A 72089-nucleotide genomic window follows, 5' to 3' on the forward strand; every position below is an offset into this window, starting at 1 on the left:
AACATATATATATATATATATATATATATATATATATATATATATATATATATATAATATATATATATATATTAAATCAAATATGTATATATATATATTTGATACAGTATATATATAACATATAAATATATATATATATATATATATATATATATATAATATATATATATATATATTAAATCAAATATATATATATATATATATATATCTTTGATACAGTATATATATAACATATATATATATATATTATATATATATATATATATATATATATATATATATATATATATATATATATATATATATAATATATATATATATATATATATTAAATCAAATATATATATATATATATTTGATACAGTATATATATAACATATATATATATATATATATATATATATTATATATATATATATATATATATATATATAATATATATATATATTAAATCAAATATATATATATATATATATATTTGATACAGTATATATATAACATATATATATATATATATATATATATATATATATATATATATACATATATATATATAAATATATATATATATATATATATATATATATATATATATATATATATATATTTACACACATATATATATATAAAATTGTACTCCTCGCATGTTCTACCTATTTGTCAGTCAATCTAGCATGACTCCTTGCTTGTTCTACCTGTTTGTTAGTCGATCCATGTAAACAGTTAAGAAATAAAAACAAAAACATTTAGATTTTTATTTTAATTAAAAATAAAAACTCCAGTATTAGTTGCATTTTTTTAAAAATGATAAAATTTATTCCTTAATTAAACCTAATGGTTTTTATTTCAGTTTATAATGCTACTTTTTTATTGAACTTTATTTTACATTTTTACATCTACAAAATTAATTTGTTTGATTTTTTTTTAAATGTTACATAATTTCAAATTTAACAAACAAGTTTTTATGAAAGGCAGATTTTATTCAGATTATGTTATGCATGTTTCTATTATTTTTGATTTGGTTGAGTCATATTATGTTAAACTTAAACTAACAAAGTTAAATAAGCAATTTTTTTATTGAATATTAAAAAGTAGTTAGAAATTTATATAAATAATATTATTTAATTTAATTATATGATAATAAACAATAATATAAAGTAAATAATTTTTGAAATCTTTATTGACAAAATACTAAAAAAATTAAAAAAAATTTCGGTTTGTTAATAGAAGTTTTCAGTTTAAAAATGCTTTTTCACTTATGTTATGTTATGTCTCCTTTTTTATAATTTTATAATTTCTAATTAACTGTTATGTAATTTCTCTTTGTAATTTTTAATAATCTCCTCATGTTAATTTTTTTAATAAATTTTTCTTAATTATCCAGTAATCTTTATTATTATTAATAGTTACTATAAAAAATTATTAGGTAAAAATAATAAAACAATAAATTACTAGTTCATCTTTGCAGTAGCGTATTAACTCTCGTAAGAACCTTTCTCCCTAAAAACAAATATATAGTGCAAAAACTCTTCCCACCCAACAACAAGTCGTCTTAAAGACAACTTTAAGACGTCTTAAAATTTGTCTTAAAGTTGTCTTAAACTGGTCTAAAATGAAACACTGCAAGTCGTCTTATTTATAACGTCCTAAAGTTGTCTTATCTAAAACGTCTTACAGACGTCTTATTTAAAACGTTTTAAATTTGTCTATTTCAAGAAGTTTTAAAGTTGTCTTAAACTGGTCTAAAATGAAACACTGTAAGTTGTCTTATTTAAAACGTCTTAAAGTTGTCTTATTTAAGACGTCTTAAATAGACGTGTTTATATATATATATACATACATATTTTATATGTTTATATACATATAATATATATATATATATATATATATATATATATATATATATATATATAAATATCTAAATATATATATATATATATATATATATATATATATATATATATATATATATATATATATATATATATATATATATATATATATATATATATATATAGATACATACACACACACACACACACACACACACACACACACACACACACACACACACACACACACACATATATATAATACCTTCCAGTCTCCTTCCAATGCAACATAAATATATATATTTATATTGCATTGGAAGGAGACTGGAAGGTGGTGCAGAATATATGAACTATGCAACTGCAATAAGTGAAAAAAAGAGACATGATTTAGTATAAAATATATTTCACAGCATCCACACAAAAAAGTATATGATTTTTATTTTTAATATGATTTTCGTGATGCTGGCGCGTTTTTTAATACACCCTGAATAAATTGATGTATTGTCTTCTCCGATTCCTTTGGATATGTCTCTCGGACAGCCGCTAAAAAGATAAAATTAATAGAACAATAATAGGTGAAGAAAATCATTGTTTTTTCGGAAAGCAGCGTTAGAAGATCTTACCAATCACACATTTATAAAGGTGGGTTTCTCTAAAACTTCTCTTTCCGCCTCTCTGTCCATCCATGTTGAAATTTATCATTAGCGAACAGTCCAACATACTAAAAAATCAGGAAGTAAATACATAATTCAGAAAACTGATAACTACTAAAATTACTATTAAGACCTCGTTTTCTTTTAAGCATTATATAGCTATAACTTCAACTCTATTGAGAATTGTGATGAGCAAAAATCTATTTATCTGTAATAGTGTAAAAAATTGTTTTTAAAGCTAACTTAATAAACCTTTGGTATTTTACAACTTATATCAATTGGGCTCAAAACTTTTCGTTCGGATATAATTAGCAATACCTCGAGAAATACTTAACGAATTAGTTCCACATTTTTTTTATAATGAAGCTTATTGCATTATTTAAAGTTTTTAATCAGTTTGTACAAATTTCAAAGGACGCTTAGAAAGTAATTAAAATTTTTTGAGAATAGGTTCCATCTTGCTTTCAGTGACCTTTTTCGATGTTGCTATCCATTTTTGCTTGAATTCTTCGTCATCTTTCGCTGATTTATTGCTTTACATCAAGATTCCTTTTACAAGTACCCAGTAACTCTCGATTACGTGCTGCTTAGGGCAGTTCGGAGAATTCGCACCTTTCAGGACGATTTCGATGTCCTTTTGAATGTACCACTCTATTGTCTTCTTGGAGTAGTGAATCTTGCCAAATCCGGCCAAACGATAACTGCATTGCTGTGTTTGTTAATAAACGGCAAAAGACATTCGGTGATGTACAAATCGGAAGTCAAAGTGTTTCGAGTGACGAATGGAGCACTCTTAAGGCCAATCGCTTGCCACACGAGGAACTTCGGAGCAAACTTTTCTGTCTGATTATACTTAAATTTGTTACTGACACAGGCTCCTTTTGACTGATAATAATATTGATGGCCGGGCAACTGCGAGAAATCCTTTTAGCAGTACGTTTCGTCATCCTCAATAATGCACAAATTTTCTCGATTGAAAAGTTTGACGAGCTTCCTTGGGCGGCGAGTTGCTTTTAATTATCCATCAATTAATCGCTTTGGAATTTTTTTTTGTTGTAAGCCATCAAACCCTTGCTCTTGAGTCCTTTTCTGATAAGGAAACGACAGCATTTAAACAATTTAGCGAGATCTCTTTGGGATTGGCATGGATTTCTTGCAATTGACCGGATGATCGAACTCACTTTGTTTTTGTCAACAAAACCTTTCTTCCTTCCACTACCTCTTTTTCTTTCGATAGTTGATAGTTTCGATAGTTATGAGTCTTTTCATATCTCCTCAATATGTCCCCAACTGAAGATTTAGCAACTTTTAACAATTTTGTAATTTTTGAATGTGACTAAGTTGGATTTTGAAGAAAAATTTCCAAAACTTTTTACCAATTATTCAATTTTTTACTCATTTTGGACTGATAAATTGATGGGGTTAGTAAAAACATCAATAAAATTAAATATATGTATAATATAAAAAAATGTGGAATTAATTAGTTAAGTATTTCTTGAGTTATTGCTATTTATATCCTACCAGAAAGTTTTTAGCCCAATCGATATGTAAAAAGCATAAATGCTTTTTTAAATAATTCTGCTCTGATTTTTTTCATTCTTATTTAAAAAAAAAAGTAAGTAAAGGGAAATCAATGAACAAATCTTTCTTACCGCCGCATAATCGTACGTGTACAGTCACCAATGTTAGTGCCTCCAGTAATGTAAATGCTTTATGAAACAGTCCGGTTAGTGAAGTTTTTAGTTTAGTTTTATTTTGGGGCGATAATTAGAAGTGTGTTTATTTAATATTAGATATTTAACAATTTCCTTTTCATAGGCTCCTCAACCTGCTGACTTTCATTTTCATTAAAATCATCCATATTATTAATGTTTTCTTTTAATGAAAACATGCTTTCGTCTGCATCAATTACTCTACCAAGTCTGGTGTCAAGACGGTCGTTTAAAGACTTAACTGCCTCTTATAGCTGCTCAAGTTTGTATAATACTTTCCTTTGGAACTCTAAAGTACAAATTACAATTCAATTAGTATACTCTCAGGTGCTTAATACAAGGAGGGGTGGGAATCGTTTTTTAAAACTAATAAATGGGAAAGGGGGTGTGTGAATTTGAATCCAGATATAATAAGCTGGGGAGCGGGGCTGTATTTAAAAAAAAAACCTCTCCATTCTACTTATCGGAGAGAGGGATGAATTTCCCTGACGTCCAAACAGTATTTTCCCAAAGAAAATGAACAAACTTTTTCAAAACAAGTTTCATTATTAACTTTATGCGTATCAGCATTATATGCATATAAGCAATCACACTTTTTATAACATGTTTTTTATAATAATTTCAATAGGATTTAACATGCTTATATAAGTTTTATACTATGGTGAGGAATATTATGTGTTTGGTAATGAATCAAGATTTTTTTTATAGGTCGAAAATTTTAAAAGACTTTTTTATACTGAAAGTTTGTTTTTTTCAGTTTTGAGATACAGTTTCTTTGTAGATAACCAGTCAAAATTTATAAAAGGGGGTGGGGTGGGAGGTGGTAAAATCTTTTGAAAGTTAATACATATCCCCCACCTTGTATTAAGCACCTGAGAGTACAATATTTATATTGGCAAGTTATTTACTACAATTCAGTCTCTTAATAATAGACAACACTGAAGAAGAGATAAATTGATCACAAAAAACTTCATAAATATTTTTTAACATATTCCTTATTAAAGTGATTAAATGAAGCAAAAATACTTACTTCCTTCATCCATTGGAAAAACAATATTCCTTTGAGGAGCAGTGGCAGTACTTGCAGCAAGTATTCCATTCAAGCAAGCCGAATATGGTATGTCTAGAATAAATTGTTTTAATTTTTTATATAAAACTTCACTATTTCAATAACACTTGTTAACGTTAAAACAAAATCAGACAATGTGAAGATAACATTGTTATTTTCACATTTAAAGATCTATATTGGTCTTAATTTAGTGGGAACTTTGATAGATTAACTAAAAGATAAAAAAAATCAACCATTAAAACATAGGCTGACAATATAAGAAACAATATTTATGTCAATATATATCAAATATAATATATCTCATATATTTTTGTTTTTACTAGAATATTTAATTATCTAGATTTTTTTTACTTTCGCAAAACAATGCAATACAAGAAAATGCTATGATGAAATTATTAGAAGAAATTGATAGAAGTGAATACCTGAAGTATTTTCTTGAAGAGATTTCTCAGACATGTATGGAAACTGAGGTGCTAAACAAAAGAAACATGACTAAGTGATATTGTTTTTTCTTGCTCATTCAATTTTGCAAGACTGTCTGACTTTTGTAAATTCAAATATTTTTTTCCCCAATAAAATCTCTTTTTAAGTATTGGGAGTTATTTGAGTTGCTATATAGTGCTAGAAACAAAAAGCAGGGTAAAATATATATCATATACCTCTTGGGAATGAAGCAGTGATATTTTTAAATGTTGCGGATTGCTTCAATTGTTGAGTAGCACACAACACACCTATAAAACAAAAAAATATGAAAATTTATATATACTTAACACCTTTAAAAAATAGGCACGGTTATAGCAGTTATAGAAGGATTCACAACATTCAATTTGGCCATTCCATTTTCAACAAGACCACATACACTGAGGATTGAGCCCTCTCAAAGAAGAATATGCAATGCTTATTGCTAAACATTCCATCATAATCCAAAATGACAAAATACAGCTTTTGTACGGGTAACAGATAATCATAAACAGAAAATGCAAAGCATAAAAGACAATATTTTAACTTACGTTTTTTAGATGGAGGAGATGCTGCAATATCTTGCGTTTCTAGGTATTCAAAATCTAAATTGAAAAAGTTAAATTTTGTATAAAAACTAGCAACACTAAAAATAAACCCACATAACAGAACCAAGTATCTTGTTTAAATATGACATTATTAATCAATAGTTACGACCGGATGCCTTTCTTGAAATTAACCTGTTTTGCAGATTAGAATTATTTAAAAATAGAATTTTGTCACTTTTTTTCTGTTATGAGTCATAAGAGAAGTAAAGTGACAAAACAAAAAAATTATGTTAAACTTAAGTCATATTAAACTTGTCAAGTTCAATTATGCGGAGTGAGTATTTTAAATCCTTTTCCCTACGTGATTAAAATTTCCTTATGAAGGGAATCTATTTCTTTTTTCCTCTATTTATATTTTTTACATAATATAAGGTATAGGCATAATAGATAGGAATTTTCTTTGCAGACTGACAAGCTGAATCAAAAACAAGTCTGGATGTCTTTTATGTAAAACAATTACACATTACCATTGGGAAAACATAATTCTTCTTTAATTATGTAAAAAAAAAGAATTAAAATACTCACTCCGTATAAATGAATTTAACAAGTTTATTGTTTTAGTTTAACTTAATTTTACCATAAATAAAAATTAACTGTCTCTTACCAACTTTGTCCCTCCCTGTTTTTGTAATTGGCACTATCTCATTATCATCTATTATAAGAGTAAAAAAATATATAGAATAATTATTTATAAAGTTGATAAAAATGTCAACAAAGTTACAAATGTTTACAGACAATGTCATTATAAATCTACCAAAAAATCTTACCCTCTTCTACCGCATTTTCATCAGAATCTGAACTAGCAGCACATGTTGTGTATGCCCAATTTTCACAAGTTTCTAAACTACCTAAAAACAATTCTAAGAAAAATGAGTTGAATATTTGAGTTCGCAGTAAAGCCTTAATAATCTTGCATGATTCTATATAACAATCCCTGCTAAACATAAAACATACTTCATGGTTTCAGAAAAAATATAAATCAATGTACCTGTGACCTTCCTGTGTACTATTTTCCCATACATCCTATCGTGCTGGGGATACTGCTTTTTTCTTAAAGCACGTTCTTTTTTGGCCTTTGGTGGGTATCTGACAATATCTTTACCCTCTAGCCAACAAAGTGGAACAACACCTTCTTCTTCTAATAACACCCCATCCTCATTTTTTCGTTTCCAAATAGCTCGAGTATAACCAAGATCTTTACTCATTTTATACTGTAAAAAAAATGTAGCCGGAACCACATAGAATTAGTGATACAATTCTTTTAGATGTAAGAGAAACATTTATAACACACTATAGGAAACATTTCAAAAACATCAAATGTTAGATAATACTGGCACAACAAAAGCCAGCTGGATACACATGGCAAATAGAACTTACAGCAGTTTTGCCGGGAAAAGAAATTTAAAAAAAAAATTAAAAAAGCACCCCTTTATTTGGAAAAGCACCAATTTACAAATTTAAATATATTTATTTAATTTATACTAGATGAATAACAGGATATATTACAAAGCCACTCTTGAATGGTAAACAAACACATTTTCGTAATTCATATTTATGAAAAGTGAGTTTAGAAAAATCTTGATTTTTTTCTAGAAAGTAAATTCCTAATAATTTAGGGTCAATTGGATGGTCATAAAATGACTTTAAGCAGCTCTTTGCATAAACATCACATTCGTAAGTGTTATTATTATTTAAAAATCTAATAAAAACAAGTTTCCCATCTTCATTAAAAAAGCAATTATCTCTGCTGCTTGAAGCAACTTTCTCTGTATGGGTTTTTAAATTGTTCTCATAATTAAATTCTTCACTGATGACATGCTTTACTATTTGCGCAGTTGGATTGTTGGCATTCTTTACAACCTTTTTTAGCTTGTGCAAATGATTTTCAAATGGGAAGCAAGATATTTTGTTTAATGAGCAATTGAAATTTTCTACGTCATCACATATATGCAATAAACTATGAATGTTATACACAGTAAATGTTTTACCAAAAATTACTTTACAATTGTTCACAAAATGCTTTAGTAATTCTTTACAGTACGGTAAAAGGCTTTTACGCAGGTTACCGTCTGGATGCACCAGAATAAATACTGAAATTGACAGTGAAAGAAAGTGTTCATAGACGAGTTCAGACACAATTCCTTTTAAAGAAACTAGTCCAGTGTATAAAAGAAATTGTCTAAACTCAGTTGCTTTCCACCTATCAACTTCGAGCAACGATCGTGGTCTTCTAGCAAAATCACTAGGAATGTAATTTCTAAATTCAATTAGTTTCTCCGATATCTGTAAAATATGTGCTTGTGACAGCCTAGCCATAGGACCTTTACGAAAATAATTCAAGATTCTTTTAACAACCCCAAGACATATCAAATGCATATAGTCAAGGCAGAATCCGGAAACACATTTAATACCAGCAGCTATAAGGGGAGAATTATATTTCTGATGTTGCTTATACAACTGGCAGCTAAAATCATAATCTGTTCGCTTGCAAAATTCTTGTTTTTCATTAAACACTACCCTTCCTTCCCAAGAACCTTTGATAATGCATCTTTCACAAGAATAATATCCAGTATGACCGACAGTCCCTTTTAAAAATGATCTTGCTGGGGCATCACAGAGAAAAGCTCTAACTTTAACAGAGTGTACAACTGATTTTATTGTGAGACCGGATAACTTTAAACTACACAATTCTTGTAAAAAATCATTTGAAAACGCATCCAAACTTGATGGTTTACTTTCTCCTGTGTATAATGCCACAATAAAAATCTTTCCACCACTTATTTCACAAAGAATTGGCCATATTTTGGGTATTGGATGATTTAAATAAGGGTAGCCCATCAATACTGAAACTAAGTAATATTTCTCTTTCAGACCCTGTAAAATGTTTTTTTAATACCTGATTCTAATCCAAAATAGTAATATGTACCACCACATTTTCGAACACACCGAACTTCTTGTGGTACTTTTAAGAGTGTTCTTGCATCTTTGGGTAGCGTGTTACCATGTCTTCGAAGTATATCGAGTAAACTATTCATGGCTGCTTGGGAACAGTTAAACTTTAGACACCAGGATGCAAGCTCTCCTGAGAGGTTTTTTTTACTGATGGATGGATTAAAAGACTCGCTGTCGCTTGAACTATCGGACCAATACTCAGGTGAATTGTTCGACTCAACTTCCATATTTTCTTCCACAGCTAAACGACTACAACTCTGACTGCTAGTATGAAAAGAATCTCTAACTGCTTCTTCTTGAGGTTGTGCACAGTTTTGTTGACGTTCATCCGCACTTTCGTCTCGAGCTTCTTTCAAAACTGATTTATTTAATTTTCTCCAATTCCTTAAATAATCTTTTCTTGATGCAGACATATTTTTACTCATTACGTTTCAACGAAAATTATAACACTATCAAAAAATAAAAATGTCTTTAAAGAAAAGAAACTCGTAACTTTTCAACTTCCGTAATTAGAATTAAAGACGTAAGACGTCTTTACGTAATTACGTAATTATAATTACGTTTAAGACGTTTTTGATTCGTTCCTTATAAAGAAGGAATTAAAAACGTCTTAAACTGGTTGTTCCAAAAGACGTCTTGCTAAGATGTCTTAAAGACGTCTGAAAAACTGTTGTTCCGAAAGATGTCTTTAAAAAGTGTGCTAAAGTTGTCTTAAACACGTCTTTAACTAGTTGCAGACGTCTTGACGAGTTAAAGTTGAGTTAAAGACGTTTTAAAGACGTTTTATGTTGGGCGGGATAGTAATCTAAACTTAAGTACTAAAAAACCAAATAGATAAAAAAAAAAAAAAAAATACATATCACAAACCACAAAGTCATCCAAGCCTTAGAGGAAATTGAGCAATTTGACATAATTAAGAAACAATGTAGAGATAAATTCAATCAAAGTGTGACTTGTATGTGCTAAGTATAACAATCAACAACATATGCTAAGAACAGTGTTTAATGTGTTATTTAGGAATAAATATATGTTTAATACACTAACAATAACGATCCACAAAAAAAAATAAATCATAGAATATATTCCAATTTTATGAAATAAAATTATAATTAAATTTATTTTAAATCGTTAAATCGATAAAAATAATTTGAGATCGTTTTAAAAAGATCGATAAAAAAATAAAATCGTTTCTAAAATTAGCACAAAATTCATTAGTATGCATTTTAAAAGTTGGAATTTTTTTTAAATGAAGTAAGCAAACCCACAAAGAAACCACTATTATTATCGTCGCTCAAAATATTATTTTAAATATTTTATTTACATACTAAACTACAATTACACAGCGCGTCCACAAAAATTAAACTATAACCGCATTGCGCGTTTTTTTGTTTGGAAATTAGGAGTTTGCGGTTCGGTTAGTTGCTTAGAGCTATGTTCAATAATCACTGGCTTATAGGTTCTAACAGGGTTCGCTTTTACAACAGCCTCTTCCCGCATTACTTTGATTTCACGTTCTAATTTAATTGCTTTTTCCTTTTCTATTCGTTTTTTTTTCTTCCTCTGCTTTTTAATTCTTGCTCATGTTTCCATTCCTTAAACTTATGACGCTCTTTAGCACGAATGTCGGAGCTTAATGCAAAATCCACTATTTCTGTAGGGGGAATTAAACCGGTTAATGTATATTGTGTTAGTGTATTATACAAAGAGTGCTCAATGTTCTTAAAGAACAGAGCAGTAGTAAATTAGTAAAGAACACTTATCTAGCTTTATCTTCAACTTTCAGTTTCACCATTTCTGGATCTTCAGGAAGCATCGCTTCCTGAAGATATGAAAATGGTGAAATTGAATGTTGATGAAGATATGAAAATGGTGAACCTCAAGTTTGTACTTAGAATTTTTTACAAATCTTTTTTTGAGCAACGGAATAAATATTACAAACAAACAAACGGAACTTTAATAAATATTTAAGTTGTAGGTTTTCCAGAGGTATTATTAAAATATCTGACATTTTTATTATTTTCATACAATTTTTTATTAAAAAAATGGAAACTTTGCTGAACAAAATTTTCTTTGAATAAGGAAGAAATTAGTTTTAAATTGTAAAGAAATCATATTTAACTTAACTTTCTTTTAACTCATATGGCTTATACTAAAAGCCATATGAGTTAAAAGAACTCATATGGCTTTTACTAAAAGCCATATGAGTAAAAGAAAGTTAAATTAAGTTTTTAAATTTAAATCCAAATTGATATACAATCTTATCTTGAATAGTTGTATTTCATGGTTTATTTTTATATTAACATAAAATATGTCTAATTTATAAAATGCCTCCAAATAGAAAATTAAAAGAATTGATGATTGTTTTCTGGTGGGAAAAACAACTTCTACTATTTCCAACAACAAATTTGCTACTACACAAGAAATTCTTCAATACTACAACTTTCTGAGAAAATCTAAATCTGAAGTTAAACTGTGTTATATTGTAGGTTGTCCAAATAAAAGGAGATCATTCACACTAAACTGTCAGTCAGTTACACTGCTGCATAATATCTAAACTTGTAGTACCATGGAGACGTGGTGGATTTGAAGTAACTACAGCCCAGAAATTAAGGAAATGGTAGATAAAATCAAAATAATAAAATATATTTTTAAGTTTTTAATAGGACTTAAAAATAATTCCACTTTATAAGAATAAGTTCGAAAATATGGTAAAGGACTGGATGAAGCTGAATATCTTATGCAAAAGAGTCAAACCAGCTGAAGTAAAAAGACAAAGCATTTTATAAAAAATGTGAAAAAGGTGTTCTGGATTGGAGAAAACCCACAAATTAAAATTGAAAAAATTAGGAAAGATAAGTCAAGAAACCAAAATGACAAACAAGAAGATATAGCTTTAAAGACCAGTTAGGAGAAAGAAAAGGAAAATTAGGGGGCTTGGATAAAAGATTTCAGCAAAAAGAAAGTATAAATGTAAGTATAATTATGATAAATTAGTCAAGACACCTGAAAATGATTTTGATACTTCATTAAGTTCTTTAAATACCAATAAATGCAATTCAACTGATAGTAAATTGAAAATGGAAACTCAATTTCTGTCTACCTACTCAAGAATATTTTACGCTGTACTGCTCACATAGCAGTTGGAGAGGGTTTAACTCCACATCAACATACAGCAATTTTAAGCAGTCAATTCTGGTGATGGCATATCTGAGTTTGTATGCTCAAACTGCTCTTCATACAGAGCAGCTGAGAATACTGTGTTCATGGGTGCGAATGAAATCAGAGAGCATATAAAAAACATTGCTAAGTCTTCAAATTCTCTTATAACAATTCATTTTGATGAAAAATTTATCAAAGAACTGACAGAAAGAAAACAACTTTTAAAGGATAGGTTAGCTGCTCTTGCAAGGATTCAAGGTCAAACTGAGTTACTTAGAATTCCAGCCATTCAATAAGGCTCTGAAGAACACCAAATAGACGCTATAGAAGAACTCATACCTAGCTTTAGATTAGAGGATAAAGTTCCGTGTCTTTGCTTTGATACCATTAGTGCAGATTTGTTCTCCAAACGCAGCGCCCTATTTTGTTAACTGCATGTCGACGCCATATTTTTTAACGTCATGTTATCCATTTTTGGGAGCTTTATCCAAGCAGTCATACTTCAGGGCCAGAGAAGAAAATTATTTTAAAATAAATTTAAAGTTCTTAAAAACCATCGAAATGATCTATCAGGATTTGAAGATTGTCGACTCCTACTAATTCCTGGAATAATGAACAAAGGATGAGTGCTATTTTGCAGATACATAATTAGCACTAAAGTCTTTAAGAAAGTGTGTAGTAAAAGTTTTAAAAGTTAAATCAATCATACTAATTATTCCTTCCTATTTCCAGAAAAATCTATAGTGTAATTTTTCCTTAACAATAATTTTCCAGGTTTATCTCTATTATGAATATGTTTACGGTTGTCCTATTTGTTAAGTTTGAGAAAGATTATCAGGAACTGGCTGAACTTACTTTGATGGTACGATCACCCACAGACAGGTTCAAATTTCACAATCCTGGAGCTGTTTATTGTGCCAGATTCATGGGTTAAGGGTTATTTTAATTAAAATAATTTCTATTCATGGACAAAATGCCTGAAATCAATGAAGAAAGCAAAGAAAATCACTGAAATGACCAAGTTTCTTTCCATTTATTACACTGAATCGTTTTTTTGAGCTGAGCTAAGTTCAGCTGCTCCCACACAAGTACACAGTCACACTAATTGTTTTAAAATAACTATAAAAACTTGAGTAAGTACATAAAAATTGGAATAACATTTCATTTTAAATTATTCAATAATAAATCCAACACACACCTATTAGGATATGAAGGAATTATGGCCGATGATATAATTTCAAGAATGCATAAATGGTGGGACCTAAGCTGTTTCTAAATCCATTCTATGATATACATGGTATCTTGATTCATATTTAATCATTATAGCAATTGCAGATCAGAAATCTAAAGAACGTGGCTACATGGCCAACAGACTATTTGGTTTGAAACGAGCTGCTATAGAGGAGTACTCATTGGAAAGACAGACGTTGGATGAAGACACTCTGATGAGCCTTAACTTCGCGCCAAAGCTGCATTTAATTGTATAAGTTGATATCTATTTTTTAATCCAATTAATTTTTTTAAAACTTAACAATTTTTTAAGTTTTTTTTTGTATTGCTATTGAATATGTTTCAGTTTTTTATTGTATGCAAAAAATAACTATGGTTTTTAGCAAATACTTGATAATATTTTTGGTTTTCAATGTTTTTTCATTGTTTTTAAAAATACTTAAAAAAATCATAATTACAAATAAAATAATATTAATAAATTTATGTATTAAAACTCATTACCATTTTGTTGGTGAATTTACTTTTTTCATTGGTTGAGATTTAAAGGCCCCACAAGCCGGGTAAAGTTTACCTAAAAACAGGGCAAATATCAAGACTTTTGCCCTCTGTTGTCCAACCTTTCTGTTGCTCCAAAATAGATTTGTAAAAAAAGTACAAACTTGGGGTCTGGGCAGATCATAAGCTAAAACTCTTTTCAATATTTTATCATGACTTTTTTTTGAATAACCCTAATATACATATATATACATATATATATATATATATATATATATATATATATATATATATATATATATATATATTATTAAATCTAGTATCAGTAAAATCAGCCAAATATTTCCTGTTCCTTGCATACAAAGATCTTGACTACTTTGCCAAAGTATGTTACCCAGAAATGGGTAACAAATGGTTGTAAAAAACATTGCCACACTCTTTTTTACTAACAAATAGTAAAAAAGAGTGTGGCAATGTTCAACCTTTACAGGAAGTTGCTGCTTGTCTGAAGGAAATTTTTTTATACTAATTTTAACATTTCAAGAAGTGTTACTTCAGTCAGCCATTTACTGTCCTAATCACAACTATTGAGACAAACTAAAAGTTGTTGAAGCTACAAGCAAAAACGAAGTTCATGGTAAATGATTATTAATAAATCATATACTTCATGATGATTTTCCATAAATGTCATTTTGGTACATATATGTAATTGCTTACACATACAAACAAATAAGTATGTGCCCCTTATAGGTGCAAAGTAGAAAAAAGATACTCAATAATGTACTTAAAGTGTCAAAGTGTATTCAGCAGGAGGGTGATTCTATGTGAAAACTTTCACGAAAGTTTGTCTTAGAATGCAATGATTTTTACACCCCACAAAGATTTTATTAAATGATAAACAACTTCAAAATTTCATCATCTAATTCCGACCGGCTCCAAAGATATAAATATTTTAAATTTGCCTTGAACAAACAAAAATTCGTAATTTAAAAAAATAATTTTGGTCCATGTTTTTGTTCTGTGGGCAATAGAAAACTTGCACCTTTTTTATTGTAACGAAATTACTAAATGGAATCTAATGAAACAACTTAAAACATAAAAATAAACATAACATCTAAAATAATAACATATTTGGATTATTATTAAACATAGAAGTCAAGAATAATGTTGATTCAATTTCTGTCAAATTGTAATGTAGTTTCTGACAATGACAATAAAATGGAGTTTGAAATTGATGATGATATAACGTTTGTTGAAGGTAAATCTTATAATAAACAACAATTGGAATGTTCTCTAATATCCATTTGAGATTTACTAATTAAAGTTGGAGTAGCAAATAGGGAATCCAATTACGATTATCGATTACCCGAGTACCCGAGTAATTGATACTTTATAAGCAAGTTCCGAGTAGTCGACTACTCGGAATATTTTTTTCGAGTATCGAGTATAATATTTAAACAAAAAAATGTAAATATTGCACATTCATTTAACTATTAATCAATCGAGTATCGGTATTCTACTGTTTTTTCTTCTTTTACTTCTATAATAAAGTTGCTTAGCAACCGTTGATTTTTAACTAAGTTTCAAAAGTTTTTTTTTAACTAAGTTACATAAAATAAATAACATTTGTAATTTGAAGTTGTACGACGTAAAATTTGCAAGAAAGTGAAATATTTAAAAAAAAATTTGTGAAATAAATAAAATAAATACTTAATTTTCTAATATATATAGCTGCCTTTGGTAAGTGAAGTGTTTTGAGTAAAATGTACTAAATTTCAACTAATAAATGCATATTTAAATACGTATAAATTTCAATTTTCAATTTTTATGTTGTGATTTTTTATTTTGGTGATTTATTTACATATACCCAGAAATGTCTTCGAAAAAATCAGAGGTATGGAAATATTTTACAAAAAAAGAGAAATTGGAGTCAGTTTGTAACATATGCAAATCTATAATTCAACGTCCGGGATCTAATACTACTGGAATGATTAATCATTTAAAATTACATAGTATATCTTTACAAAAAAGAAATTTGGGCGACACAAATGAAACTGATGCGTCTTCTTCGAAAAACACAAAATCAGTTGGAAATGGAATATTAAATTTCATACGTCGAGAATCATTGAATGAAATATTGGCGAAATGTGCGACAAAAGATGGATTTAGCATCAAAGGAATTACTTCATCTGAAGCCATTAGGGGTTTCGTAGCAAGTCGTAATTATAAAATGCCAAAAAGTTTTGTATATACGTTCGATCCACACATGATGGAGCATCAATAATGGTAAAATATGGGGAAAATATTTTACCATTTTCTCAGTTATGCTACAACCATGCTATACATCTTGCTGTACTTGATGTATTTTATAAAAAAAGTGGGAGTTTAATTACGAACGATGATGCGGTAATTGATACAAATTTCGAAGATGATGAGAATTTAGAATATGATGAAAATTTAGCAGATGATGATTGTGTTGAAACTACCGAACAAAATGATGAGGTAGCTGATGCATTTGCTTTTGATGGTAACTTAAATTTCCAAAATGATTTAGTTAGACAATTACCAATCTTTCGTGAAGACATTGGCAACATTCTTGATGAAACACGAAAAATTATTAAATTTTTCAAATATTCTTCAGTTCGAAGCAGTGTTCTTGAAAAGCATATAATAGATCAAGAAGGCAAAAAGTTACGGTTGCTACTCGATTGCAAAACAAGATGGAACTCAATAATACCAATGGTAAATCGTTTCATAAAAGTATACGATTGTATACAAAAGGCTCTAATGGAATTAGGTCAGCAAAAATGTTCACAAAAAAATATCAAAGTTTTAGAAGAAATATCACATGTTTTACAACCGGTTGAGCTTGCTGTTAAAGAGCTCAGTAAAGATAATAATAATCTTTTAAAAGCTGAAGGAGTATGCATTTTTTTGCTAAACAAACTAAAAGAAACAAATACGCAGTTAGCCATGGAAATGTTCACTGCTTTGAAGAAAAGAATTGAAGAAAGACGAAATGAGAATGTTGTATCACTCTTGCGTTTTTTACAATCTGGAAATTATCCTAAACCAGAGATTACCTGCCATTTTACTTATTTAAAAAAAAGTTCTATTCATTTATTGGCTAAAGAAACCTTCAAAACGCTGTTCAATGAAGATCCTGCAAACACACAGATGGATACAGAGTTAACAATTGAAAATGAAGAAATAATTTCAAATAATGGTTTGGTTTCAAATTTTGATGAACTCCAAAAAACAATTGAATTAATTATGACTGTTCCAAAAGAAAATAATGAGAGAAAATCCACATTGGAAAAAGAAATGAAGTTGTGGGAGAAAGATTGTTCAAAACGAGGTGACTCTATTGGAAAACTTTTTACAGCATTATTGACAATACAACCAACGTCAACAGTAAGTGAAAGAGTGTTTTCGGTAACTTCAGCTTTTGTCACAAAAACCCGAAATCAGTTGAAAATGGAAACGGTTGACAAACTTGTATTTTTATAGTATTATTTTTTAAATAAAAAATAGATTTAAAACTAAAATTGTTGCATTTTATTTTAAATTTAATTAACACAACATGGTGTGGGTTAATTTTTTTTCCTTTAACCGGATACCTGGGTATCCGGGTAATTAAAAAAATAAATACTCGATTACCCGGATAACGTAAAAATACGATTATTTGGACTCACTAGTAGCAAAACATAAACAAGTCGTAACAGCAAAAAGAAGGATTATCAAGTGCCTATGGAGTAAACATAAATAACTTTGGTGTAGCACCAACTTTATTCAGTCATCCTACTGATAAAAAAAAAGCAAATGATCTTGATTAATTGAAAATCTTAATGAAAGAAAAACTTAAAAAAAAAAGTTGAACTGTTAAAAAAAAACTCTAAATATGCTGCAGAATACTTTGAAGTTTCTGAAGATTTTATACGACATGCTAGGAAATTTAAGAGTAAAAATGGGACCCTTGCTATATCTTATAAATAAAATGGTAAAAAAATATCTGATTTTCATTCAGCTTTGGTTAGGTGATTTTTTAACAAGATGGATATTCCAGAATTATGTCTGGTAAGAAAGGCTATGCTAAGGTTCAAGGTGGTCAACCACAACAAAAAAGTATATTGTAATGCAATCTTCATGAAGTTTATATTTATTTCAAAACAAAATACGCTAATTTTAAAGTAGGATTTTCAAAGTTTTTTAGTTTGCATCCAAAATGATGTATCAGCATGGGACCTAGTGGCACACACTGTGTATGTGCTTGTCAAAACTCATTATTACTTTTAAATTAGAGCATTAGTAAGGAATAAATTTTATGCAGCATATTTATATTGGGATATTTTATTACTGCCACACCCTTTTCTGTCCTCCCATCAGCCTCACTCAATCCAGATATGTTTGTACTATGGGTAGAACTAATTTATTATCTCTATTTCACTTCTGAGGACTATTTAATAATAAAACACTTTTTAAAAAACAAAACACTTTTAAACATGTTGAGCTATTTGTTTTACAAAACTGAATATGCATAAATTCTACTGTGTAATTAAATCAGAAAATTATCGCATAGAATTTACGTAAAAAGTTATTACAAAATGCTTTCCAATAATGAAATATATATATATATATATATATATATATATATATATATATATATATATATATATATATATATATATATATATATATATATATATATATATATATATATATATATATATATATATATATATATATCAAAAGAACTTTGCACGTATAACATGCACAGTGTAGCTCTTTATTTAAGAACTGTGAACTTCGCTCATACACAACATAGGGCTTTATATAATGACAGCCGATTTCGCACATGGTAAATGTACATCCCAACATTTAATATTGTGCATACTACATGTACAGTGTAACATTTAACAACTGCGAATTTCATACATATAATAAGTACAGCATAACGATTTAAAACTTTAATTTCTGTTATACATTTTTACCATTATTTTATTTTTAATGTCTAACCTTTGAGAATTATAAACCAATTAGGAATTTGCGTTATATACGTGCCATCAGGCTGGCTAACAGCCTGTAAATACTATCCAATAGAAAGTTTCATACAAAGATTTAATAACTAAATTAATAAATTGATTTATATTTATACAGGATAAAAACATTTCAGTATAAATATACTGTTATCAATATGTGTCCTGTTTATCTGCAAATACATAATTAGTAAAGTATAAATTATTAAAGGATTAAAAAAAAAATGTTGAAAAAGCTGTAAAATTTACAAAAACAAATAAAAATATGTAATATATTTAAAAAATATGTAATATATGTAAAAAATATAATTACATTGTAAAAACTGTTAAAATAGTAACAGCTTTTTTTTGAAAAAAGTAAAAGATTTTAAGTTTCTTAACTTAAGAGGAAGCTCATTATAGATTTTAGCTCCCATAAAGCAAGCGATTTTTTATTACTTGAGATTAACTTTTGGCAGTTTAAAAAAATTGTTTCTTGTGTTTTTTTCATGATTAGTGAATTGGAAATTCATAAATGATTTGTACATAAGTTCTCACAAATGTCTTCCACTAAACACTTTTGCACAACAACACATGCTCTTCATAATAACGCTGGATTATTTTAGAACTAATTTTGTATGACCAATTATTTTGTACGCTCGATTCTCCAACAACTTTAACTGAATATATTAGGCCAAGGAAAATTTAAAGTTAATTAGACTGTTATGTTAAACTTTTAGACTCTGCCTGCTGCTTTTTTGTAAATTATAATCAAGTTTTCCAAAAGAGTCAATGAAGCATCAAGAGCGCTTCCTAGATTGTTATTACCATGTTTTTATATTTTAAATCTAAAAAATCTGCTTTGGCTAATCGCTGAGGGCATCGATTCGTCTTTACTTTCTTAAGATTTAAAAAGATTTTGTTTTCGGTAGAATAATGTTCAATAAATTCAAGTTCTTGATTGAGTGTTTCGTATTATAATTATTAAATATTAATATCAGTGCTAGAAAAATAAATGATTGTATCGTCAGCATACATAATAACACTCACTTCTTTTAGATGATCTTGAAAGTCATTGAAGAACATTTTAAGTAAAAAGGGATCTAAGACTGAACCTTGTGGAACTCCACAATGTAATGAAAATATTATTGTTCATACAAACTAACTGTTTTCTGCAAAACATATAATCTAAAACACTATTATGAATTCCATAACTTTTAAACGTAGATATCAAGATGCTATGGCTAACTGTATCAAAAGCTTTATTTGGATCAAGAAAAACTAACTTTTAATTGCAAACTTCATTTCGTATATTGTCTAAAAAAAAGTGTTGTTGCAAACTCAGTTGATCTTTTTCCAGATATCCGAATTGGAAATTCTTCTTTCAAGAAATTTGCATGAGTACTGCTCGTTCTAGAATCTTTGAAAAAATAGGTATATGGAAATCGGTCAATAATTTTCGGGGTTGTCAGTAGAACCTGATTATGTCATACAAAACAATAATGAATTTATAGATGTCTAGGTTTTGACAGCTTAAAGATAAAGATGAAGAATTAAGTATTATTACGTATATTATGTGTCAGGTCAGACTATTCTGCTACCGGTAACATGTAACCCAGTACAACCTGCTCCATGTACAGCTGCTTTGTAGGATCTGCTTTTTTAGGCAAACGCAAGGAGAAGTTAACTCTGACATAAAATCCTGCCTTGGAGCTCTCGGTTGAGTAGAGGCTAGAGATAGTGTTGATAAAAATACAGATCCTGGGCATGAAGTAAACTGCATCCAGCTACAGTCTTGTAGAAGGTCTCCTAGGCAAAGACTTTAGAGGTAAAGAAATTCTATCTGTTTCTACCCCTTCTCCATCTATTAGGCTAGCATAGATGTATTACATCTATGCTAGCCTAATAGTACAGCTTGAATTACATTGTTTCCAGTCTAGGATGTTGAATGCTGGATCTTCTTGATTCAATGCATGGGTTTTACTTGTGTCTCTAATTGTATGGCTAAGCTACTCATTCTATTACCTCTTAATGAGGGTACAGCGGCCTCAGAACCATACAACTCAGTTTTATGGTTCTGAGGCCGGCTAGTAGTCAGGTTTCCCGAACTCTGTGGTAGCTCTCAGAGAGGCTGATTCTATCAACATCTGTAATATATATTATTAACAGTGTCATGTTGCACATGGATGGGGTCCCTGTTGGTACTTTTTGTCTGCATTGTCGAGGCCACATTTGGAGCCCTTTGTTATAATTTGGGTTTATTATTAGTGATGAGGCAATTGCTTGGACTAGCATATAGTGTACTGAGTACTATCCGTATTTGAGTCAAGTTCTTCAAAAATTAAAAACAACTTCAGTACCAAAAACAAACAAACATATAAACCATCATCATCATTAAATGCTCTAAATATATCTTTTATTAATATCGGTGGTCTTCGAAGAAACTTTTTTTCTGTTGCGTCTTACCTTTTGCAAAGTTCACCAGATCTGCCTGCTCTTTGTGAGACTAATCTAGGTTCAGCCTAATGTCTTTTCTTCTGTCTCATCTTTGGATCTTAGTGTTTATGGTTATCTTCCTCTAATTCGTAAAGACTCTAAAAGCACGCTTGGCCTGGGAATATACATACGTAAGAATTCACCAATTAAGTTTGAATCCATTGACTACTCCTTTATGTGCTTTTGTTTAGCATCACTTCTATAATCTATAACCTTTCTTTTCTTCATTAATTGTTCCCCATCTTCCGAAGACTGCACACTTCTTGGTGTTGTGTCAGACAAAATTGACGACGCTCTCTCTCTTTATCCTTCTGCCAATATCGTTGTTATTGGAGACTTTAATGCTAATCTTACTGAATGGCTTGGCTCTAGTGTCAGTGATATTGCTGGTATTATGGCTTATATATTTTGCCTATCTCAATCTTCAACAAAAATATTCTATTTTCCAAATCGCTTTCCAGACAAACCTAATCACTTAACTTCTCTAATTGACATATGTCAAGTCTGTGATCCTAGTCAGTGCTCAGTTTCTCCTCATTTATCCTTAGGAGGTTCTGACAAATGGTTTGGTCTCTCTAAAAGTTTTATCTCATTCTACTCTAGAGATGTGCTGGAACCAGTTTATGCCGGGTCCCCTATTCCGTGTACCCGACTGAAAATACTGCTTCTAAGTCCAAGTACACGGTGCCAGGTCCATTTAAAAAGTTTCTGAATGAAAGAATTTTTTTTTTTTTATAAGAAAACTCTAAGAAGACCTAATGGTCTTCTTAGAGTTTTCTTATAAAAAAAAAAAAATTAGACGGAGTACTGCCACAAGGGGATTGTAAAAGGCTTGTGAAATCTCTAGCGCAGAATAATTTGAACAAAATAACTCTGATTAATTTGCGTTAAATAATCAAAAGTTTGATTAACAATTTTATAAGCATAACATTCTTTAGTAAAAGAGTAAACGTTCTCTACAGCAAATTAGAATTATGAAAAAACTTCATAATACACCATGTATAAATTATAAAGATTTTTCATAATTCTAATTTCAACATCGCGCAGGCGCAAAGCGACTGAGGCGCGCAACGGCGTCAATATTTCCTAGAAATATTGACGTAGAAATACTTGCCAATATTTCCAGAAAAGTTGCATTTTAAAAGTATTTTATTTTATTACCGTTTGTTTCTTTACTATTTTTTTAAATTGAAATAACTTAAAATTTTACAATAATTATTTTATAAAAAGTTCACAAATAATTATTTTATTAAAGAAATATAATTTTAGATTTTAATGCAATAAAAACGATATTTTAAAACGAAAAATGAAAAAAGTGCAAATTCATTCATTTTTATATTTTATTAATAAAATAATAATTATTTTTGAACTTTTTATAAAATTTTGCTTCTTTTGAGACTTTTTTTTGAAAATATTAGAAACCCACCATGTAGATTGGTGTTTTGGGGGATGACCTTTTTTTCAATTTAACACTTTCTTATAAATCTCGTATTTCATCTCAGAAATTAGACTCTCATGGCTTTAGCAGAATATTTAATAATGTCTACAATAAGGGCAAATCTGTTATTCCACCTCTTTGCATGGATCAGATTTTATTACTACTCGTAAAGACAAAGCTGAATATTTTTTGCTAAGAAATTTACCTCAATTTTTGAGCGTTTAATTAACAAACAATTAATCTCTCGCCTTGAATCTAATAACTCTGTGATCATCAATATTAATTTTGATTTTCTCGTTCTACTGCTGATTTGTTAACAGTAATAACCGATAGGTTTTATCATGCATTAGATGGAGGCGGAAAAGTTAGGGCTATTGCTCTGATGAGCTAGCGTCTATTGTGCCGTCTGCTAAAATTTATTCTCATATTACTAGTCATTTTGTTAAGTCTCATCCATTTTCTGTGATTGTTCCTAACTGCACTAAAAAAACTTATTTGTCTAGTTTTTTTTCTCGAACATCAATTCTCTAGAAATGGCTTCCTTTGTCTTGTTTTCCAGATTCATACAATTTGCAATCCTTTAAATCTTCTGTTAAGCCTTATCTTGCATCATAATCTTTATTCTGTTTCTCTAAGTAACTTCCAACCTAAATAATTGTTGCTTGCAACCTTGTTGGAAGTGAAGATAATAATAATAAAAAAAAGTGAGATTGATAATAAAGAAGAATTTTAATTTAATCAATGGAAAAGAACTGATAGATCCCAGTTAATTACTCAGTTTATTAAAATTACAGTTATATTACTTAAATAAAAAGAACTTGTCGTTTCCCAGCCTTATTAACTTACTTCACATTCATAAGTTGCTAAATGTACTGGCAAATTTTGCAAAGAACTATCAGTTTTTTGCAAAATCTGCCATGTTGTTTTAATTGGCACCCTAATATATACATATATTGTATATACATACATACACCCTAATATATACATATACTAATATATACATATATACATATTCTATATGACATAATAACACCATGACCTACTTTATTTATACGGCCGGATATTTTGCATTTTGAAGAAAAAAATAGAAGGCCAGTTTGCTTGAAAAGTGTTTTTGAAGAAGCAGCTTTGAAAGTTCAAAAAGATGGTTAACAAATGTTGCGTTGTAAATTGTCTTTCAAATTATCATAATTATGGTGAAGTATCTACAGTAGTATTTTCGTTTCCAAAAAAAGAGTTAAAAAAAGTTGGATTAAATTTGTAAATAGAAAAGATTGGACACCTACTAATTCTTATGTTATATGTATCAAACACTTTGAAAAAATATATTTTAAGAAAGGTAACACGAATCAACGTTTTAGATTAATAAAAAAACTAAAGCCTATTCCAACTATTTTTGATTGCACAAATTTGACTGAAGAAGGTTCATCACAACTTATAAAATTTTCTAATTCTTTAAGAAAATCACCAACTAAAAGAATATTTCAGCCAGATCAATATGAACAGTTTTTATTGAATGATTTGATTAGTAGCTTTGACAATATTACTGAAAGTCTTGCTCCAGATGGTTTTTCATTCTTGAAGTATCATGATCATGTAGTTTTTTATAAATTGAGTCATAGTACTTTATCTATTCCAGAAGTTACAGAGTACATTCGTGTAAACAATGAGATGCATGTTAAATTATTTTACAAAAGTTCACCTCTGTCATTGCCTCAGTGGTTTCGTCAAGGAAGAGATTGTCGTTTATCTTGTAAAAGTATGCTTCATAATTTTCCTACCTACATTAAATCACAAGACGAACAATTTTCATCTGTATTGACTGAATTACAGCAAATTAAATATATGAAAAAACCTATTTATTCAGCCAATATTATAAAATATTCACTGATACTACGATATACTTCTATGCAGTCATACCAACTTTTGCGTGAAGGATTTACCATCATTATCATTACTTACATTATCATTACTTTGATGAAATGTACTTGCAAAAATGTAAGAAGGATTTTGCTGGAGAGATGATTGGTAGTGATGAGTCTGGAGAAATGTATAAGGGAATAGTTTGTTTTATGATAGTTGCCCTGAAACAAAACATTCCATATGTGATTAAAACGTCTCCTAAAAAAAAATCAATGCTGAATGGTTGAAAAAAGAAATTTTTGAATGTCTTCGTATTTTAACTGAATGTGAATTTAATGTTAGAGTTATTGTGTGTGACAACTATTCCTCTAATGTTTCTTGTTTTAAAAAAATTCTTTGTGCATCGAATCAACAAGCCAAAGATTTGTTATTTATTTACAATCTAAAAAAAATTTACCTTTGTTTTGATGTTGTACATCTTATCAAAAACATAAGAAATAATTTGTTGAATTGCAAAAGATTTTTATTTCCAGATTTTAACTTTAATGGATTTAAAGATCCTATAAATGTATGTGGGGGAGAAATTAAATGGAGCACCTTCCATAATATTTATGAAAAAGACCTCGCTCTTGATGCTGGCTTGCGTAAAGCACCAAAAATAACAATAAAAGTGTTACATCCTGGCAATTTTAAACAAAATGTTTCTTTAGCACTTGCAATTTTTGATGAAACTACATCTGCAGCGATTCACTCATATTTTCCTGATCTTAAAAATAGAGCAGATTTTCTTACATTATTTAACAAGTGGTGGGTTTTATAAAATTCTAAATGTCAATATTCAACATGTAATATTTTAGGTAATGCAGTCGTTTCTGGTGATAAAAAACCTGAATTTCTTATGGAAATGGCACAAATCAAAAATGATTGAAGCTTGGCAATCACAAAAGATACCAAACTGTGAGAAGTTTACTTTAAGTGTTCAGACAGCTGCAACACTAACAAGAACACTTAATAGTCATGCCTTATTGATCGAGGACTTACTTAATGATGGATATCACTTTGTTTTAACTGCAAGATTTCAAAGTGACCCATTAGAAAGGAGATATGGACAATATAGACAAATGAGCAGTGGAAAATTTTTGGTATGTTGAAAAGATGTCACTATTTCTGAAAAAATATTAAAAATCAGAAGTATAGTTAAAGAAAGTATTAACTTTGACGATAGTTTGAAAATGCCTCTTGAGTCAGAAAATAATTTAACAAATTTGAAAAACTTTCTTCTTGATATTGATAAAGCTGAGTGTACTCCAGAAATCATGACACTTGCACCAGAAAGTAGGGAAGTAGGTGCTCATATTGCTGGATATATAGTAAAGAAACTTAAAAAACGTTTTGGTACATGTTGTAAAGAATTTTTATGTTGTGTCAATATTGATGAAAGCAATCCTGATCATACTTATTTAACAATTATTTCTAGGGGTGGTCTCACTATTCCTTCACCATCACTTTTGGATTATGTTTGCACATCCTTTGCTATGTTGACTACTCTTATAACAAAATAAAGAAATTTAATTTACATGCACGACAAGCTTTAGAATATTTTTTAAACCACTTTTATGACTCTTTTCAGACTTTTTCTTGTCCCATGCATGAGAAAATTGGGATAAAACTTGCTGGAAGAACTGTTATCAACATTTTTCCTAATAATAAAATAATTATCTCTACCAGCGAAGTAGCTGTTGATCATGTAAAATCTTTTAAAAAGAAAAAATTTGAGAATGTTTAATAAATTATTTATAATATAATTATTTTATTTTTTAATGAAAAAAGAAAAATATTTTTATATTTTTTATAACTGTTCTTGTTTCTTACATTGTTTTTACTAATTCTAAATTTTAAAATAAAGACTCTTTTTATTTATTTATTTCTTAATAAATGTTCGTTTAATATCTAAAATTATGAATATATACAACTTTAATGGACTTTTTAAATTTAGAAAGTAAAATAATTTTGAAAATGTTCAAAACGTATTAAGTTTTTGAAACATTACGATTTTAAAAACTGGCCTTCTATTTTTTTCTTCAAAATGCAAAATATCCGGCCGTATAAATAAAGTAGGCCATGATAACACTAAGTTTCAAAACTTTTCTTACAAAAAGTATATTTAGGAGTAGCTCATAAACCCTATAACATCATTAAACATATGACAGGACCCTTAAACTATTAACAAGATTTTACTGCTACAAAAACAACAACAAAATGCACTTTTTTCAATTTTTGTTTAAAAAAGTTGTAATTGTATTCTTTAAAGTAATTGTGTTCTTCAAAGTATATTGTATTCTTTAGAGTAATTGTATTCTTTTGAGTTATTGTATTCTTTAGAGTATATGGTATTCTTTAGAGTATATTGTACTCTTTAGAGTAATTGTATTCTTTAGAGTAATTGTATTCTTTAGAGTAATTTTGTTCTTTAAAGTATATTGTATTCTTTAGAGTAATTGTATTCTTTTGAGTTATTGTATTCTTTAGAGTATATTGTATCCTTTAGAGTAATTGTATTCTTTAGAGTAATTGTATTCTTTAGAGTATATGGTATTCTTTAGAGTATATTGTACTCTTTAGAGTAATTGTATTCTTTAGAGTAATTGTATTCTTTAGAGTAATTGTATTTTATAGAGTAATTGTATTCTTTAGAGTATATTGTATTCTTTAGAGTATATTGTATTCTTTAGAGTATATTGTATTCTTTAGAGAAATTGTATTCTTTAGAGTAATTGTATTCTTTAGAGTAATTTTGTTCTTTAAAGTATATTGTATTCTTTAGAGTAATTGTATTCTTTAGAGTAATTGTATTCTTCAGAGTATATGGTATTCTTTAGAGTATATTGTATTCTTTAGAGTATATTGTATACTTTAGAGTAATTGTATTCTTTTAAAGTAATTGTATTCTTTAGAGTAATTGTATTTTTTAGAGTAATTGTATTCTTTAGAGTAATTGTGTTCTTTAGAGTATATTGTATTCTTTAAAGTAATTGTATTCTTTAGAGTAACTGTATTCTTTAGAGTATATTGTATTCTTTAGAGTATATTGTATTCTTTAGAGTAATTGTATTCTTTAGAGTAATTATATTCTTTAGAGTATATTGTTTTTTAGTCCTAACTCAATAACATCTTTAGTTTTTATTTTAAAGCAAAAATATTTTATTCGCATTGTACTGTATATTAAAATACCTTGTTACTCACTAGTAATGGTTCTTCTTTAGGCTTCAGCTGTTCTATTCGATTTTCAATTAAAAAGTTAAACGGTTTGGCTTAGTAGTATGAGCTTCAGGCATTTGTTTTACACCATAAAAACATTCTTTTTCAATAGTTTTTGGATTAAGTTCAGTTGCTTTGAAGTGGTAACTAAATTAAAAGAATTCTATATATATCTATTTTTACAAAGTACAGTACACAAATAACAGTGACACTAAACAGAAAAAACAGAGATAACACAAAGATATAGTTTAGTCTAGTTTAAATATAAGACTAGTGTAATCAATAAAATTGGCTAATTTTATTAAAACTAAAATCAAGAACAAAAGTGATAGATTATTTTTCTTTAAAAAAGAAAATGTAAGCTCACTTTTCCAGTCAAATTTGAATCAAATCAACATCTCAAGTATATTAAGTGCTCTACATAAATATTTCTTCAATGCATCATCATCAAATGTAATGTGCCTAATGCAAGAAAGTAATGCTAAAAGTGTAATGCTAAGAATGTAATGTCAATAACGTAATGCTAATAATAACGTAATGCTAATAATAACGTAATGCTAATAATAACGTAATGCTAATAACGTAATGCTAATAATGTAATGCTGAGAAAGTAATGCTAGTAGTGTAATGCTAAAAATGTAATGCTAAAAATGTAATGCTAAAAATGTAATGCTAATTATGTAATGCTAAAAATGTAATGCTAATAATGCAATGCTAATAATGTAATGCTAAGAATGTAATGCTAAGAATGTATTGCTAAAAGATTAATGCTAAGAATGTAATGCTAAGAAAATATATGCTAAGAATGGAAAAATTCGTAAAAGCACAAATTTGTGATCTCAATTAATATTGTAATTATTACAACTCCCTCTCTGGACAAAATATTAACAATTAGTATAATTCTCTATAGGCAAGTTATTACAACACTGCAATTCCCTTACATTATTTCCTTAAGAAGGAAATTCAAGGCAATTCTTGTGTGAATGGCTTTTGTGAGTTGTAAAAACTTTTATAAGGAGAATCTGCAAAGTAAAAAGTGATCTGAAAATATCTTGCTGGGAGGATCTGCTTTTTTATTGAGAAAAAATGACAAAAATATGACTAAATAGGAGGGAGAACTATATTTAAAACAACAGATTCTTTGATTACATTTTTATAGAGTTCAATATTTAGTACGCTAAATTTTAAAAAACCAAATAGTCATTTTAAAAAATTGTTATAATAGTGTATAACATGAAGGTCGATTTCAGAAAAATTTAGCTTTAATGCTTGTTTTTTACAGTAAACTTCCAATTTTTATTCCAGTATTTTTAAAATTTGATAAAAGCAGGAAAAATAACGCACCCTACGGTAACATGGTGGACTGTGGTCACTCCTACTTTTGGTTGGTTGCCTGGAAGGAGGACTAAAAGTATCAGTTAGCTAATGTTGGTTGTCTGCCAATATATATGCGGTAGTGGTGTAGTGGTAGAACTCTCACTTTGTATGCAAAAGGTTTCGAGATCAATCCCCACCATGTCTCTGGTAGTACCGTGCTCAACTTGCTTCTGGGCAGCGGCCTTAATTTTATATTCAAAAATAAGTATTCCTTTGATCTTTGAAAAATGTGTTGAAAAAGTTCATTGATTGTATTAACTTAAAATAGGTAGATTATGTCATAAAAACATTATTGCAAACATTTAATATATAAAAAGTTAAACGGTCATTAGGAATGTAAAAAAGGCTTTATGATTTCTTAATAGTATTTCATAGTCTTTATAACAAAAGAGAAAGTTTTCTGTTTTATAATAATGTTAAAATCGTAGTATTTTTGAATGTCATAATTCCAAATGTCATATCCAGACAAACAAACGGAATATTGTAAATGAGTTTAAAGCTAACACTAATTATTTATAATTATGTAAACAATCCCTCCCCCTTAATCAACCTCCACCTTCCGCCAATGACTTTAAATAAAACAGATTTTTTTTCAAATGTTAGTAAGAATTTAAGTTAATCTTCCCACGAAGAATTTTATAGCTTTAGCAACATTTTTTGCTTTCTTTCAAAAAAATATATTGTATCTTAAAACATTTTTTGAAAAAACAGAACAAACCCTACCTTTATGATTTTGCTTTTTTGTAATATAAAATTAAAAATGAGCTGTCTTGTAATATAAAATTAAAAATGAACTGTCTACTCGATTTTTATATAAAATGCCAGCTAAGTGACTTATTTTAAGTTTCATTGTCTTAAGATTTAAGAGATCTAATAATCTTAATATAAAATAGTATAGGTATATCTAGATTTAATTGACTCCGGTGGGAGTTGTAATGTTAAGAATTTGCTTCGTTGGGAGTTGCAATGCCAGGAATTTGCTTCATCATGACATTTCATAAAATATTAATAGAATCAAGGGAAATTTTTATTAATTGCATTTATGACATCATTATTCATACATTAAATATAGCAATACCATAAATATTTTTAGGCATTGCAATGCCATTTATTTTGTTGACGTATAATAACTATAAAGACAGACTAGACATGCCTGAACTTTAAATAATCTTATATATTTCTGATCAACTGTTATTTCCTTAACAACCTGATATAAAATTACACATTTACAGGGTAAAATTTTTTACTAGTAAAAGTTATCTTCTTCTAAAAGTAATGATTTGTGTAGAAATAGTTAAGCAACAATACTCTATATTTTACAATAAAGTGTTTCACACTATTAAAATGAAATTCTATGTAAAACTGTTTAAAAGTTGTTTAAAAATTGGTTGACTGGTAGTTAAAAAAGCTATTTTTCAATCAAAATATGATAAAACCATTTTAATTAAAATGTATGCATCATATAATGTTTATTTGAAAAATGTCAATTAAAAGTTGATATCATTCAAAAATACTGTACATAATTTTATGGAGTCCATAAAATGTGTTTGTGAAGTCCATAAAATGTGTTTGTGGAGTCTATAAAATGTGTTTGTGGAGTCCATAAAATGTGTTTATGGATTCCATATGTGATTTTATGGAATTCATAATCCAAATATATTAGTTTACGGAGTCCAATGATAATATCAGTAACAAGCTATAATGTAAGTGGGAAAATTAAATTAGGATGTTTAGTTTCAAGAGAATACAAAATATATCACCCTTTACAACAAATTCAAAGAATATACATATTTAAAAAAAAATCATGGTCCGTAGAGCCATCTGTTCAGAGAGGTTCAAAAACGGCCAGATCAAGAAGAATTGTAATAGTTTCCATAAAGATTCGTGGAGTCTAATAAAACCTATGATCTAGATTGATTAGAAATTAGGATTGATTAGAAATAAAACATTTGGGATTGGATTCATGAAATCATCAAGTCCATTAAATCCATGGAAACATTAATACTATTGGCACCACACAATTATTATGGATGGGGGGAGGGACGTATTGATAGTTCAAAAATAAATAGTTGGACTCCAATTTTTAGCGAGCCAGGAGTACGATGTAAGTCCATGTATTCAGGGAGATTCAAGTGTCCAAAGACCAATTAGAGAACTAAGACGTTTTTTAATAATTCTATAAAGACTAATGAGGTCTATACGAAGGCTGCGGGTTTTTTTTACTGTTAATGATTTTTTTATTATTATTACCAATCCATATATTATATAATAACCTATTACCAATCTTTATAATGCTTCTCCTTAAAAGAAATTGTTTCCAGAAAATAAAAACCATTTCTCTTCTCAAAATATCAAAGCTTCATTGATCTAACTCAAAATAGTAAAAACTTTAAAATAAAAAGAGAAAGTTCTCAGGATAATTGTTAATATATATTATAAACAATCAGTTGCTTATGAATAAATCTAGTATTCATGAAAGTAAAACAACAACAAAATGCTGTCCTGTGATAACTTTTATGCAGCATTTAGAAAAAAAAAATTCGGTGTATCACGGAAAACTTTTCTGATACACCGAAAAGTGAATTACTTATGGATATGAACAGTAAATCTTAGAAATGTAAAATGCTAAAGGTCTATCCTTCCCGCATTCATATTATGCACAGTAAATCATATATTTTTTTATAAACCTAAAAAGTGAAACAAGAAGATCAAATTTCATTCCATCCACGTCTAAAGGTTATTTATATATATTGTAAAACATTAAAAAAATATGAATGACAATAATAAGATGATAATAATAAAAATGGGACAATAATAAAAACAATCAAAGTTTAGATTTTTTTAAAGTAAGAACAACCTTTAAAATGGTCGTTCCTACTTTAAAAAAAATGGTGGTCGTTCCTACTTTAAAATCTATCGATGAATATATATTTAGTTTATAATTGAACGAAAAAAAAATTTTCAATTCATTGCCCTCAGGTTTTGGGTAGGGGAGCAAATGTTTTCGGGATTTTGTTGTTCCTAATCTCCTGTTGATGCAATTTTTTGTGAAACAACAACACTCGTTATAGATACGAACGTATCTAAATTTGGAGTTTTTATCATGTTTATAAGTTGCTTATTTCAAGCACCTAAAAAACTTTCCACCACCCCTGGGGACGACAGATGTTGTTTTCCAGCTTGTCAAACATTTTTTAAGTAAAAACAAGACTTTGTGAAACGCCTGTTATGTAAAATCAAGACTTTGATAAACACTTGTTAAATAAAAATATGACTTTGTTAAACATTTGTTAAGTAAAAACAAAGTTTTGGTAAACACTTGTTAAGTAAAAACATAATTTTATTAAGCACTTGATAAGTAAAAACAAGACTTTGGTAAACACTTATTATGTAAAAACAAAATTTTAGTAAACACTTGTTAAGTAAAACAAGACTTTGTAAAGCACTTGTTAAGTAAAAACAAAACTTTGTAAAGCAATTGTTATGTAAAAACAAGACTTTTGGTAAACACTTGTTAAGTAAATCCAAGACTTTGGTAAGCACATACTTAAAGTAGTATTTATAGATAGATGAGAGTTCAAGAGAAAAACTTTTGCAAAAATGTGACAGGTATGTTCTACAGACCACAAACTATAGAAAAGCCTAAACAAGTCAAATAAAATCTGCCAAACAAAATCACTTTGGATACAAGGACTGGAGTCAGTAGTTACAAGTGTCTTATGAAGTTCCGGGGAGCGCATTATTTTTTGTTCTTTTCTTCTTTGTGTTTGTAGGGCAACATGGGGTATGTCAAACCGGGCAAGATGTCGAATAGCTTTATCTGAAAAACAAATTTAAAAATATAAACTGAGTGTAGTTAAGAGGTAAGTAGACTATATATACTACATTTCATAATGTTTTCTTTTTAAGTATAATTTGTTTTATTTAAGATATAAGTTAAGAAAGGTTTTCCGTTATTACCAAAAAAAATATCGTTTGACTTGATTTATTTCAGCATTATCTTGAGAGCTGAAGATAAGCGAGCATGGTTTGTAAACTTTGTTCAATAAGGAAGCCATATGAGTGGTAATAATGTATGCTAACCAATTTATAGATTGTTCTGAATTGTTTTTTAGATTGTGTATAGTGGGTGCTGACTGGAGCAAGATGATGATATGATTATATTTCTAACTGATAAGACAAAATCTTGTGTAACTTATTCATGATTTTTTTATGACATGCATTTTTGTAATTATAAACAAAAAGTTATAATCTTTACATAATATGCGTCTATATGTAGATTTTCCTATGTTCATATGTATGTAGATATATATGTATATGTATATATATATATATATATATATATATATATATATATATATATATATATATATATATATATATATATATATATATATAAATATATATATATATATATATATATATATATATATATATATATATATATATATATATATATATAAATTTACATATATGTACATATATATGTAAATTTCCCTAATTACAAACAGTTCCAAATTCCGAACAGCTTTAGTTTTCTTATCATGAAATTTTTTAATTGCAAGTAAATTGCAAGTAAAACACTTTTTAAAACCCTGAAAAACCAGCTATATAAAACCGCCTTTAAAAAAAAAGGAAATTAAGTTGCATGGTGTTCAATGTAGCATTGGACGGTGATTATTTATCTGAAAAAAAATCAAAAATCATCAATACATCGTCAGATATTTAAAAAACAGTACTTTTCTGCATAATTTAAACGTTTCCAAAATTCCAAATAGATTTTGGAATGCGATTTTTTTTGTTGTTGCAACAATTTGCGCTTTTACAGGCAAGTTATAAACAATTTTAACCACAATTAACGATATAATATAATTTAACAATAGAATTTTTAAGACACGAACTGATTCAGGTCGTGTCGTTAAAAAAGTTGATTCAGTTCAACTGAAAAACTAATAAACGATTATAACTTTTTTATTGAATTTTTCAACATCGTATTTTAATAATAATTAAAAGAACAACATGGTATAATACGACTAATATATCTGCAATTACTCACGAAGTTACATGAGCTGCCATGGCCTACTATAATTACACGGCCGGTGTCACGAAATAAATGTTCCCTATTACAGAATTTCCCCCCGGCCGAAATATTCTTTCCGGGGGGAAAATTTATTTCGAAATAATATTTCCCCCCTCGTAATATCTGTTCCCCTATCTGCGAAATAAAGTTTCCTCCGTGATATTAGTTCCCCCTTAATTCTTAATAATATACAAATTGACATTACTTGCGCAATTAAATGCGCATATAGATAGATCTAAATGCTAAATGCTACTTTTGGTTCAAATGCTAAATTAACAAAATCTACATAAAAAAACAAAGTTTCGCTTGAATCGAACGCATCTTTCATAATTTTTTTTGTTATATAAAGTTTTTTCATGCAAATCTCTAATAAGTTGCTAACAAATTATACGTTTTATTGTTAAAAAAATAACTTCGTGCAAGTTTAGAACGTTTTTAAATTTTTGAAAAGGTTGTTTGGAATTTTTGTTTGTATATTTATGATTATGTTATTCAAATCTATATAAGTTTTTTTGTTATGTTTAGTAAAATAATACTATAAATTGCAAATAATTTTTATGATATAACTTTCATTTCATATTTATTATAGTTATTTGCTTTCTGTAACGAACACGAATACTTGCTAACGTTTATAATTCAACTAGTTAAATAAAATTACAAATTACTTGCAAAAATAAGTTGTTTTTATTCGATATAATCATTTAGTTATTTTAAACAAGAATATGGAAAATGAAGAAAGTAAAGATCTGCAAATGTATCTCGGGAAAAATGAATATCCTTCTAATTATACGAAAGACGATCAAAGAAAACTTCGAAAGAAAGCAGAATCTTTCCGGTTGGTACATGGAGATTTATTTCATATCGGAAATGAAAAAAAACTACAACGTGTGGTAACTGGAGAAAATGAACGAAACCGTATAATACAAACTCTCCACAGCAACATAGTTGGAGGATGTCACTTTGGGCAAAACGCCACTATCAAAAAAGCAACTGATAGGTATTGGTGGAAGTCGATTTCAAAAGATATACGAAAATTTGTAGCATCCTGCCCTGAATGTCAACGTGCGAATCCTAACAACAAACCATCACATGCGACGCTTCATCCAATCCCAGTACACGACATTTTTCACCGTTGGGGAATAGATCTAATTGGTCCGTTGAAAGAAACTAAGAGCGGAAAGAAATATATTGTAGTAGCAACAGAATACCTTACTAGATTGGCTGAAGTTGATTCCATAGCAGCAAAAGACGCGGAATCTGTTCATCGTTTCATTCTCCGTCTGGTATTCAGATTTGGAGCTTGCTACATTCTACTTCATGACCAAGGACGCGAGTTTTGTAACAAGCTCGTGGAAGATCTTTTATAGATATTAAATATGGAATCCGCCAAAACATCAGCATATCATCCTCAGACTAATGGACTGACAGAAAGGTGATAAATGGTTATACTTTTTTTTATCTTTGTACAGTTTTAATAGTAACTTTAAAATTAGTTTTTTGTTTGAAAAAGGAGCATTAATTATTTGCTTTAAACACAACAGTTACTAACTATAATTTATTTATTTAATCTGCACAATAGGTTTAACCAAACGTTGACTACCCATTTAATGAAGCTCGTAAACAACAAAGCAAACGACTGGGATGAACTACTGGACCATGTGGCTTTTGCATATCGAATAAATAAACAAGCTTCTACGAAATACTCTCCCTTTGAGATTATGTATGGAGTTAAAGCTCAGATTCCAATTGATTTAGAAAACCAGACAAGAGAAGTTTTTCAATGGGATACCAAAATCGATGAAGCCAAACAAGGATTACGAATGAAAGATTTCGCTGAAAAAATTGGTGCGAAAAGAAACGCAGCTAAAGAGAACATCGCAATGGCACAAAATATTCAGAAGAAACGTTACGATATTAAACATTCAAGTCAAAAATTTGCAGTTGGTGACAAAGTTTTGAAACGCAACAGACGTAAAGACACACGAATGGGCTATAAGTTGGCCCAGAGATTTCACGGCCCTTACGCGATAATAGAGGTTTTGGACAAAGGAGTTTATCGGTTGCAAGATAAAAAAAGAATATTGAAACAAACTGTTAACGGTATCAACTTAAAAAGATGGAGTGAACAACGGGATACAGCTATGTCAAATCAGTCTGATGCCTCCGATTAGAATAATGATGAAGTTATAGCAACAGAAACAATCGATAATCAACAAATGGTTTCAAAATCTGAATACTGGATTTCAAAGTACAATCTGACCATTGGAGATAAACAGATCCTGTTTTCAAACGCATGGTTGAACGACAGAATTATTGATGCTGTCAATAAAATGGTTTCAACACATCTTGGTAACAAAAACATTCAATCAACTCTTCTAGTTCAGACACGATCTGGTTTCAAAGCAGTTACCTGTGAGTCCATCATCATTCTTCACGACGTCAACCATTGGGTGACAACTGCATGTATTGACAGAGAGGTTTTGTATTTAGGTAGCCTTCATGATTCTGTTTCAAACTATGTTAAAACTCAAATGAGACAACTGTATTTTAATTTTGTTAATACCGAGGGTTTTCTTCCAGTAACTGTGGTACCATGCGCACTACAACCGAATGCATCAGACTGTGGTGTTTATGCTGCTGTCTTTGCATTTCAGTTGGTCATTTATGGAAAAGATGGTACGACGCAGACGTTTAAAAACAAAATGATGCGTTCACATCTCATTAGCTGTTTGGAAACATCAATTATCAAACCTTTTCCGATAACCGTCTTACGTAAACGTGGAAAAAATAATGCGATGCAAACTATTCACATTTAGAACAACTACTGAACAATATTTATAAGTTATTACTGTAAACAGCTGTAAAATACAGGTAATACTGCTAAATTACGGTTTTATTTTATTTGGTTCTTTTTTTTTTAAATGAAATATGGAAGGCATGTGAAAATTTCGCCTTAAGCACCGCCATGCATATCGACGTTCTTGGTATAGGTTCTCGTATTTAAAGTTATGGCATGTTATTTTATAATTAAAATAGCGTAACAATAATTATAATAATATAAATAAAAAAACAAACAAACCCTTTATCAAAAAAACCAAAGTTTTGCAACATTTTTAGCGGGGGAACATTTATTACAGGCGGGGATGAAATATTTTATCCTCCCGGAATGTTTATTCTAGAATAAACTTTCCGGGGGGAAGGTTTGTCCCGGTACAAACTTTCCGGGGGGAAAAAAATATGGGGGGAAAATTTGTTTCGCAATACCGGATATCTTGCTTTTCGGAGCGAAAAATTAGAAGGGTAACTTTTCAAAACAAAAATTTATCGTATAGAATGTTTGGCCACACTTACAGCAATTAAAATTATGATTTTTACATGGGTTTTATTTACGGAAGTGTGTATACAAAATAGAATTAGTCTGAGAAATATGATAAATGTATCATAAATTAGACACTTTCCTTTGCCTGATGATGATGTTTCTAAAAAACACCGCTAAAATAAAATAAAATTATATTGTACTTTATTCATCAATTAAAAGTTGTAATAACTTTATTAAATAATAAAATATTAAAATTTGTAATGACTCTATTAACATAAATATGTACCTCAAAAGAAATATATTTCTCAAAAATAACATCTCAGTAATATTAATGAGATATAAGACGATAAACAAAAACCTAATAATAAAGGAAGTATATACAATTGAAATAATCAATTTAGCATTGATTAGTTTACCTAATTCAGCTTCAATTTTTTTCTCTGTCAGCTTTTAAAATCCTTTACACTGTTCTTTCTAATTTCATCAGAAAATTGTTTTTGTTCATTGTTAAAATAAATATTTGTAACAACGCGATTTATAAATTTTACACCAATAATTTGATGTTCATCGCATAAAAATGAAGTAGCACAATCATTTAATCTAAGTACTCGTTCTGCAACATATCGATCACAAAGAGTTGAGTCTCTTATAAGAAAAATGGCAGTATCTAATATTGCAAATGCTTTTGAAACATAATGTGTAAAATCAATAGCTGGTAAAAGCAATCCTCCACGAGAAAGTTTTTCAAAATATTGGCATTGTACCTCGCCAGATTCAGCTAATAGAAAAGTTTTGCAAACACCACATTTGATCTTTTTATTAAACTTTTTAGCCACATAACCAGAAATAACTGTAGCAACTTCAAAGCTCTCTGAATCTAAATTGCATTCTTCAATATCTGGTAAAATTTCTTGCAATTTATCATCAAATAATTTCATCAAAGATATATTACAACTCTCTTTTCTTACATCTTTCTCCCAGATATTGACTGACTCTTTAAGGAAAGTTTTCACTGCTAAAATGCGCTCAGATGTCTCAAGTTCACTCAAACCAATTAAAAATCTGCCACCACTCATTTGACGATGTTTTGAAAATCTTAACTCTAATGGATCAGTTAGCAAACGTGATATTAAAAAATAATCATATCCTTCTTGAACTAAATCATCAATAAGTGAAGCTGTGCATCTTAAAGTGGTCGTAAGAGCTTCTGATGTTTGTTTACTTAATGTAAACTTTTGAGAGTTTGAAACTTGAGATAATTGCTATTCTTCAATCCATTCAGCTAAATTGCGCAAAAATAAAGGTTTCAAGTCACCCAAAACAGCTGGATTTCCAATATAATAATTGTTGTTGTATTTTTGCTTTCTGTTACTTATTGTCCACCATATATTTATCAACTTTAAAAAGCTTGAGGCATCAGTCCGATCTGGAAAATAACTTTTAATAGCTGCAGAAGTTGTAGGATCAAATATTGCAAGAGCAAGTAGTACACTTTGTTTATTATCGCCTGGATGAAGTGATTTATAAGATGATTTAAAACCTTTTTTTAAATTCGACTGAAGTAATTGGTCTTTATCGTATACATCATGAAGTAACTTCCATGATATTTCACCAGCATGTACATCAATAACATCATGAAACTGGTCAAAATAAAAAGCAGGGAATATATATCGTTTGGAATTTAGTTAACTGTTTCGTATGTTTTTGAGAAGATGGACAGCGTCAAAAAATAAATATATTACACTGTCTTTTTTTGTAGGATGAGTAATACTACTAACATGGTTGGTATTCTTATATTTATTCATCAAATGTGAAAAAGCAGAAACATTAGTGGAATGATTATCAGAAACTACACCACGTACGTGAAAACCATTTTTTTGTAGAGATGTAATTCACTCATCAACATGGTCAGCTAGCCATTTACCCTCAATTTTTACTTCTGGTATAGCTCTTCTAACAAAATTAAACTTTTTTTTTAAAGAAACAATCATGAAGGTCATTACGCCTTTATATAAAATTCCTTCATTATCTACACCTATCATTCTACCACCTTGATATTGCGCTTCTTTCTGCAAATATATTTCATCCATCAACAGCACTACATCTTTGTCAATTTTATTTTGGTTTAGTAAACATTTTGCAGATTTCAACGGCTCTACCCCACCTTTATTAATTTTTTTCAAAAGGCTAAATGATGGTAGAGGAAACTGTTCTAATAAGAGTTTATAGGCCTGCGCTGATGTATATCGAAGAATAAGGGAATATCGTAAAAGATTTGATAAAAACTTTGGCCGATCAACTGGTTTTTTGTATTTTATTTCATTGAGTTCAATCATTAAATCATTTGATAATCTATTTTTTTTTAGATAATTTTTTATATATGCTGGAAAATTCTCCAGTACACTTTTTTTCTTTAATACACAGCCAATAATTCGAAACCATGGAGGCAATGGAAGATAAGATGATTTATAGAACAATGAAACATGCATAAATTCATCAACTACAATTGTTTCTGTAACTTCGAAAATACCTAAGTGTTGATTAACTTCTAAATTAAAAAATATGTATATGTCATTATATATTTTGAGCTGATAACCTTCTAGGTTAACATTTTTTAAACCATTTAAACAGTGAATTTTGTCTTTCTCTATAAATAAATTGGATTCATCCTGATTATTTGATGGATGACGGACAGACGGTGGCTTTCTACCCTTCGATGTAGTGGATATACTGATAATGATATTTTTTCAGGTAAGCAATAAATAGTTGGAACGGGATTTAAATCCCAAATTAATGTAACTCTTTTGCCAAATTTTAAATACTTTTCTTCAAAATGTTTAGCACAAATAGCCGAATTTTTACTAGGCTTCCATACCTTCTGATTGATAAATACTACCCACTGATTTAATGTCAGGATTATTTTCTGGAAATCCAAAAAGTGGATGCTTTTCAGGAATAAAATTAATTCGATTCTCTCTCTTTTTATATCCAGTTTTACAGTAAATTACAGCACATGTGTTAACCATATTAAGAATATTTGAATAAACTGTTTTAAAATACGTATACGTTTATGTAAGCCAAAAAGTTACCCTTCTAATTTTTCGCTCCGAAAAGCAAGATATCCGGCCGTGTAATTATAGTAGGCCATGGAGCTGCTAAAAAAAGAAAACTAGATGAAAAAGCAGCCAAAAAAGTTATTTAAGAAAAAAAAAATTAGATGCAGCGATTCTCAAAGAAAAAAAGGTTTTCAAAATTTAAGCGACCCCTGAGACGGTCTAAGAAATATAATGATTTTTTTAACAACAAAGAAGTCTACTAGTCAAAATATTGAGTGTCTTCCTGCCGTGAGCTGTTATCCCTATCATATCAGTCGTCTTTGTTATACCTGCGTAAGCCTTTGGGATGAAACTAAAAGCAGCAAATGGGTTGCATGTGAAAAGTGTTTGAACTGGTCGTGTATTCCTTATCATCAATTAAGTTTCAATGCACGTCTTATCCCTTATCGACACACTACGGTTTCTTTGCCTTGATCACCCAAAAAATCTGTTTCATCACAATTCCAAATATGCGACCCAGAAGCTACACCAGCCTGTTGATATTGCTTGGCGACGCATTCAAAATTACGATCAGTTATTTCTGGCGTACAAGAAGCGGCTCTGTTAGATGCTAAGTTGTCCTCTTTTCATGTTGAAATTTCTTTTGACCATCTTTTCATAAAGGCAAAATCAGTCTTTGCCAGGTTCGCCATTTTTGAATAAGTGCAATTGATCTTCGCGTTCAAGGTAGTCAGTTACAAACTTAAGGAGTTCATTCGAGGAGTTCATTTCATTTCAAACCATAACCCCAGTCACCAAATGATTGGTGCGCATGCACTATCATTCTTTCATTTGAGAGTACCGTTGTTGTACCTGAGCCATGTGGCTAGTATACCATCTTCCTTGTACGCTTTTATTTTTTTAGTTGACATTTTGACGTGAACGAGTTGAGTTGAATTGAGTGAGTGATGATTATATTGAGAAATAACATAATAAGTGATTTTTAATGAGATTAAACGGAATTAACGCTTTGTTAATTAGATAAAGATACACGCTTAAAAATAGTGTGTAGCGTCTTCTTGGCTACACAAATTGTGGACTTCAAGGCTACACTTGTGCGCTTTAAAGACACACTAAGTGTGTCTTTAAAGCGCACAAGTGTGACACACGTGTGCGCTTTAAAGACACACTAAGTGTGTCTTTAAAGCGCACAAGTCTTGTAATTATGAAATAAAACTTGATTACAGGCGTAAAAAAAGCCACACATGTTGCACTTTCTTGGATTCTCATATTGAACTATTCGGATGAGACTAGAGACTAGAGGTTAGAATCATGTTTTTAGCGACCTGTTTTTTTTCATGAGCCTTTTAGAATTTTACTGAAAATTTAAGTGTAACTTTTATTGTTGCATGTTAATTTTAAACATATACATAGTTAACTTTTTCATAAAGAAATATTTAATTTGTAATACTTTAGCAATATCGTATTAAATATGTTAAGCGAGGAAAATATCGATTTTCAGTTGTCAAAAGTTAGGAAAGACCTTCGGTAATGTACCATATGAGTTAGTTTAACTTATGTGACTTTATTTAAGTAGACTAATATTATTGTTTTATACAATTAATGTTATTAGATGTTATAATTGTTATAACTTCATAATAATGTTGTTAACTTAACTAAAATAATTGTGTTAACATAACTGGTAATCTGTTAAGTTAACATAATTTAAATAATGTCGTTAACATAAATGTAAATAACATTGTTAAATAATGTTGTTAACGTTGAACTTTAAAAAAAAGTCAAATAACACACAAAAAAGAAAAGTGTGAATGAAGTGACATAATGAACTGATGAGATAATGAACTGATGAGATAATAAATGAATGAGATTACACAGCATTTAACGAACAAAAAGATGATATAAAATAAAAAGAGAAAAGTAAAGTATATATATAAAAATTATGAGAAATATATAAATGAAATATATAAAAATAAACAACATAAAATTAATAAAACTTAAAAATTGTTCTTTTTTGATTTTCTTTCAATAACTTTTTAAAATTTTTCACTCCTCAAATTTCTCATGAACGTTGTTTTTTTTTAACTTTTAGTTGTTTTGTTTTTTTAATGTTTTTCTTCTATTTTTAATTTTGAATATCTTCCTTGTTTTCACTTTTTTTAAATATTAATTAATGTTAAACTTAATTTTGTTATGTTATAACGTAACAGAAAATATTACATAAATATTATTAAATAAATATGATACTGGTGTCATTTTAGTTACAATAGCAGCATTTTAGTTATATTAACAACAACCATTTTAGTTATGGTATGTTAACAACAAAAAATATATGTACAACATAAAGGTATATTTTACATGATGTACTTATCTTTTTTGTTGCTGAAATAACTAATAAAAATCATTATTGCATGATATATCATTCAATAATGATTTTTAGTCATGTTGCATGTTGTAATAATGTATTAAATAGTTTCATCATACCTATGAAAGCACTCTAATAAAGTTATGTTAATATATGTAATAAATGCACAATGGCAACTATGATTTATACTATAAATCTATAAATTACTACCAGGGACGTGGTGGGAATCGAAATTGGAACCTCTCGCTTACGAAGCGAGCGCTCTACCACTACACCACTACCGCATATATATATATATAGTTTTTTCTTTCTGAAAAAAGTTATAAAAATGTTTATTTGCTATATATGTGGTGCTTCTTTGAAGCTGTTGAGTTTTTTTCAAAATCATCTACAACGTCATAATAGTATTGGTGAAATTGTTTATCCAATTAAATGTTTACAAAATGGCTGTAAATGTACCTTAACAGCTTTCATGTCGCTGGTTAGACATAAAATGTTACCATAATATTGATAATGATTTTATTGATGTAAATCCTGAGTTAAAATCTACCTTATGTAATCCATTAAATGATAATCATAACAATTTATTGCCTAGTTTTGCAGAATATTCATTGCCTAGTTTCCCAGAGAATTCTACCTATCAAGTTGACACTTATCATGAAAAAACATTAGAATGTATTGGTTCAGCGTTAGTTTCTTCATTGCGAGCAAACAGCAGTGTTCGGTATTATATTATACCTGAAGTAATTGCTTCTGTTAACGATATTTCACAATCATTAGTTTCCTATATAGGTAATGCTGCTTTATCAGTTTTAGATGACATTGGAGCAGATGATTTCACTTTAACATTGTTTAAGAGTAAGTTAGAAAGTAGTGTTATACATCGCAATGAGCCACTCAAGTTTCTTGACACATTATATAAACAAGATAAACACTTTGAAAAAAATTCTCTTTTTGTAACTCCTGAAACATGCAACATGGGCCCTCCTAGATATGATACTATTGAAGGAATTTCAAAAGTTGTTTATGACACTTTTCAATATATATCAGTAGAACAAACGCTAAAATCACTTCTTCATAACGCCCAATATATGGATGCTTTAAATTTCAATAAACAAAAAAAAGGAGTTATAAAAAACTTTTCTGATGGCCAAGCATGTAAAAACCATGAGCTTTTTAGTGATTACAGCAAGATTTCTTTAAAATTACAGCTGTTTTATGATGGAATGGGGACATCTAACCCACTTCGTGGACAGCCTTCACTGTGTAGTATTGGAGTCTTTTACTTTTCTGTTTTAAATTTAACTATAAAGTATAACTCCTGTTTTATAAATGTTCATTTGGTGGCTTTGTGCTATTCTCATGATATTAAAGTATATGGATTTGATGCTATTCTTAAAAAATTTTCATTTGAAATAAACAAGTTAACTGAAATTGGCATTTCAGGTGAATTTCCAATAATTGGTAGGAATGTAGTTTACGCCAGTCTTGCTCAGGTTGCCTGTGACAATTTGGCTTTAAACTCTATATTTGGTTTTATTAAATCGTTTTCTGGCAGCCACTTTTGTACCTTATGCTATGCAACTAGTAATGACATTCAAATCTACTTTACTGAAGATAAATTTGAAATAAGAACAATTCTAAAATATGAAATAAATGTTGGAAATGTTCAAAGTGGCAATGTAGGGAATAAAAATCACTGCAAAGGAGTTAAGAAAGCTTGTGTTTTAAATTCAATATAAGGGTTTCATGTCACAACAAACTTTAGCTTAGATATCATGCACACTGTACTTGAAGGCGTTGTTGTTTTTGAGTTAGGTGCTGTCCTGTATTGTTTGTCTGTCGAAAAATGTTTTTTTACCCTTGGTGAGTTGAACAATCGCCTATCTTACTTTTGGTCAATGGTTAATGTTGGCAAAAAAAATAAATCGCCAGAACTCAACAAATTGGAAGTTCCAGGACATGAGCTATCACCAAGTATGAAAGCCATGCAGATCTGGTCCTTACTTTTTATTTGCCGCTTTTTATATGTGACTTGGTTCCAGAGGAGGATGAATATTGGAAGTTTTTACTAGAATTGTCTACTTTAGTTGATTTTATTTTTGCTCCAAAATATACAATAGGAATGGTAACATACCTTAAATATATCATAGCCAGCCATTTGGAAAATTTTAAATTTCTTTTTGGGAACCGCACTCGTCTTCGTCCTAAACATCATTTTTTGGTTCATTTACCAACAATTATTATAAATTCTGGACCTCTTATTGGAATGAACTGTCTAAAATATGAACTAAAAAATTCATTTTTCAAAAGATCTGCACATATTGTAAGCAATTTTAAAAATATATGCCTCACTCTTGCCAAAAGACATCAACACAATGCCTTACATTATAGACTATCAAGTGCTTATATGCATAATTTATTAATTTCTGAAAGCCATGATGTGGTACCAATTCACAGTCTTCATTATTCACAAGTACTTTTGGACAATCTTCATTGTAAACCTACTGATGATATTTTCATTACATTCAAAATTAAAAGGGGATCTCTTCAATACAAAACAAACCACCATCTTACTATTAGTGAAGATGAAGATTATCCAGTTTTTGGAAAAGTTATCAGCTTTGTTAGTATCAGGGATGAGTCCTTATGGTTTGTTGTAGTGTCTAAGCTTAACACACTTAAATTTGTGGAGCATTGCCACTGCTTTTTGGTTGAAAATGTCAAACAAGATACATATCTTGTTATAAAGTTGGACAAACTTGTTGATGATCACCCTGTTTTATCATATCAAAAAGGAAATGCGTATTATATAAGGCAACAATATCATGTGTTTAAGGAATAATTTAAAGAAGTGTTTAAACTTGTATACATTTTTAATAATACCATAATTAGCATTAATGAAAAAATTATTATTGCATTGTCATGTTGATTGTTTTGATCCATATTTGATTATTTGAATAATAATTATTGCAATGTCAAGTTGATTTTGTTGTTGATTATTGTCACAGTTATTTTTTTGTTTTTAGCCACTATAGTTATTGAATTTTTTTTTTAAGTTAAAATTTGTCATCCTTTCATTATTAGGCTCTTTTTTTTTTTTGCAATTGTTTTTTATCTTTGTTATCTAACCAATCCTTAGAATAGTTCCATAACTTTGCAGCATTAAAAAATTTATCTAAATCAGTTTATTTATTTGTTTATTCTACAGTAATTCAACTATGGAAGAGTTGTGCAAAGTTATTTCATGCGTTACCAAAGTAAGTATAACATCTGAAGTTCCTCAAAAGCTTCATGGTAAGCTTTGCACACTTTTAAAATTTTAACTATTATATATATATATATATATATATATATATATATATATATATATATATATATATATATATATATATATATATATATATATATATAAATATATATATATATATATATATATATATATGTATATATATATATATACATTAGGGCTGTCCAAAAAAAATTTTTTTTAGATTTGATTGCATAGTTGTTTATTTTGTGCCATTTGACATAGTAATTAACTGTGCAAAAAATCTTTCCAATCAGATAATGTTTAGGGGGTGCTCAATGACCATAAAGTTTTACGAAAAATGTGAAAAACATGGAAAAAGTAACAAAGTTCCACAAATTTCTAAAACCGGGTTAATTAGATTTTTCAGATTTGATCAGTTTTAATTATCTCTAAATATTAAATTCTGAATACAAATTACAATCCACATCCACTTTAGACTGGTTTATTAGCAGAGAAATTAATGAAATAAAATACTGCAATACGACTAAAGTTCTGCGGTTTTTGTTATATCAGAATTTTTCCAAAATAAAACACTAGGATTTTTGACTCTTTGTCATTGATTAAAATACGAATTATAAACAAAAAAACATATGAGCAATTAACATTTAATTATCGTAATGTTATAGTTTGTGCAATGTTAATGCTAGCGAGGACTATAACTCTTCAGAGTACACTTTCTGGCATCTGGCACTCGCTTTCTGTGATCCTCAACCACCTGAATTAACCTCTGCATTTCAGATTCATTCCTTGTAATCGATTCATTAAACATCGACATTAAAGCCACATATCGTTCGGCAGCATCATTTACTACTTTTAATGAATATACTAAATTTTTTCTTTCTTGGTATTCTGGGGAATCATTCCAGGTAGCTGGATCGTTGTTGAACAGAAAATCAATATCAACCTTCATTGACCGCAACGCACTTGCTGAAACTGATGTCACAGCATGTCCAGAGATTTCTTCTCTAGACTTTCAATGTTCTTTAATTTGATCAACCTTTCAGACCAGTTCTCACCGTGAAATTTCATGTTGGAAATCATTTTTCGCTTCTCTTCCGTTTGAAGTTTGTTTGAAAACAAAGCTAGTGGGACCAATTCTGGTGAAAGGTACCACAAATGGTTTTGAAAGTTCTTGACTGCTGCTTCGGAAATCGTTTTATTCACAACTGCAAACTGCTTAAGTTGCTGAAACAGAAACAAGTCATTAACTGGAGCATCGCTGGCATTTGTGCATGATATCCAAGATTTTACATAAACCAGACTAGCAAATAAGCAAAATTCACAGAGATTTTTTTCCTCTTTTGTGGTCAACTTGAACTCTTCACGAAATAAATAAATCTTAAAACAATAAATAACCTTGACCATCCAGCGAGCCATGTGATAAGCACCAGGGATCTTGAAATGATAATTTTTCTCTTCTTGATCAGGCAGTTTTCCAAGTATTAACAGACAGAGATCCATGATTTCTTTGTAGTCATCCCTTGGCATTTTAACATGCAGGTTTTCTTTGAGGAATGCAATCACTTCATTTTGTAGTTCTTGCACCAGGGGTATTTTCATTTGAATGTCATCCGGAGGTTTAAAATTTCCTTGATTAACTTTGGGCCAATATTGCTGAAATCTCTGGAAAAGAGGTATGTTGGGACCAGATGATGGTCCAAATAGTGATCCAAACACTCCTGCTACTATGATCTCATGAACATGGTGTCTGCAAGCGAAATATAACAAATTTCTACCTATATGTTTCTCTAGAACTACACATGCACCATTTTTGGAGCCAGTGTTAGAGGCTGTAGTATCAAAACTCATTCCAATAACATCACCAATTATGTCCCAGAAATTAAGCAGATGAATAACTGCTTTTGCTTGGGCTTCTCCAGTTCCAGCTGATAGTTTTGCTATTCCAAGTATTTTGTCAACATTGTGACCTGTCACACCTACAGATAGCCGGTCAACATTTGCTTTAGGGGCTGCAGAATTTGTACGATCTATCATCAGTTTGCCATCCCAGTGGACGATTAATGGTGGTTTGTCCAAATCGCAGAATTCAGTTCGAACAGTGGCTTCAATATTTGATCGATGATAGGTTCGTTTTCTACGGACTGTAGAACGTGACAATGATCCATCATCGAGGTTCTGTCCACCAGCCCTTGCAATTGCTGCTGCTAGTATAGTAAATTTTGTGTCAGATAGATTAATTCTGTCTAATGTTGATGAAACATCAGGCGAGTCAAGAATTGTATCTAAGATACATTGTCGTTTTGGAGTACTTGCTAAACTTGATTCAGCTGACCCTGAAGAACTTGCTTTACTGACTTGTTGTCTGTAATAAACAGGGATTTCTATCTCAAAATCTCTATCAACCATTTTGTCATTATCAACAGCATCGTTATCGTTGTCATCACTATAACTTTCGTCGTGTAAAGGTTCAATAACAGGAACTATTGCACTCGCACCAGATTGTCTTTGCTCTTCTTTTAGCTTCGTTCTCTCTCTGCTTGTTTCCTTGCTTCATTTCTTTCTTCTAATTTTGAAAGTTCTTTGTCCTCTCCAAACATCACCATTTTTCTCTGACATCTCTGATCCAATAAAAATTCTTTATCTTCTTCAATTCTGATCATGGTTTCAGCATCCTTGTGGGCAATGTCAAAAAGTAGGCCAATGGTGTCTGTAAATGATTTCTCTCTCGATTTCTGAGAATCTGACAATCTGGATTTTTTTTTTTTTATTAATTTAAATTCCTGGACTAAAGTTTTCAACTTTAAGACTACATTCGGATGAAATGCTGTCGGAATACGGGCTTTATTCCAAATAATAATCAGTTCATCAACAGTTGTTTTAAGACTTTCAGGCACTGGCTTTTTGGTTGAATTAAGATGATAAAAAAATGTTTTTAAAACATCAGATGTTAAGGGAAGAACTTTATCTGGAAGATTTGGCTCTGGTTGTCCAATTAAAAAGATTTTGGTTTGAAGTCGTGTAGAGATAGCAACACGAGATGATGCTGCCATTTCAATGATAACTGAAATATTATGAGAAAATCAAAACTCAATACCATATTATACAAACTTATCATTCAGTTGTTGGTTTATGCAGCTGCAGCAATATATTATAATAATTATTACTAAAGAAATTAAATAAATATTTTCAAATTAGAAATTATTATTATCTGCACTTAATAACAAACAATACACTACCAGACTACCATGCTAGTTTTCTGTAATAGGTTACTAAGGTTATGTACTATCAAAATATTAATACATTTGTTGTCAAACTGAAATTCCAAATAAAAATAATATTTATTCTTGTAAACCTTTTTATTCTGTTTGAACAAATTCTAAATTGAGTTAAATAATAGTATTAAAATTATGAATACAAATTTTAACAAAATGATATAAACACAGTTGTTTTAAACACTAGCAGACATTTTTTAGTCTGGTGCCCTGATGACAGTTAATCTGCTGCACTTTAATTAATCTATATAGCACGCAATCAGACAATATTTCAGTGGAAAAAATATAACTAACCAGGTTCTAGAAATTTGTGGAACTTTGGAACTTTTTACACGTTTTTGACGTTTTTCGTAAAACTTTATGGTCATTGAGCACCCCCTAAACATTATTTGATTGGAAAGATTTTTTCCACAGTCAATTACTATGTCAAATGGCACAAAATAAACAACTATGCATTCAAATCCGAGAAAAATTTTTTTTTCCTGTGTTTACATGAACAGCCCTAATATACATATATATATATATATATATATATATATATATATATATATATATATATATATATATATATATATATATATATACACATATATATATATATATATATATATATATATATATATATATATATATATATATATATATATATATATATATATATATATATATATATATATATATATATGTATATATATATATATATGTATATATATATATATGTATATATATATATATATGTTTTAATGCATATATAGATGAAGGTATAACACTAGAAATATTAAATTTACTTGATGATAATGATTTAAAAGAAATTGGTTTCAATATGGCTTTAAGAAGATTACTAATTCAATGGATCCGTGCTCAACCATCAACATCTACTAATTATGAAAACATTGTAACACCTAAAGTAATGTTAACAAACAAAGATATTGAAATACCAATAAATGCTACAACGAAGATCATAGCAGAGCAACCACAACAAGCTACTACTTTAATTTCCGTAACTCTATTTTACTTTGTTAAAACGTTTATGTAGATAATGTTAAATATAATATATATTATATAAAAACAAATTTTATATATATATATATATATATATATATATATATATATATATATATATATATATATATATATATCAAATAATGTAGGACTGGCCTATTGAAGCAATACTTAATAAAATGACCATGACAAAGATAAAAGGATCAGAATTAGTTTGCTAAAAAGAATGGAGGAAATAAACAATAAAGAAAGAATTTTTTTAGTTATGATTCTCGGCAGATATCTTATAAGCAATTGCAAAGTGTAAGTTTCAGTTTGTTTGTTTTTGTTTTTTTTTCTGGATATTTTTAGAATTCCAAATACTTTTTTGAACTGTGTTTTTTAGGATATCTAAAATATTCCTTACATACAAATTTAAGTATATATTCTTGTTATATATTACATCACCCAAACAAAAAATAAAAGCATTTCCAAAGACTATTTTTAAAAAACTATGATCTGAATTTTTTTATAGTATTACTGTATACTATATACTTTAGGACTGACAGACCATCTAAAGAAGAAAAACTGCAACTGTGTCAAGCACTTATCACTGCTTTCCCTATACTTTGTGACAATGCAACATCATCTGGTTTTGTAAGTTGAAATTTTTTTGTCATTTTTAAATAAAATATTATTTTATATCATCACTTACTCAACCAAATGTTTTGCAAAATCAACAAACATATTAGAATAATATGTTTTTATTTGATTCCATAGGAACATTTTTATGATGCTAAAGCACATACAGGTTTTTTGGAAATGTTCATTAGACAAAGAAGATCCCGTTGCGACAATATAGAAACATTGTGGAGTCATTCGAAGAAAAAGTATTTTTATGTATATAAGATAAAGCAATTTTTATATATTTCAATTACTACTTGTACGCCTATACATTTTTTTTTATTTTGTCAGTTGATAAAAATGTTGAATTGATTAAAGTTTTTATAAAATTCAAAGCAATATTGCAATTCTAAAAGTATTGACTTATTTCAGTGAGTTAGTGAATATAATAGTAGTTACAAAATAAATTAATTCATTAATAATAAAATAGGGTGACAGGAATAGTGTCGAAAAATGAACTTCAGAATAGTGTCCAATATATTAAAAAAGCCTAATGTTGCAAAAAAAAAAGGAATAGTGTCGCAAATGAATTTAATGAATAGTGTCGAGAGAAAAAAAAGGAATGGTGTTGCAAATGAATTTAATGAATAGTGTCGAAAACAAAACAAAAGGGAATAGTGTGGCAATAGTGTTGCAAATAGTTAATTTCATTAAGTGCTTACTCGTTTTGCTTATGGTTATAGCATACGGCTTTTACAGGAAAAAAAGAAAAAACAAAGAATATTTAAAGAAAAGATTGCTACCAAACTACAAACCCTCAGTCTTGTAGCGGCACTACTTCGCGGCAGCAGGCTATAAGATAGTTGGTGTATGTACTGAAGTCCCCGGCAGCAAGCTATTTCAGTATGACATCAAACATGTTATCTAAACACACATTTATAGTTATTATAATTTTTGTATTTTTGTTTTAGTGTCGCAAACAAATTAAATGAATTGTTTAACACAATTCATTAAATTTGTTTGCGACACTATTCCTTTTTTTGTTTTCAAAACACTATTCATTAAACTCATTTGCAACACTATACCTTTTTTTGCTTTCGACACTATTCATTAAACTCCTTGGCAACATTATTCCTTTTTTTATTTTCAAAACTATTCATTAAATTTATTTGCGAGATTATTCCTTATTCTGTTATTCGACAATCAATAATGCAACAATTTGCGACACTATTCCTTTTTTATATTTTCAACAAACAAATTTACGACAGAAAAACTTTGCGACAATCAAAATTTTGCAACATTGTTCCTGTCACCCATGAAATAGTTTACTATTATACATCATTTTTTTATATTATAAATAATAAAAAATGTTTAATAATTATATATACTTCATTTGTTAAAATTTTTTAATATTGTTATTATTTACCAAATAACTTTTATTAATTAAATTATTCTATTTATGCATAAAGCAAAAGTTTTTTTTTTATATAATCAATGTAAGTACATTGATTATATAAAAAAAAAACTTTTGCTTTATGTCAGTCAGAGATGATGTTCTATTAAATTCGTCAGAGAAAGTTGAACAAACGTTGCGAGAACTTCAACCAACAACTTCAAACAAAGAGAGTTTACTAAAAATGATGGCTGATACAAGAGTGGTAAGAAGAGCTTTTCTAAGAGAGTAAGAAGAGGGATTCAGGAAACAAGCAACTTATCAATAACCTCCATTATAAGACGGTTTCCAAGATTCATTGATATGAATGATGTTGTGAGTGTTATTTTTAACTTTTTGCAGTTCATTTGTAAATCTTGTTTACTTTATAAATTAAGCTAGATTAGTTAATAAGAATAATTTTTATTTTTTTTGCATTTCATAGATTAAACAAGAGTTTCATTCCATTGAAGAGGCATCAAGTAATATTACATTGCATGATAGCTTTAACACGTGCAAACAAAACATTTTGTTACTAGCAAGAGGTTTGTCAATGACAAATATGTTCAAAAATACTTTATCAGAAGACGAATATAATGAAGGTATATATATATATATATATATATATATATATATATATATATATATATATATATATATATATATATATATATATATATACATACATACATACATATATATATATATATATATATATATATATATATATATATATATATATATATATATATATATATATATGTCTACTACTCTAAGTGGGGAGAATGAATCAATAAGAACTTCATAGTTTAAATGCGAATTTTTACAGCATAATTTTCAATCTGCGTAAGTACTAAGCTGCTGCAACATGACTCTGTGTCAATCTGCAAAAGTGTGGAGTTTCCTTTTCTCTTCCTGTTTCATTTATTATTTCCTAGTTTAATATGCCCATCTAATCCAAAAGAAGCTTTTTTTAAAATCTGTTTACCTATAAAAATTTATATAAGTATATACGAGTTGTTCCCTGAATTATTTATATTTTTATTTAGAAGATACAACTTTGCTTGCCTTTAAGGCGCTCCCTTTTCTTCTGAAAGCACCTCCACAGAAGGGCAAGAAGCATCCGAGAATGAATCCTGATGCAATTCTAGCTTTATTTTATAGAGAAATGGATGTAGGTTTTTTCTATACATTATTTTTTTAATTAAATTTGGTTTATAATTAAAAAGTATTAATTTTTTGAGCTTTGTATTTTCTGCATTTTTAAAATTTTACTTATACATTTAGGTGCACCTCAGTCTTGAAAGCTCCCTTCAGTTATTTAAGAAAGAGAAAGTTTTTGAACCAATTTTATTAAAGTGTTGCGGCAGTCTATTTATTAAAGTCGATAACACAGCTAAACGGTTGGAAGCCATACCGAGTATAAGTTTTGCTTTTGAGTTGCTGCTAGCCTCTTATTATGTATTTAATGTCAATTTTCCTCATGAACTTATTTGTGTATATGGATTTCTGGGAAGCTTGCTTGGAATAAGCAGCAAAGGAATTATCGTCAATTCTTTTTTTAAAGAAAGTATTACCAAAAGTTTAACATTAAATTAAATAATATGTTTTTTTAAAGTATTTTTAACACTTTCTCGTTTATTTTAGTTATATTGTCTGCCGAGAACCAAGGGGCCGTATGTCTAATTTTTGTGTTTCCAAGAAAATAAATTTTTAAATTTTAATTCGCAAAGACTTTTTGCCAGAAAGTTAGACTAATTATTAAAATATTTCCTAAAATTTTATTTTTGTGATATATTTATGGAACACACACTCCTAAATATTTATTGATAATAGACAAAAAAAACATAAAATGTTGACATATGGCTTCTTGGTTCTTCTCTGACGGCGATATCTATTTTTCAAAGTTTAAACTTCGCTTTTGCATATAAAGGTTTTACAACTTCTTCTTACATTAATATTCACTGTATTGAGTTTGAGTTTGAACTGAGTTTTTTTTAAAAGAAATACTATATCTCGGAATTAAAATAAAATTTATATTTTAGTTTTTATTATTTTATTGTGATATTATTCCGTTTTTCTTGTAAGCCAAATTGATGTACACTTGTAATTTAGTATGACTTATTTTTTAATATAAATAACTTAATTTATTTGAATTATTTAATTGCGCCCGGTTATATTCATACTACGTGAAGACTTGAATGGACGGAATAAATCACGCATAAATATATACTTTTAAAAAAATCAAATTATTTATAACGCCTAGAAAAACAAAGATTAGTGTATAATCTATAGTGTTGCATTTATCGCAACACTAATGTTGAGGTTTTTTAAATCAGTTTTGTCGCGCAAAAAGAGCGTAGTTATATAGCCATTGATTAAATGCAACAATTATGTCGCAAAAATTTCTACTAAAGTGTCGCATTAAAGGCCACAAAGTGTGGCTTTCAAGTCTACATTTTATGTGGCCTTACAAATGCAACACTGAGTGTGGCTTTTAGAGCCACTTAGTATTGGTGTAGCCGGTGTCGACACTCAAAGTTGTATTCTACGCGACATAATGTAGCCTACGGTTCAACACTATTTTTAAGCGTGTAGGCGCTCAGTTACTTGCAAAAAACTAAACTAAGTAATTAATCTTTTGCGGTTTTATCAGAAAAGAGCTTTTTTTTACTTTTTTGATTTTTGATTTAATTTTTTGTTCTAGCTTCATAAAAATTATACTATCAGAATGGAAAGTAAATTTCCAACAAGATAGTGCTAAAATTATTTTATATCAGTTTCGGTTCTAGCACTATTTTGTTCGGAACGATAAGAAATATATAAGAAATTTTAACTCCCCGTTAAAGTGTATAAAAATGGAGTTGAATCGGCATATAATTTTATTAATTTAAATAGAGGAGTTAATTCTGTATTAGAGTCTATATTTATTCTTTTCATAAACATATCCGTTCAGTTTTTATTTGATAATTTCGATCAGTGTGCGGAATGATATGGTGTGCGGTTTGACCCGGTTTTACTCTATAAAACTAGTAGAAACCGAATCATTTTTACATTATTCAAAATAGTAACAACAAAGTTCAATCTTTCTGGTAAAACCATTTACATAATTGATTATTTATAAATTCTTTTATTAGGTACCTATATGAATTTTTAAAATAGGTACCTTTCTGAATTAAATTAACGGATTTTCTCATGCGTTAGTTCCGGTTTTTTTCTCTATAAAATTATTCTACAAATTGGATCTGAATATATTTATTAATTATCCCACTCAACGTGTCAACAATTTTAATGACAACAATTTACAATAAAGATGATATTACAATATACTTCGATCAAAAAGATATTAATATTTTTTATTTTTTATTATGAAAATAATTTCGGCTTTTATATTTTTCATCATTTAAAAAAAAAAAAATAAGTTTGGTTTTTATCGATCGGTTTGACCCGGTTTTACTCACTCTAATATCTGCTACCTTCATATTTTACATCATGATGTTGCGTTATTGCTATGTCGTGAATATTTAGATATTAGTATATTTAGATGAAAAAAATATTTATCCGTTTCTCAATTTAATCAACCAACACTTTCAACGCCATTGCTAACGATACAGCCATTACCATCATTGTCTGAACCAGAGTAACGGCATCTCCAAGGTTTGACAAGTATAAAGCGATACATGAGAATGAAAAATGAAATGACAAATGAGATAAAGAATTTTTTTAAGAGAAAAATCAGTCTCATGTAAAAAAAACCAAATGTTTCAAAAGTTGCTGGCTAAAGATCACAGTAATATAGGCCATCTCAAAAGAAGAGAAGAAACAAAGCAACTCAAACTAGATGAAATAGAAGCTAGAAAATGTAAAATTTTCAAAATCTTAATGCCATTGCCAAGATCTAATATATCACCAGAAGCCAAAAAAAGAAAAGTTAATACATAAAGAACGTAAAAGTGTAAAAAGACTTTAGTTCAGACATGATGCGAGAGTCTAAATTGCAATGCTTGGCAATAGATTATCTTAAGTTATAGATTTTCAAAATAAAGAAATAGTGAAGATTAAATACTCATTCAAACTGTTGTTCTCATTGTGAATAATAGCTTTGTTTTAACTTTTTTAGGCTGTTTCAGATTATTACGATTATGATGACGATGTGAAATTTAAAATTCAAATATGGGTAGAAAAAAATAGAGAAATCTGATTCATTGTTTTTTTTGTTCAACGTTAAAAGGTTTTAAGAATGTGGGGCTTCTTGTACCAGTTTCTTATAAATAAGCTTCTTATAAAAAAAACATCGTGAAGGTACTGATCCAACAATTATTTTTTACAAAATAACCATTGCTAAGAAAGCTATTTTAAACAATTATACTTTTTTTCCAAAATTTGTTATTTAAAATACTTTAACAAAATTAAATATATATGGTTTTTCAGAGTTTGATACAAAATCATAAGCTGAATCGAACCATATCAGGCAACAAGTATATAGATAATGAAAATGCTGTCATTTTTAAATTTTAGAAAGTGAAGTTTTCTTTCGGAATGAGGGACACGTGTTTCTAATTCCGAACGTACATCAAATCAAATCCCAAAGAATTTTACATTCCATGAGGATACAAACATTGTGTATTTGTACGAAAAATCTTTTTGGCCCCCGCAGATTAAAATCTGTGCCGGGCGCTTTAAAATTACTTTTATATTTTAATGTAAAGGAATAACATTGTGTTGGTACAGTGTGTGCATTATCTATTTATTAGTTCCTGTCTCCCATAATTTATTATAATATATATAATATATACCTTGAAGACTGCGGAAGTCCAACGTACCACTGTCGCGCAGATGTACTTGCTATGATTCACACAGCTCTTGACCAGTACCTCTTCAAGCAAGGCTGCCATTGTGGATGGCGCATTAGTTTGGTCCATGCTGGTTTATCGCCTTCTGTGGCCACTTTGTCCAAAATATGCACAGCCTTACAGATCTCGCTGTCCAAATCGTAACCAATCTTGATTAATCCTTTTATAAGTTTCACAAGCTTCACCGCCTGTATATGAAGTTAGCAATCGTATTAAAACTGGCGTGAATATTTACGCCAGTTTTTTTGCGTATGTGTGCAGCGCATTTGAGACTGATATTTTTGAATTGCTAGGTCCGCATCAACCTCCCCTTTTTTAGCATAGGGATGTTGAATCGACGCTATCCCCCTCACAAATGACTTTCGCAAACATAAGTCTAAGGTTTGAGCTTTTGTTTCCCCGCCGTTTAGCTACGTAATCATCAAATTCAGCCCTATTATCATTAACTAAGGGGATCAATTCTTCTGGCTTAGCAGCTCATATTAACTTTTACTATTAAATCCGATGCACTGGTGTTCCTACACAAAATGCTTCCTGGCATCGGTGATAAAATAGAAAACGCGATTCAGGAAGATGGATAAAAAGTTACACTGATCCTAGTGGAATAGATCCTAATGGAAAAGAAAACTTCATCAAAACGGCATCGACAACCTTTATGTGAGGCAGGTGAGCCAGTGGGAGATATTATTAAAAAAAAGGTTTCTCTCGCATTAACCGTGACAGTCTTTAAGACAAATATAATCATGGAGCTGCTTGTAAACGGTCGTGCAAGAATCGTCGAGTTGCTGGAAAAGTTTGTTAATAAAATCTCCGGCTGGAATCTCAGCCGCTGCGAAACATTATTTATTGGTTTTGGTCAATACCGTCCTTTACACGGTAATTGCTACATTAAAACACCTACTTGCATTCCAAAGCGATGTGTCATAAATATGAAACACGCTTACAATCGGTGCTTTGAATGGGCTATCCTCAGCGAGAAATACCCAGTAGATCCCAAATTACGCGCTGACCGCACAACTGGTAAAAAACACTCTGATCACACATCAAAGTATAGTGATGATCTCGGAGAGCTAGACTTTACAGATATAAGCTTCCCAGTAAAGTCAGCAATGTTGATAGGTTTGAGCGTCAAAACACATCTCTATCAGATAACATCTTTGGGTGGCAGAATGGGTTATAACCCATCTACGTAAGCAAGCAGAAAGGTTTCGCGGATGAGTCATAGTTGATGAAGCCGATCCAGATAAGTCACATTATATCTGGATCATGGACCTGGCACGAATGTGTTGCTATACAAGCATACATCGCGACTCAAAAGATCCGTGTCTCCGATGCCTTCTTGTCTTCTCGAGAGCTGACCTGCTGGAAGCCCATCAAAATGATTGTCTTGGTATCGGCGAAAAGCCACAGAGAACATTGATGGCAGAAGCTGCAAAGAATGTTCCTAATTTCACTAGCTATCATAAGTAGATGCGTGTACCGTACGTCATTTATGCCAATTTCGAGTGTCTTGACATACCCGTAGAAGGTGCTACAGGTGACCCAGAGAAAAGCTCTACTCATCTGATTGCTAAGCAGGTACCATGCAGCTACTGTTATTTAAAAGTCCGTAGCGATGGACAAACTGATGATCCAGTATTATTTTGCGGTGATAATGCGGTAAAAAACTTTCTGGCTAGCCATCAAGCTAAGCTGGAAAGGATAAACGAGGTCTTTTCTAAAGAAAAAAAATATTATGGATGAAGATAATCGGGTCTCATTTGCAGAAGCGAGCCAAAGTACCAGTAGTCTTCCATTAGTTGAGAGGTTATGATGGTCTCATCATAACCTCATCTCCTAATAATTTCATCATAATCTAATCTCATCATACAGGCTCTTGGCACAGCCGCAGAAGGTCAAAAGATATCATGTATACTTAACACTATGGAGAAGTACATGACCTTCTCAGTCGGGCAGCTGTCTTGCATCGATATGTTATAATTTCTAAATTCTTCACTCAATGCTCTATCAAAAATTCTTAGGCAGGAGGAATTATTTATTACAAGCTAAGGCATGACAGATGCTTAGGTAAAATTATTGCGACGCAAGAGTGTTTATTCTTATGAGTCTATTGATAGCTTTGACAGATTTAATGAAACTCAGCTACCACATAAACAGATTTTCTACTCATCACTTACTAGGAGTGTAATAAGTAATGATGATAATCTGAAAATCTGGAGCACTCTTGGTTTTAAGAACTTTGGCAAGTACCACGATGTGACGCTCCTAGATGACGTCTTCAAATTCCGAAAGACATTAATGGACTTATTATGGACTCGACCCAGCCAACTACTTTAGTTTATCGGGAAAGTCATGAACACTTTCCTGAAAAAGAATCATTCAATGGCTGAGTCTATTTCAAAAAGACAACCTTGAGCTCCTCACCGGCATTGACATGCACCTCTTCTTCGGAAAAGCGTTACGTAGCGGTATCTCAATGGTTTCAAAAAGATTCACTTTTGGTTAATAATCCAGAGTGCCCTGGATTTTTAGCGTGATTAGTTATGACATCACTAAGCTAAATTGCTAATGATGCAAACATTACCTATCGGCGGATTCCAACGGTGTCGCCATCACTGGAAGAAGTACTAGCAACATCTGACGATGCATCGAAAGGCTATGTCCTTGAAGTTGATATTGAGTATTCTGAGCAATTACATGACACCCACAACGATTACCCCCTTGCTCCCAAAACTGCAGTCACCAATAGTCTTCTCTTCATCGAAGAGAAGACTATTGGTGACTGCAGTTTTGGGACAATGACAATGACTTCATCCACTAGGCTGATCTCACCGAAGAACCGTGCGCTGCAATTAACATCTCTTGTACATACTGCGCGTCATGTAGTCTTTCCATATGGTACAATTAAAGCCCTCAAAGATTTCTTGCTGACGATAGTTCCCGGCGACGCCTTGCCGCACCTGTACATTATGCTTCTTGATAAGTTGAGTAGTAGTTCCCTTGAATTTGCGACCAGAATATACGTGAAGCAATCGCAGCCACATCAGCTCGTATATGCAAGTTAAGGCAACTGCGACTTCTATCGCAGTCTTGTTTATAAGCGGTTCAGCTTCTTTGTTACAGCTGGCCACATCAACGAATACCAAGGTGTACTGCTAGGTTTGTCGGCCAACTTTTTCATACGGTAGATAAACTAAGTCCGCCTGGTGGACTGCATTAGGACTGGTTTCATTGACTGTGAGCATGTATTTTGGGGCTAGTAAAAAAATCTACAATACGAACTGCTTCCTTAACCATTTGTCAGCAACCTTTTTAGGGACTTTCGTGACTGTTTTAAGTTTCTTGATAGCAGTAAGTCCGCGCCTATACCCTTTTGGGTTGTAGCATACCGATGATGGTTGCTCATCCATTATAAATGTGCATTTATTGTAATGTGCTAAGCCGAACGAATCTCCGACACTAGACGGCAAAATAATTGGTGGTTCGGCAGCTCACGGTGACTTGTGTTGAATGGCTCCAAAAAAAAATTATGGCGTGGCCTTGGAAAAAAAAACAACGGTGCGGTGAAAATAAGTCGAGGAAAGTTTTTTTGTGACTTGTTTTGATGGGTTCCAAAAATAAATAATTCCGCGAAACAAGTCACAGAAAAAAATATCTGCTCAGAAAAAAAAAAACTTTTGGCCGAACCCAAGTCAGAAAATGTTTGTTACGCTACAATTTGATGGAACACCTTGATTGGTAAAAAAACAGTCTAAAAAGTGACATCCAAATAGAAGGCTTAGTTCTTCGGAAAAAGTATTTAAACCAAAGGTGGCCTCAAATCCCAGCGACCCAAGTCAGAAAAAGTGTTTATACTCTACGACTTGACAGAGCGCCGTTCTACACAAAATGTGGTACATGTGTGGTACATGTGTGGTACACAAAATGTGGTACATGTGTCTACACAAAATGTGGTACACAAAATGTGGTACACAAAATGTGGTACACAAATTTGTGTGCTACACAAAATGTGGTACATGTGGTACATGTGTCTACACAAAATGTGGTACTACTAAAAAAAACCGTTCTACACAAAATGTGGTACTGTGGCCGATAACGCCAGACCATAATTGGCTAATTACGCCGCATGTTTATTTTTGATATTGAGGTTATGAGTTGCAATAGTGCTCAATAAACTATCGCCTATGTATTGTGATTTTTGTTAGGTCACGTGATCGCCATTCAATTTTTTAAATATTATGACTTTTTAAGCTAATGTTTCTACTTAATTTCCTCACGTAATATAATATCTTCTTCATGAAATGTATATATATAAAAGCGAAAAAATGTTTCCACTTATGTCCGTTATGAAGTTTGAAACCAACCAACCGATGTTTCCCAAACCGGTTTTATTAGAAAGGCAAAAATGTGAGCATGGTTTTAGACCACTAAAATAACATTAAAACAATACGTTAGGCATTAGGGGATCTTTTCACGAAGTGGACATTCTTATACTTTTTTATATCTCTTTTGGTGCCCAAAGTTAGAGGATCTCTTTTTTTTTTTTTTTTTAAATTTTCACAACTGCATATTAATTACAAATTTTTTACACTGTAATATTATAAAGAAACTGTACTTCCTAAACAAAAAAAAAAAATACATTTTACAAAATACCGTTAAGTATAGGAAGCAATAATTAGGTATGCTATGACTTGATAAGAAGGGTTTTGTTGTTGTAGGGAACTCGTAGAAGGTTGAGATTAGTCTTATCATCGAGAACCTTAAGGTATTGCGTACAGCACACATATAAACAATGTGATTCTCATTAAAGAAATGTTTTACATGTTATTATTGCAAACTTTTTTTTCTTTTCTTTTTAATTGAACTATGTTTTGTGTTAGTGTTGAGGTTTATAATAATAATACTAGCTTTATTTATTAAACAAAAATTTACATTTTCCATATGTATTTGATTGCTGATTATTTTAAGTTGAGCGTAAATTTTGATTTACCATCAGAACTAGAACATTTCTAGGTAATTAAATCCAAATTAAGAACATGATTTTTGAGTTTCGACTTTAAAGAAGTTATATTGCCTGGGAGAGAAATCGAGGTATAATTCGGAATTAATTTGTTGAATAAATATGGGCCACGATAAGAAATAGAAAATTGAGAACTTTTTTTTTTATTCAGGGGTACAATAAAGTTACCAGTTGCTCTTGTGTTAAATTTGTTGATATTAGATTGAAAAAAGTTTCCTGTGAATCGGTTTGGAACTAATCCTAGTTTGTATTTAAGCATGAACAAAATGTTAGCGTAGATATTAATTTGGTAAATGTTTAGTGCTTTCATTTCTTTTAATAGGGGTTTAGCGTGGGTCAGTTTGTTTTTATGATGTATTATTCTAGAAGCATGTTTTTGTCGTCGATAAAGAGATATTAATTTTGTCTTGTGTGTGCTTCCCCAGGCTATGTTGGCATATGTGAGATAACTATGTATAAAGGAAAAGTAAAGAAGTTTTAGGTTTTTTTGCGATAAAAATGGTCTAGCTTTAAAAAGTATACTAATACTTTTAGATATTTTAGTGTTGATGGCATTTATATGTGCTGTCCATGAAACATTTTCGTCAATAATCACACCAAGAAATTTAATTGTTTGGGTTCTTTCAATTTTTTTGTAGTTAATACTTAGTGTCGGTAGAATTGATGGTAGTTAGTTCTTCTGTTTCTTTGAGTGAAATAAAATATATTTAGTTTTTTGCGCGTTTAATGATAACTTGTTTGCACTGAACCATGTTTTAAGATTTTGAAGTTCAAAGTTGACTTTATCAAAGAGGTCATTGATAGAGGTAGATGAATAGAACAGATTGGTATCATCTGCAAACATTATACAATCGAGATTTGTAGAGGCTTTAGGAAGATCGTTAATGTAGATAAGGAATAATAAAGGTGCAAGAATAGATCCCTGACGGACACCGCATTTGATTTTTAATAACTCCGTATTTCTGATACCGTCTATAATAACACATTGTTGCCTGTTATTTAAATAATTAGTGAACCATTTATTAGTTTGATTTTTTATACCGTATTTTCTCATTATTTCGAGCAGAATTTTATGGCTGACAGTATCGAAAGCTTTTGTAAGATCGATAAAAACTCCCAATACAAATTTTCCTTTATCAAATGACAAGCTAATGTTGTCCATTAGGTCTAAGGTTGCATGTTCCGTAGAACGATTAGTTTGAAAGCCGTATTGACATTCACTTAGAATTTTATTGTCTGCTAAATATTTATAAAGTCGGTTGTACATTATTCTTTCCAGGAGTTTGGAAAACACTGGAAGAATTGAGATAGGTCTATAATTGGTTAGCAATGCCGTGTCTCCAGTTTTAAATACAGGTAAAATCTTCGCAATTTTTAATTTGTTCGGAACAACTCCAGTTCTAATTGATGACTTGAAAACATTAAATAAAGGATCTGCTACAATGGATAAGATATCATATACTACATTGCTGGAAATGTCATCGATGCCCGGAGCTTTGTTCTTTCTGATTGATTTTTTTGCTTCTTCAAATTCCTCCAATTTTAGGTCACTCTCAGAAAATGAACTAGTATGGTCAGTAAAATAGTTATTAAATGAATTGTTCGAGTTGTTTATCTTGGATGCCAGGTTAGGACCGATATTTACAAAAAACTTATTAAATTTCTCGGAGAAATTTAATAAGTTCCATTTTCCGCAATTCTAGAGGGTAACATTTCGGATTTAGTTTTGGTTTTTCCGATAATATCGTTCATAATTTCCCATGTTTTTTTAATGCTATCATTGTGTTTTTGTAATTGTTTAGAATAATAGATTTTTTTTGATTTATTTTTAATTTTTTCAAAAAGGTTTTTGTATTGTTTATAGACAGTAAGATTTTTTTCGTTTCTATTTTTTAAATATTTAATGTATAGTTTTTGTTTTTTCTTTGACGATTTCTTTATTCCGTTAGTTATCCATGGACATTTCAAATATTTAACTTTTACTTCTTTTTCAATAATTGAAAAGTGTTTATTGTAGTGCTCAAGAAAAATATCAATAAATATATTATAAGCAGTATTTGTCCTCGGTTGCATTGTTGATAAACATTTGACCAATTTGTTTTTGATAAAGTTTCTTTAAATTTGTGAATCGAAGATTTGTTAATTTTTTTTTATATGTTTTAATTTTTGAATTATTTAATGAGGAAGAGTTTTGTGTAAGTGAGAAGAATATTGGAAAGTGGTCTGATATATCAATTTTAAATATTCCTGTTTTTAAACATATGTCTAAAAATGAGTTGGTCAGTATATTATCTATGGCTGTAATTGAGGTTGAAGTTCCTCTAGAACCCTTTGGAGGGGTCAGACAATAGACCGATCTGAACTAGTAAGTCTAACTGAAACCACAAGCAGCTTCATTTGTACTGTGATAAATAGTTGACAAAAACTTACTGTTAATTCTTACATTGCAAATAGTCAAGCTGCTTATTTAATAAAATTAAAAAATGAGCTAGGTCGTACTGTAACCACTATATTTTTTCAGTTCACTATAATTTTCGGTCCACTATATTTATTCAGAAATTTGTGAATTTATTGTACAAGACAAAACACAAAGTTTCACAGGAATAAAATTCAAGCATCATTCCATCCAACAGTTGTGCATTACAAAGTAAACAATGTCCCCAAATGCGATTCAATGTTTTATCTCTGATAACATACTGCATGATGTAGACACGGTATACCATGTGATAAAGTTAACAATTGAGCATTTTAAAATCATAATTACTCAGTAAATAGAAACTATTCATTATTTTTTAGGTGGGTGTGAAACTCTAAAAACTGCTAACAGCTCATAAATATATGCCACCATGAACAGGATTTTTCTATAAAATGTACAAAGTCCCTCTTTGCAACAAGTGACGGTAAATCACCCTGTGATGGTATTAATGGACTGTGAAAAGATTAACTCCAATTGCTAGCCTTCATAGAACAACAAACAACCATATACGTACGGCATCTGCATGTTTGATTTCTGCAAAAATGAAATCATAAGAACTAGTTTTTCTACTAGTTATCAAGAGTCAAACATGAAAACTTTAAGTAAAATGGAGCAAGATACGCAATTGACAAAGGCGGATCCAGACCATTTAGTAAGCGGTGGGGGGGTGGGGTAGGGTGGTCGATTTTCAGATTTTTTCGGCAATTTCCTTAAATCATAAAACTTTTTTGTTAATTTTTGTTTGTATATCAGTCTTATAGTCTTAACCACACTTATAATTTTTTTTAAATCATGTAAGGGGGACCATTGATCCAATTGCCCCATCCCGCCACCCCTCGTCCCCCTATGGATCCGTCCCTGTCCATGGATCGGACTAGTTAATGAAAATATTGTTTTAGACTTTCAAATAAGATTCATGCATCAAGGTCATATTATTGGCCTTTAAGAGATGGTATGTGTCAACAAACACATTGTTAATGATTATGATTAAATGACAAGGTTTTTTTTTTTAAAGTTTTTTTCATAATATCTTTTATTTAATAAAAATTATATATTGAAAGGTTTGGAGCAAATTTTTACAACTGGATGCTCTTCCGAAATTAACCTATTTTACAGAACAGGACTGAGTATTTTTATCGTGACACTATCACTAGGAAGATTACCAGCCAAGGTTAATGAGCTCTTCCTACCCAGACCACTTTAACGTGGGGATTTTATATCAGAGTTTTCCTTCTCCTAGATAAGTTGCCTTCATCACAGCTAAGGAGCCTCATCTACCCCAAATAAAAGAAAAAAAATTTGAAAATGGAAAATAATAATGAAAAAGATCCGTTATTGAAAGAAAATATAAAGAATAATTTTTAAGTTTTGTTAATTTTCTGCATTGTCCTGTGTTTTTGTGTATCATTAAAAACGTGAGACAATAATAATAATAATAATAACAGTAATTATAACAAAAATAAAATTAATAATGTTTAAGTTTTATTTATTTTCTGCATTGTCCTGTGTTTTTGTGTATCATTAAAAACGTGAGACAATAATAATGTTAATAACAGTAATTATAACAAAAATAAAATTAATAGTAATAATAATATTAACAAAATAATTAAAATATAAATATAAAATATAATAATAATATTAACAATAAAATAAACAAAAGAATAAAGAGAAGAAAAAGGAAAAATTTTTAAAAGGAAAAGTTATTAGAATATTAAAATCGAGGAATTTTTAGGAAAGATATACTTAAAAGTAAAAAAAAAATCAATAAAAAGAGGAACAATAATATTCAAAAATATATAATTGCTACAACTACAATTCCGATAGCTACTGCGCAGCCAGACTCTCCAACTCACCAGTTAGTCCTCATTTTCGCATGCTTTACTATTTCCGTCTTCGTTTTCTGTAAAATTTATTTCTTTACTAAAACAGAGTAAACTAAATCAACATAACATTTTAACAATTTATAACATTTCAACTCATTAAAAGATTTGTAAGTATACTTACATTTCATAATTACATAACAATTTATTCACATCTCCTGAAAATTCTATGTCATCTTCACATGCTTTACTATCTTTGTTTTCTTCCTTGTCATTTTCTACTGTATAGTGATAATTTGATTCTTCATTTTCTATACAGTTCTTTTCTTTACTAAAACAAAAAATTTGATGAAATTTTTATATGTAAACACCTCGTTAAAAAACTATGATTTTCAAAATAACTAAGTTAAATAACTAGTTATGTAAATTATGTTACACTTACATTACAGAAATACATAAAGGTTCTTTCTTAGTTTTTAAAATCTCCTCATCAGAAAAATCAGATGGCTTGGTAGGTGTGTGTAGGTTCATCGCTTGGTTAAACTGAGAAGTTAATATCTCTATATCATTACCATCGATTACATTTTTAATGAAGTTGTAAGGACTAAAATTGTAGTATCCATTTTCACCACGTTCGAAATAAGGTGAATATTCTTTAATTAAATTGAAATAAAGTTTGAAATACATTTCATTTGTTAAAAATGTAAAATTTTTACAAGACCATTTTGTAGATAAGTTTCCATGATTCTCATCAAAAATGAGATTAGGCATGTAAGATTTTTAAAATTCGACCAACAAAGTATGACACAACAAACAAGGTATTTTCGAAGTTGAAAACGATATTTCTTTTATGTTTGAAATTTCAATTGATTCTTTATGATCAAAAAGCCATTGCAAACAATACATCTCTGCATGTGCACATTCTGTACTGCCACTAGGAAGAAAGACAAAGTGAATTTCCTGATTATGGGAATATGCTTTTTGAATATATGGGCTATTTATTATTTTATATTTTATTTTATCATGGTATTTATCTTCAATTACACGGTTACAAGCAACAAGCATCTTATCAGGAGGTAATGGTACTAACGCAATACAAATATATTTTTTGCCAACTAATTTAAACACATCTTTAGCCAATTTATTTAATTCTGTATTAATTACATCTGTCTTATTTCCAGATTTAGCACGATTTACTTTAGCTTCCGTTTTGGTAATGGTACGAAATAACGATTCAAAATTGTCTTTATAAACTGATTTTCGTTTTAGGTCTACATAGGGATAACTAGATCTCGTTTTAGATTTAAATCATTTTTAGTATTGATCAGATTTTCTTTACTATCCGGAATGGCATTGTATATTTGCGTAGGGGAGACCGGGGCTAGTTGCAACAAAATTAATAAAACTGCATTTATCTCCTTAAACTTTACTATTTTTGAAATTTTTTTTTCAGGGTTATAAAATAGATCTTAGTGACATGTTAATCCTACATTGATAAATATAATATAAAACTTAGTTATTCCGCAATAGTGAAACAAAAATGAAAAAAAAAATGTTGCAACTTACCCCGCGTCGGGGCAAGTTGCAACAGTGAGCGGGGCAAGTTGCAACACATTACTTTAAAAGAATAAGCCTTGTAGAGTTCACAGAAAAATTACTAGTCAATCTTTAATTTCTATTTGGCAACAAAAATTTTATAATTACAATAAAAGAAAGTAGTATTTTCCTTGAGTTGCAATACATTTATTATGTTAGACTTCACATATGCCTGACTTGTTTAGTAAACTAAAAACTGTTTTTGAAAAAAAAATGTTCTCTTGGTCAAATAAAAAACAATTAAGTTTAAAAAAAGACAAGAGGAGTATTTAGGATATTTAAGTTCTGTTTTTTTCTGTTTTTAGGATATAAAAACACAATAATATTTTGTTTAAAAATAAATTTTTTTTAATGCAAAAAATTACATCAATTCCATTTTAATTCACCTTTAATGTTTTTTTTTTTGCTTGTTGATGTGGAAGTATTAGACTTTCTCTTTTTAGAACTAACTTCTTTTTCAGCCATAAGTCGCTGTTTTACTGGAGTATCTGTAAGAATTTCTGCATACATTCTCTTTGATCTAGTGAGTATTTCTTTCCTAGGTTGTGCTTTTGGCAGAGGTCTTACATTCTCTGGGGAAAATTCTAATGATGCCAGAGATGGAATTGCAGATTGAAGTTGATATACTAATATCAATACCTGCTTTAGATTGAGTTGAGATTAGAAATCTGCATCTGAAAATATATCCTTATCATATGGGAATATTCCTGCCACTCTAAAACCAGATGTTATGTTTTATTGTGTAAGAGAATGCTGTAAGGCTATTTTTGCAATTCCTGGTAAATCATACATACTCACAGCTAACACCATTGTCACTTGTGTCCCCCGTTCTTGAGATGTTAATGCTTCAACTTGCTTAATACCTTTACGAGCAATTACCTTGTTTGGTTTTTGCACAGTGGTGATACCAGTCTCATCAACATTGTAAATATTAGATGCAGAAAAATGATTTCTATCTAAAACATCTGATAATTTTTGAAAAAATACACCTACATTAGCACAATTAAAACTAGTTGTTCGTGCAAGACTTGTTGCTTCTGGAGTTCTGATAGACAATCCTGAATGTTGATTTAAAAACCCTCTCATCCAGCCAGGACCAGCCATTGAAAATTTTAACTAAGATTTTGGAAAATTAAGGTTATACTTTATAGCACATTCAAATGTAAGTTTTCGTGCTTCATAAGGTGATAATCGAAAATAAATATCAGAAGCTGTTGATATATATGAAGCAATAACTTTTTCTTGTTATAAATTGAAAACTTGGCGTAACTTTTTATAACCAGGAATAGGTAGCGGCATTCCCATATTAATAGCTTTTTTTACTTTATTTATGTAACGAAAAAGAGTTGATTAGTGAATTCCATACTTTTTTGCTGATGCTCTAATTGATATTTCTTTTCCATCATTAACATGGTTTGCTGCCTCTATTACCACTGCTGTTGGATAAAGTCCTTTTTCAGTTTTTCTCTTATAAGTTCTGATTTACAATTTTTACTTAAGCACAAAAAAACAGTTTAATCAAATAACAATAAAATAAAAAAACATTAAAGTCATTTTACACAACTTAACCTACATCATCATTTATTAATATATGAATGATTAATGTATCTTTTCATATATGTATGCATGTATATATATATATACATATATATATATATATATATATATATATATATATATATATATATATATATATATATATATATATATATATATATATTATATGTGTATTATGTATAAATTTATATATATATAAATTTATATATATATATAAATATATATATAATATATATATATATATATATATATAATATATATATATATATATATAATATATATATAAATATATATATATATAAATATATATATATATATATATATATATATATATATATATATATATATTATATATATATATATATAAATTTAAAACAAAATTTTATGATAATAATAAGTTTAAAAAAAAATAAATAAATAAATAAAATAAAAGATTATATAAGTTGTATATGTATATAATATATATAAAGGGTATTTATGTATTATATATTATATATATATACATATATGCTATATGTATATTATGTATAAATTTATATATATATATATATATATATATATATATATATATATATATATATATATATATATTCATTTATTATATATTATGTATGTATATATATGTATATACATGTATGTAATATGTATATTAAACATAATATACATATAAGATACATGTATATATACATAATATGTAATACATAAACATATATACATATATATAAATATGCTTTATATATACTATATACATTTACAATTTATTTAAACTTATCTTCATCATAAAACTTTTGTTTTCGTTTATATTTGTTTGCGCCGTTACATAAAAAAAGCGTCCATTATTTTAGAAAAAACTATTTAAGTGCGTAAAATCAACAAAACCCGCAGCTAATTTATGATTCAACTTACCCCAAGAAATTTGATGCAACTTACCCCATAGGCATCATTATCACTCTAATCATTGTATATAATTATTTTTATTGAAAAAAAAATTTTTCTTTTGACTAATCGTGTTTGAAAAAGATTTTTTTAACTTACCATAACTTTATTATGGTCATATACCTTTAAGTTTAAAGTAAAACCCAAAAAAACTTCAAAAACGAAATTTAGAATTTTTTATCGAAAAAAAAAAAACATCAATAACTTTTGAAATTTTTATTGAATAACTGTAAGTTTTTTACAGCTGACGTGTTAAAGTTATAGTTATATTATTTAAGAAAAATTTGGGAAAAATATACAAAAACCATTCTTTAAACCGCATTGTTGCAACTTACCCCTGTTGCAACTAGCCCCGGTCTCCCCTACTATCTTGAATGCTCAACTGGCCAGCATCAGAACTTTCGCTTGAACCATCCATTTTACGTTTTCTCTCGTCATCCATTTTATATTTTTAGATATTGACGAGATTGGTGACGTATTGTTTACTTTATTTTGGAAATCTAACCGTCAAATGGTGTGTTCTGTTTTCAAACTGGTTGTTGGGTAATTATTGCAGATCAAATACTCACAATGATAAATCCTGCAGGAAAAAAAAAAAGGTAAAGCTAAGACTATGATTATGTATAAAAACATACCAATGCATTTGAAATAAATGAAGAGCAATGTAAAGATCCAAAACAAAATTTTTCTTGTAGTTAGTGGTGAAACCACTTACATAGTAAATAATGATGAGCAAAGTTGAATATATGGGGTGCGTGGGGTGTATACAATGAATTTTAGTTGAAACTTTAGAATAGGAAGTTATAACATTAAAT

The 72089-nt window shown here is 29.3% G+C and overlaps 3 protein-coding genes and 1 long non-coding RNA gene across 12 annotated transcripts; 3 read left to right on the forward strand and 1 right to left on the reverse strand.

Annotated features, from left to right (window-relative positions):
* Positions 1-33129: 33129 nt before the first annotated feature.
* LOC136082456 (uncharacterized) lies at positions 33130-33888 on the forward strand. Its single transcript, XR_010639703.1, has 3 exons — positions 33130-33479; positions 33611-33643; positions 33732-33888. It is a non-coding gene; the product is annotated as an uncharacterized LOC136082456 (long non-coding RNA).
* An 8391-nt stretch (positions 33889-42279) lies between these two features.
* On the forward strand, positions 42280-54713 carry LOC124806381 (uncharacterized). 9 transcript variants are annotated; one of them, XM_065801803.1, is made up of 11 exons: positions 42305-42373; positions 42527-42598; positions 46645-46693; positions 50735-50979; positions 51131-51284; positions 51521-51617; positions 51741-51860; positions 53127-53352; positions 53462-53618; positions 54066-54190; positions 54304-54713. In XM_065801803.1, exons 8-11 carry the CDS (start codon positions 53341-53343, stop codon positions 54613-54615), a joined length of 606 nt encoding a protein of 201 aa, XP_065657875.1. In that variant the 5' UTR covers positions 42305-42373; positions 42527-42598; positions 46645-46693; positions 50735-50979; positions 51131-51284; positions 51521-51617; positions 51741-51860; positions 53127-53340; the 3' UTR covers positions 54616-54713. The 9 variants fall into 9 exon arrangements, 8 of the variants coding, with proteins under 8 accessions (XP_065657876.1, XP_065657879.1, XP_065657875.1 ...); XM_065801804.1 differs by lacking the exon at positions 42527-42598 and having other exon boundaries at positions 42280-42373; XM_065801807.1 differs by lacking the exon at positions 42527-42598 and having other exon boundaries at positions 42302-42373; positions 46645-46730.
* LOC136082749 (uncharacterized) lies at positions 45212-46278 on the forward strand. Its single transcript, XM_065802172.1, has 2 exons — positions 45212-45410; positions 45479-46278. The coding sequence occupies exons 1-2, from the start codon at positions 45212-45214 to the stop codon at positions 46276-46278; spliced, it is 999 nt and encodes a 332-aa protein (XP_065658244.1).
* A 12417-nt stretch (positions 54714-67130) lies between the features above and the next one.
* LOC136082750 (uncharacterized) lies at positions 67131-67956 on the reverse strand. The gene is made up of 3 exons (XM_065802173.1): positions 67628-67956; positions 67370-67516; positions 67131-67285 (listed from the first exon to the last, which is right to left on the reverse strand). Exons 1-3 carry the CDS (start codon positions 67954-67956, stop codon positions 67222-67224), a joined length of 540 nt encoding a protein of 179 aa, XP_065658245.1. The 3' UTR covers positions 67131-67221.
* Between the last annotated feature and the right edge of the window lie 4133 nt (positions 67957-72089).

The sequence above is a fragment of the Hydra vulgaris genome, chromosome 07, assembly GCF_038396675.1.
Source record: "Hydra vulgaris chromosome 07, alternate assembly HydraT2T_AEP".
Classification (NCBI taxonomy): Eukaryota; Metazoa; Cnidaria; class Hydrozoa; order Anthoathecata; family Hydridae; genus Hydra; species Hydra vulgaris.

Coding starts and splice junctions, on each gene's coding strand:
- LOC124806381 (XM_065801804.1), top strand. Junction 53,619..54,065: donor AGAAGACGAATATAATGAAG/GTATATATATAT, acceptor ATTTTTATTTAG/AAGATACAACTTTGCTTGCC. Junction 54,191..54,303: donor TATTTTATAGAGAAATGGAT/GTAGGTTTTTTC, acceptor TTATACATTTAG/GTGCACCTCAGTCTTGAAAG.
- LOC136082750 (XM_065802173.1), bottom strand. CDS start 67,956: ATGCCTAATCTCATTTTTGATGAGAATCATGGAAACTTATCTACAAAA. Junction 67,517..67,627: donor CCTTTATGTATTTCTGTAAT/GTAAGTGTAACA, acceptor TTTTTGTTTTAG/TAAAGAAAAGAACTGTATAG. Junction 67,286..67,369: donor TTGTTATGTAATTATGAAAT/GTAAGTATACTT, acceptor ACTCTGTTTTAG/TAAAGAAATAAATTTTACAG.
- LOC136082749 (XM_065802172.1), top strand. CDS start 45,212: ATGCACACTGTACTTGAAGGCGTTGTTGTTTTTGAGTTAGGTGCTGTC. Junction 45,411..45,478: donor AGGACATGAGCTATCACCAA/GTATGAAAGCCA, acceptor ACTTGGTTCCAG/AGGAGGATGAATATTGGAAG.